The 72089-nt window shown below is 38.3% G+C and overlaps 1 protein-coding gene across 2 annotated transcripts; it reads right to left on the reverse strand.

Annotated features, from left to right (window-relative positions):
• Nucleotides 1-437: 437 nt before the first annotated feature.
• On the reverse strand, nt 438-33801 carry Myb (MYB proto-oncogene, transcription factor). 2 transcript variants are annotated; one of them, XM_047558387.1, is made up of 16 exons: nt 33594-33801; nt 29154-29271; nt 27336-27407; nt 25661-25753; nt 25189-25409; nt 23172-23406; nt 21844-21924; nt 21294-21398; nt 19639-19893; nt 18316-18651; nt 16774-16916; nt 15714-15828; nt 15497-15622; nt 14703-14813; nt 13135-13242; nt 438-1418 (listed from the first exon to the last, which is right to left on the reverse strand). In XM_047558387.1, exons 1-16 carry the CDS (start codon nt 33614-33616, stop codon nt 1302-1304), a joined length of 2259 nt encoding a protein of 752 aa, XP_047414343.1. In that variant the 5' UTR covers nt 33617-33801; the 3' UTR covers nt 438-1301. The 2 variants fall into 2 exon arrangements, with proteins under 2 accessions (XP_047414343.1, XP_047414344.1); XM_047558388.1 differs by lacking the exon at nt 18316-18651.
• Between the last annotated feature and the right edge of the window lie 38288 nt (nt 33802-72089).

Raw genomic sequence — 72089 nt, forward strand, 5'->3', positions numbered from 1 at the left:
GAGAGGAAAAGGTGCTGAATTCACTTCATTGAAAAACAATTATAACACATTCACAATCACAAGTAAGAGAGAAGTCAAAAGTAAGTAAAATAAGGGCACAGCTTTATTTGCTACAAGGCAGTAAGTACACTGTCATATCAAAAGTTCAGTGCTGGCCATCTTGCACCGAATGTTCTTAAGGCAGAAACTGGTTATTGACCTTAGTCTTTGTCTCCCCCAGCTGCAAACATAGGATCTGTGAGGCAGTTCCAAAACCATACACATAGAAACCATGGGGGATGTTGATGGAACTCAGAATCCCTGAATTAAAGAACAGTCAGGGGTTGAAATCAAAACAAAACATAGGACATTGACAACATAGATCTCCCAAAAAAGAAGTGCAATGCATGCTTTTATAAACCAACAATTACCAAAAAAAAAAAAACAAAAACAAAAACAAAAACACACAGAACAACAGATGCAAAATCTCCCAAACAAGTTTTCCAATGTATTACAAAAGGAAAAAAAAATGTATACATATAAAAAAATAAAACAGGTCTGAAATACTAGTGCATAGTCAATTACCTAACACCAAGTTTTTTTTCTTTCCAACCAAGCTCTACTGCCCCTCTGATACTAGCAGCATGTCTACAGGCTAAGACCATAGCAGCAAACACATTTTTTCATTGGCATTTACAAAATTAAATTACTGAATAAAATATAAATTTTTATAAAACTATTTCATACAGTAATAATTTTTAAAGCAAGCTAAAAAAAAACCTCATAAAATGGTTTAGTACAATAAATGTACCTCCCATGTTATTAACCATAAATGAGCATTAACAATCTTTATTGTCCCATGGCATTTATCAACGTTTATAGTAATGCTTTTACTGATTTTTAAAAATCTATGCATATGTTTTAGTGATTGAGAAAAGTGAAATACTGGAGTACCTCTTTTGTATAAAATTTCAAAAAACTCATCATAGGCAAAAATACTGATCTGTTGGATTCTCTAAAATACAGATAAATCATTTATGTTTTTTAAAAAAATCTGCATAATAACAAGTGGTTATAATTCATTACCTAATAATTTAGGTAAGACCGTTATTTATTTATTTTTAAAAATCCTTTTAGTTGAGTGAAATCTAATAAGATTTCATCCAACTAAATGCACTTATGCACTTGGTGCTGCTCTCAACTGTTGTACCACAACAAAAATAGGTTCTTCTCCCAATCATGAAAAGTTTCATGTCGAGGAATGACATATCCCAAGTCAACTTGAAGTGTTCTGAAAACCATAATGCTTTTCTGGAAACGTCTCACATGACCAGAGTCCGGGCTGAGAACGCGTTCACGTATTTGTGAGCCTGACTGGAAGCCGTCATCTGATCCTCCGTCTTTCCACAGGAGGCGGGTTCCCAGGCGCTGCTACAAGGCTAAGGGGGAAAGAGGGGGACAGTAGGGTCAGACCAGGAAGCACACACCGGAGTCTAAAAGGGATTCCCAATCCCGGCACCGCCAGCTGCCACATTTTGAATGCCAGATGGCAAGTGGTTGACACAAGGAAGCCATTGTGGACAGACTTCAACTCCTCCACACCCAGAAACCCAGCATCCTTAAGTGTCCTTAATGATCAGAACTGTTGACTGAGGGAAATTCCACTCCAATTGGTTTCTTGAGATGGGGCCATGGCTTCATAGGGGAATGCCTTTGGTTTCAGCGATTTTATGAGGTTGCAGACATGAATGAACACAATTCTCCAGAGGCCTACCATAAGCTTGCTTGGGCATTTACTCACTGGTGAGTGCTTGTGCCAAGAAGCTCATGTAGGTGAAGGAATTGGTCAACATCTGCTAAGCACAGTACACATTTCTTATAATTAATTTAGAAATATCTGTTTCTCAGTAGAGCTTATTTTTGCTGTTTTTATTTTTTTTCAGTGTTGGGGATCAAACCCAGGGCCTCACTCACATGCTAAGCAAGTATTCTACCACTGAGCTAAACCCTCAACCCTCGTACAACTTAATTTTTTAGACACGCTCCATGTTGCCTCAAAGTGAAGTCTTTAGTATTTAGTAACCAATTTAGTATTTATGTCCTACTTAGTTCCCAAAAGGATTTAATGCAATTATAAAATAAATACAACAGGGTTAAAGAAGTGCAGAAAGCAAGATCACAGGGAATCAATGTGGGGAAAATAATAATATGAAAACAGGGCAAGATTTGTACATAAAATGTCAAGAAGTGCAGTGCCCCAGATAGATGTAGCCTGCCAGCTTAACCTGAGCTTTCTAGCAGTCAGTGTGGAGGGAAACAAACACAAGCAGATGTGAGATTTGGTGCCCTAAGGTCAAAAGGGGCCAGTGGCTGAAGCATTTACATCTGAAAGGAATTATCTTCCAAGGGACAAAAGAAGAATAAGAAAAGCCTTTGCTCTCCAGAGCCTAAAGTGTCCTTTAAGAGATCAAATGCAAAGGTGTTTCTCAACAGTAGAATAAGAACCAGCTGGGGAGTGGGGATTGGTGCAGGTGAACAGGGCATGGGAAGTTGAGGGAGTGCCAGGCACTGCTGTAGGGAAAGGGCAAGAACAGGCAGGGTGGAGAGAGAGGTGGAAAAGCAGGAGTATAATCCTGTGGAGAGAGAGCAGCAAGGAGACAGGAATCTGCAATCTGTGCACTGTTGGTGGGGAACATGGGGGGTCAGGGAGAGAGGGATACAGTGGTTAATGTTGGCATCTGCAAAGTCCTTACTCTGTGCTACCTAGAGTCTTAGAGTTTCATAAGTCTCATCTCATTTAACTCTCACGAAAAAAAAAAAAAACCCACAAAAGTCCACCTGTGGCTCTGTGCTTACTTCACAGACCAGGGAATTTAAAAGGAAGAGACAACTGAGGCAACATCTTGAGGTCACATGGCTGAGAAACCATGGAGCAAGGATTTGAACTCGGGTGGGATTTGGGAGCTCATACCCCTAAGTTCGAGATGCTGCTTCCAGCAGAGCTCTTGTCAGGAAGAATGCAAGTGACTTGATGGACAGTTTGGAGCAGGCTCAGTCACCAGGGCCTTGGGATCCAGGAAGAAGCATCGAGATGGGGAGTGAGGGTCATCAGACTTTTCAGCAAAGAGGTCTGATAATCCTGAATGAACACTGTACCGGTTTGGTGGTGACCAATGGTGAACAAAGTTCCAGTGGCATACAGTTTGCAGTGTCACGTTCTTCTGTAGGACTAGGAAACTTCCTGAGTTTCTCAGCTGTGCCATCTCCCCACCAATGTAAATGACACAGTTGAGTACATATGTTTACTTTGAAAGCTGAGGCCTCATATGTAACTTGAAATACTACATAGCAAAATGGATTATCCTAATATTTTCCCAGGAACTGTGGATCACAAAAATGACAAGACAAAGATGATAGGTAGGTATTCTGGGTTGACCTCTCACACTGAGTCAAATCTACTATTTTCCTGAACAAAATCACCAAGGTAGTTACAGCATTCTTTGAAACAGTTCTGAATAAATGATGTTTCCCTAGACTTGTGCATATGGATTAAATATACACATCTCTCTGGTGTATATGTATCAATCCATTCGAATTCCACATTTTAGTTTTATTGATCGCTTACATGTTATTGGTAAAATTTTCTAGCGCAGCACTGAAACACTAAGTTGATACATGCAATTGATTTTAAAAATAAAATGTAATGTTATCTTTTTAATTATTGAGTTAACATGGGCAGTCATCATAGCAAAATGGGACATACGAGTGCTACTTGAGAGGTCATAGTTCAGTGTGGTTTATCTACCCCCAAATATTTAGGGCTGTGCTTAGAAGCAATGCTTAGATGCACACAGCAAGGACCATGGATTTTTTGAGGGGACAAGGGGTACTGGGGCTTGAACTCAGGGGTGCTTAACCACTGAGCCACATCCCCAGCACTTTTTCTTTTCTTTTCTTTTCTTTTAATTTTGAGAGAGGGTCTCACTAAATTGCTTAGGGCCTCAAACTTGCTATCCTCCTGTTTCAGTTTCCACAGTTGCTAGGATTACAGGTGTGCCCCACCACACCCTGCAAGAGCACAGCTCTTAAAGCAAGTGACGAATGAGGAAGCAGAATGGAATATCTTCATATACTAATATCTTGTATGTAGATTTAAAATTTCCATTGAAATACATGTAAGAAAATACATATATTGGAGCAAATGAAGGGGAAAGGAGAAGGAAGTGAGAATAGAATTTAACAGCAAACAAGAGGGTTATTTCTGTATTTCTGTGATTAAAAATATTTCTACTTAGCAGGACTTCAATAATATAAAATGCATTTTCTAAATGTTTTTTTTTTTGGGACCAGGGATTGAACCCAGGGGCACTTCACTCCTGAGCCACATCCCCAGTCCTTTTTAATATTTTATTTAGAGACAGGGTCTCACTGAGTTACTTAGCACCTTGCTAAGTTGCTGAGGCTGGCTTGAACTTGCAATTCTCCTGTCTCAGCTTCCCAAACTGCTGGGAATACAGGCATTCAACCATGCCCCGCTAAATGAAGTATCTTAAAATAATCTTGTTTGCTTTTCCTACAAACTTTCACTCCTGGTAAAAGTCAATTCCTGATCCTTTGTGACACAATATTCAGGTTGACTCAGAATTCCCAGTCTGTTCAGGAGAATTCAACATGAAGGATTTCCAACTTAATATATTTCCAACTTGAAACAGGATTGTGATTTTGACAGAGTACCCCCATGGCTTATCACTTGATTCATATTTGGTTCTTCCTCCAGGATCAGATATTTAAAATGACATTAATATAAAGAAGGTGCCATATATTTTTAATTAGTATTTGAAGAGAGCTTTTGAATCATCAGCTTCTCCTAAGATAAAAGAGAATGTACTAAGAAACTAATGAAAATAACTGAAATATTCTAATTCCTTGGCATATAATCTGAGGCTAAGAGCCTGAGGTAGGCAAGGTGGCCAGGAACACCTGCTTCTCCCAGGATAGAAAAATACTGGAATGCAGGGTCCTGAGTACAGTAATGAAAGGCCAGCAAGGTGAGCCAGGAATCCCCCTTTCTGCACTGAAAGCACAAAGCAAGAACAGCCTTCAATAATGAACATGACACACTGGTCAGAAGAGACACATACTGAGGGTGTTAATGCAAAGATTAGAAGGTTGAGCACTCAGGTAAAAAAGAAGGGGTCCCTCTTTCCCTTCCTACCTTGAACCCAGGACCTAATGCCAACTTTAAAACAGAGCAGTTTTGACAAGGGAGGTTCAATGACCTTGTGCTGGAAGAATATTTTTTAATCCTGTTATATATATCTTTGTGCATCCTCCTTATTCCCTCTCCCTAAATTTTAGTTTCATTTACATGAAGGAATTGATAAGCATTATGGATTTTTCTGCCTCTGAATTCTTGTTTCATTACTAACCTGTGGTGCTATTACAGACATGTCACATCATCCTAATTCATTTCAACATTAATAATCCTACCCACACATCCTCCTCCCATTGCTGAGGAGTCACCTTGGTTATCCTGCAATGTGCCTTTCATTGCCCCTGGGCAGAAGTGAACTATAAACAGTCTGTCAAAGCTTTAACTGGGATATCCTGTTGAAGCACTTTGAATAATACCCAGATCCTTCCTAGAAAACAGAAGAAGTGAAAGGAGACAGGACCATGTCCACAGGTGATTTTCTGTCAGAATTAGATTATCTTCACATTTTCATTTAGAATCTGAAGTATTTTTTATCACACTGAACAACACCTGCTATTAAGATCATATTCAGATAGTAGCTTTACATAACATCTAGTGATGTCAGAACCTGTGTTTTATAATTTGAAGACTTAATTAGAAATTCTTATAGACCTAAAAATATTCTGAAAAATGAAACTTCTGAGATGGTATTATGTTTTTATTTTGTTTTATTTTATAATAATAAGTCAGTATGAATGGTGTCCAAAAGAATAGGAAATAAGAATTCTTTGATTATACTATTTAACCTGTCTGAAGAAAGCACTTATCCTGGACAAAAATTCCAAAGGTCAGAATTCCTATCCAGAGGGACATCTTTTTAAAATGCATCAGTTCTAAGAGATAATATAAAAACCTTTGGTTATATCTTAAAGTTAGATCACTGACTTTAAACTTGAGCAGAAGTGTCGCTAAGATAAGGTCAATGGATTTTAAACTTTCTTCTGGTCTATTTCCCTATGTCATTTGCTGGTAAATGGATAGAACTGGAGAATATCATGCTACGTGAAATAATCCAGTGCCCAAAAAGTCAAAGACCGAATGTTCTCTCTGATATGTGGATGCTAATCCACAACAAGGGAAGGTAGGGAGGGGAAGAATAGAAGTTCATGAGATTGGACAAGGGGGAATGAAGGGAAGGGAGGGAGGATGGGAATAGGAAAGATGGTAGAATGAAAGTTACTTTCCTATGTTCATATCTGAATACACAACCAGTATAATCCCACATCAAGTACAACCACAAGAATGGGATCCTAATTAGAATAAGTTATGCTACATATATGTATAATATGTCAAAAATACTCTACAGTCATGTATACCTAAGAAGAACAAATTAAAAAAATAAGGAGCCACAGAGTGCCTTAAACAACATATTTCCCTATGCCAGAACAAATCAAATAAATGCCTCCAACTTCAGGGTTGCTGATTTTTCACAGAAAAGAACCTTAAAACTTAGGGCATTAAACTCCCAGATGGAAGTTGCTCCATTCACCAAGGCCTCCACTCCCCAAGCCTAAATAAATAATAGCTAATGAAGATGGACGCTTCCCAGTTATGAAGTTTGTGCTGGTTGTCTCTACAGGTATCTTCATCTCAGGTTTACAGACTTCCCAACAGTTTATATCACATAGCCCAGGGTGTCACAAGTGTCTGAAAGAACATAAGTTCCAGACTATTAAAATTAAGACAAATTCCAAATTGCTGTAAAGCAATTCTATCTTTGCTGGCCTCCTGAAAGAAGATTTTATCTCAGAGTGTTTATTCTCAATGTTACCAAAGCAAATAAAAAAGTCATGTCTTATAATGTCTGGAGCAGGGTACTCTGACTCTGAGCTTCATGGAGCTTCTTCTTTCATTTAGCCTTTCTCAGTTCAACCCCAAAGCTTCACACACAGAAAACTTGCTTAATTTATAACATTTATTAAAAGGCAAGTTACTGAAAATACTACTGACAGCTACATGAATTTTTGCTGGGGTAAGAGGAGAAACGCTACCAAAAGAACCAAATGACTGTGGAGACAGCCAGGGGAAACAGGTCAATAAAGCATGCTAAGTCAACACTCAAGAAAGATCTCTATCACACACAGACTGTTTCCATGCCAGTGCAAGCAGCAGAAAGCCAGAGAACACCTGTAAATCAGCGATTTTGTCTCCATAATACCGAGAGGTCTGAGGGCCTTTATTTCAGAGAACTAGTTAAGTTGGTTATCTCTTTTGTGATCCACTGACATTGTTCTGTAAGAATGGAACAGGGACTACTATGCTAAGGGAAATAGTACGCCTTAGTTGAAAAGAAGACCTGGCCATTGGTGAGGCCTCCTTACCTGCCTTTTTAAGGGCAGAGACTGTGTGCAATGGCCAGTGTACCGCCATCTTGAAAGCAATATTATATACATTTGATAGTCATAGTAACTATGTGGTGAGTGGAGGATGTCACGGTCCCCAGTTTATAGAGAAAAACAATTTAATTAATTTAATGAATTAAAGCCATTCAAATAGGAAATGGTGAAGTCCAGACCAGAACCCAGGGTCTGTTGCTCACATATGAGTTTTATTACACTTCTCAGCAATACTTGTCACATAAAAAGGATCTGCCTTATTTTTGAAAGATATATACATATTTGTATATGTGAATATGTACATATATACACATATATACAGCTTTCAAAAAATACATATATACATATATATATATATATTTGTGAGATATATATCTCACAAATAAATCATATAGAGATGGGAGCAATCCAAAACACACAGAAAAATCCAAGGGAGTTGCAATTTCTAGTAAGAATATCTTAAAATTCTTTGATGTTGTATGAATGTGTTTAATAATAATGACTTGGGAAATTTACTTAAATTAAATTCACTGTTTTAAAAAAGTGAGGGCATGACAGCCAAGTCAGGAAATTAAAATTTAAGGCTGTCATTCTGTGGTTACAAAAAAGAGGAAAGTGAGTGAGTAAAAGCATATGAACATATCTTTTATGCTTAAGTTTTAAATAGGAATAAAAGGAAATTATAGTTTAAGAGAAAAATACAGAAGTTCAGACGGCTTATAACTTGTACAATTTTGGAACTACCAGTAAAAGTGTCTACCTTAAGAAACATTTATTAGCACAATGTATTTATTCCGACATGTACAGCAAATTAAAAGCATACTGAGGAAAAAGGCAATCTTTTCTCCTTGTCCAGGAGAGCTCTCTGTGCATGTCTGCCTCAGTCTCTCTCAAGGTAATTTCTGGAATCCTGTGGTATTTCACAGTGAATTTGTCTTTCTTGCTCCAAACAGCAAGGTTTCTAAGCTGAATATTTTTGCTACCACCTCACATTTGTGATCATTTTATAAGCTTCTCGACTCCATCTCTACCCTACAAAATTTGGGACAAAGGCTGAGTACTGGCAATGGCACAACATGAAAATCTCAAATATAATGATCCATGTGAGAAAAAGTAATATTAAAAATGTCTCAGAACATTTTAGTTTAAGAATACTGTTATATTTTTTTTCCTTCAATGCTGAGAATCAAATCAAGGACCTCAAGTATGTTAGGCAAGTGTTCTAAGCTACATCCCCAGTCCACTATGTTTTCTTTTATAGTTTAAAATGAAGACAGCTTTAAAAAGAGATTATTAGAATTAGGATTACAATTACAATTACAATTAGGATTATGCAGCTACCACAAATTCTTTAGAAAAAGATTAAATATCAACTTAAGAAACAAACATAACAGGATTGTGCATAATAACCTCTATTTAAGCCTCTACTTATTTAAGTTAAATAAATTTAATCTACATACAGATTATACATCAGGGGATATATGGAAAGTTCTGAGTTATTATTCATTGTGTATCAATGACAATCCACATAACCATGGGCATACTTAGCACCCTGATTTTGATCTCTGCATACAATTTCCCACTGAAATGACTCAGAGCACCTTGGGGAAATGGCTGATTCCAAGAAGAGAATGAGGAAATGTGGTTATTAAAGTCACTTAAAGTAAATAAAGTTGAAAATTCTGGTCTCCAGTGATACAAGTCACATTATACTCAAGTCACATATGACTAGTGGCTATCGAACTGGACAGTAGCATATTAGACATTTCCATCATTGAAGAGGTTCTACTGGACAGCACCAGTCTAGCAATTAGAAGACATTTAGGAGACCTAAAAACCAAATGCAATGTGTGAAATTGTTTCAATTTTGATCAAACAGCAAATAATACCATTTTTTGATTGATTAGAAAATTTAAATATGCCCTGGGAATTAGAATATAAAGAAATTACTCTTAATGACATATGATAACAATATTAGGTTGTTTATGAATTTGTCTATTGTTAGATATACTCTGCAAGTACATAAGAATAGAATATTATATTATCTGGAATTTAAAATACTTCATTAAAGGGAGATAAATATGGCAAATGTTAGTAATTGCTAAGAACACAGTATATTGTTACAAAACTCACAGCTTCTTGCATTGTTTTTCTTTCTTTTCTTTTCTTTTTTTTTTTAAGTGGTGCTGGGGATTGAACCCATAGTCCTGCACATGTTAGGTAAGTGCTCCACCATTGAGCTATATCTCCAGTCAACCTTCTTGCATTTCTAATTTTAAAATATCAAATGTAATTTATACATATTTATAAACATGTGTATTCTTATCTATATTAGAAGCAAAACCATCAAGACTCAGTATATGGGTCTTAAAAACTATAGTAATTGCTCTGTCTAAAACCTTATTGCCATAATCAGGTAGGGATGATTAAGACTTGAATGACAGAGCACAGAATTACAATTACTATAGTCTTAAATAAACTGATTCTGTGCGTAGGCAAAGTTTTTGGAAAATTAGATGTAAAACCTAGTGTTCTATGTAAGTGGTAAATATTTTACATTTTAGAAGTATTTACATTTTAAAATATTTGGGGAATCATACTTGGTTTCAATTAAAAGCACTGCTATGACAAAAGTATCTGAATGGTTTGTCTAAAATTCCAGTTAGTATTTGATGTACGTACACATTACAAAAGTTATAGATTGTATAAAGTACTCTTAAGTCAACAGTCAGATCATTTAGTAAATGCATAATGTCTTCAAAGTACCATGTGTGAGAACTGTGCATGATTAGGTCAAATTGAATTATCAATAGAAATATATGAAATGGCATTATGTTTTAAACAAGCAAAATTACCAAAATGCATAAAAACATAAAGAGTGGTCCCCCCCCTTATCCTTGGTTTTGCTTTCTGTAATTCCAATTAGACAAGGTCAACCATAATCTGAAATTATTAAACAGAAAAAAAATCAATTCTTGAGTTTTAAAAAACTTTTATTACAGTATATTATTATACTTATTCTATTTTATTGCTGTTATTAATCTCTTACTGTGCCTAATTTATAAATTATACTTTATCATCTGTGTGTGTGTGAGTGTGTACAGAAAAATCGGGGTATATACAGGGTTTGTCACTATGCATAGATTCAGACACTCCCAGAGGTCTTGGAAAAACATATATTCCTTGGATAGAGGGAATTATTATATAATATTTTGAATCAAGATTATATTAAATATTGGTGTTTTAATAGTTAGAATTGCTTGATACATTTTCAGTATTTAGCACAAAAGTTTGAAACATTTTAGAAATCACACATTTCTGCAGTACCAGAAGCTAGGTTCCATGACATAAAACAAAATGAGTTATCTGTTATAGCAGATTATTAAAAATATTTGATCAGTGTAAATCAGTAAGCCATACTGTATATATAGAAGCACTGACTCTAAGTTAACTGTTATGTCTCAATTATTCAGTTGGTGGAAGTGACAAATATCATCTTACCACGCAATGTGCACACAGGACTTAGTCTCAGCATTCAGATATTGGAATGTGTAAAGTGCCAAATAAGATCCACTGTGTACTAGAAAACACAGGTTAATACAACAGCTGCTACTTAAATTTGAGGTTCAAAGTTAATCAATATTTCCATGAAATAAAATGTAAATATTAACATATTTCCATATTAAATTTTTTAAAAACTTGAATAACATTAAAAGTTCTGTGGCAAAAAATAAATCAAACTACTTTCATAAATACTGACATTATTGCTGTCTTTTATATAATATATATTTTATATCAGCACCATATTCAATTCTGAATGGTTTTGCCCAAACAGTGTTTGGATAGGCCAAAAGCTATTAGGATTCTATGTTAGAAAAATCAGGGTTTTTCATTTTAGGTAATGATTACTGTTCCCCAATTATATTTACATGCTTGCTCTTTGACACATTTAGAATGCATTTTCTCTTTGCCTTTTTGTGTTTGTGGTATTGGGACTTGAACCCAGGGTGCTTTGCCACTGAGTTACATTCTTTTTGTTTTGTTTTGTTTTTGAGACAGTCTCACTATGTTGCTGAAGCTGGTCTTGGATTTGCAATCTTCCTGCATTGGCTTCAGGAATACCTGGGAGATTACAGGTGTGTACAGCCATACTCAGCTCAAAATACATTTTTTCTATACTACTACAAATACAGGTTGTGTCCCAGGCTAGGTTATAAAATACGCATAAAACAATCTATTAAATTAAGTTAATCTCTTAACTTAATCTAACTAAAATACTAATAGCTTCAGTCAAATTCTATGCTCTGGATACCAAGGATCAAAGGAAAACAAAGAAAGTGTTTCTCTTCTAGACCCAGGATCAGGTCTAGGTAAAACTCTGAAATGGCTACCACTTTGCCCTGAGCTTCTACTCCCTTTTCTGTTGCCCTCTGACATCCCGATGGTGTTTGTTTTCTCACCTCCCAATTCTTTGTGATATACTGAGTCCTCTCCAGGGGGCCTGCCCAAGCCTGACTGACTTAGAACTTCTGATCGCCCACAAGTTCTGACACTCCCTGCTCCATAATCCAGTTCCCAGACATCTCTTACCAAAGCACATGGTGTCTGAGAGAGGCCACAGGAAAGTGATCTCTCTGAATTAATAAATGAATGTGCCTACGACCTTTCCAGCTGTATTTGCATATCTTTAAAAATAATTCTAAGTGTCACAAATACTTTAGAAGGGAGTTTTAAGATGCTCACAAGTTGGAGTATGAAGGCCCAACACTATGACAGGAAAGCCCTATAAGGGACCTGGCCGCTCCTGGTGCAGTGCTTGTAACCTCCAGCATCAAATAGGACTTTCCCCTTCTGAATCTAGGCTCTCCACCTGCAGGGAGGGTGAGGGGTTTCCCTCTAAGTAGCACAAGAGGACAGAGGGGAGGGCCCTACAGCTGGCTGGATACTACTAGGCCCTTTAATGTTGGGAACTGCTTTAAATAATTTGGAGGAGAAAATTTGCATTCTTATTTACATTTGGCTCAGGATTAGTTTGGGAATGTGTTGTATATTCTCAACACACAACTATAAGGAAAATCTCCTTTGATATTAAAACCTGATAGCAGATGGTCCATCATGGATTAGCCACAAGCATTGACAGTTGCCTTTTTTATTCTGATGGTCAAATACACTGCAATTATTTTGTCTCGATAATTTCATTTAAAATTTAACCAATCTCAGAGCTTTAATTGTTTAGTGATAGAGCATAGAAAAGAAGAATTTTGAAACAAAAAGTAAACTATGTAGACACTTTAAAAAATGTGTTCAAGCTGAAGGAGATACTGATTCCCGGGTAATCCATGATCTTAGTCACAGTAAAAAATGTTTACCTTCATGCTTGGAGGACCTGTTCTTATGAAAATTTCCAGCATGTCTCATAAGAGTAGTACCAAAAATTGTAAGAGGTTTTCTAGACATTAAGATGTCACTTTAAAACACAACTCCTCTACATCTAGTATGTTAAAAACAACAATAACAACCTTCAGTGAATTAATTTTAAGATACCTGTGTTGGAATAGTAATTACCTGCAAGGGACTCACGAGGGACCTGTTTTTAGGTACTGTGAATGCTTTGAGAACATTGTCTTCATCTTCTGATACTGGTGTCATTAAAACGGAGCTTGTAAGAATATTCTAAAGGGAAAGAGAATCATTTGAAATTTAAATGAGCTTGGATAATATGAGAGCCAACAATCCTAACACCACTGAGAGGAGATTACTATGAAATGATACTCATTAGCATGAAGAAATGCAGGCATCTGCCAGGAAGTTTCTTCCCTGTGAGCTAAGAAGGATATACTAACCCTCACACCACTGTGGCAAACATCACCAGAACCCGAAAAGCTTTAGGGTCCCATCTTGTTCTAAGAATGCGATATGCACTCAAAATCCATCTTCTAAATGAATACATAAGTCCATGCTTTTAAAAATAAAGGATATTCTAAGCTCTGGGATGTGGATTCTTTATTTCATATACTGGGACAGAAATATTTTACAGTTGTATTAATGGTATAAAGTCACACTAATACGGATTTTTAGAATTTAGAGCCACACTTTCAGAGTTATAATCCAGAACCAGCCCCATGAGGTATATATATAATCTTGAGCAAATGACTAAACTACCCAATTTTCTAGTTGCTATAATGGAAGTAATAATGTTATAACCTTATGGGGTTACTGTGAGGATTACATGAATTAATTCATCTAAAGTCCTTAGATTAGTACTCATCACTTAATACATATTGAAGAAGTACTAGCAATTATTGTTTGCTTGAATTCTCCATAAGCTATAAAGGCAACTATTCACTAATTGTAAACTGTAAAGATGGTGGTAACCAAGGCAAGGCAATACAGTTGGCCCTATACATCCATGTATTCAGGAACCAAAACTTTGGGAAGAAAGTCACCTATGTACTGACTTTATTCTGGTCTTTATCCCCTAAACAATGTAGTCTAACAACTATTTAGATAGCATTTATATTGTATCAGGTTTTAGAAGTAATCTGGAGATGATCTGAAGTACAGAAAGGATGTACATAGGTAATGTGCAAATGCTGAACCATTTTGTATAAGACACTTCAGCTTTTGCAGATCTGGATATGAGGGAAGTTTTGGAGCTAATCATCTGTGGATATCAAAGGATTCCTATACTGGTACAATGCTGGGTATCTACTACAGACAATATGGTTAGCACCATGCTAGATACTACATAATACCAAACAAGAGACAGCATAATGAGAAGGAAATACTGCATCTAGAAGACAAATAAATTCAAGGAAAATGTGAAAATTAACGTTGTTTTCATGGAAATGTCCATGTAGCAGATTTTTTAAATGGTAAGGATCCTAAAACCACAAGAAAACAATGAAAAAATATGCAGTGGAACAGAATCTGTCTTGAATACATAAATAAAAATCTCAACTTTATATTCTACATTAATAATCTTTTTTTTTTAAAAATGCAGGAGAAACTGTTTTGAAACCAGATGCATTGAAGAGTGAGTACTGAAACCACAGTGACCCCACATACCACACCCAGGATTTTGAGTTACCAGTAGAGCAGGACAACTTGGTCACTGGTGCACGGGTACTTACTGGTGCCTCTGCCACAGGTGATGCCTGTGTGAACAGTTGAGCATTCAGACTGTCCCCTTCCCAGTGACTTGAGCAGAAGAAGTTTCCTGATTTATCAGTTGGGGATTCTACCTAAAAGCAAACAGCAAGTGCTTGTCATTTCTAGAACTACTACTTGCATGAAATATTTATTCTCAGCAGTAATTTTCTGGCCAGTCTCTCAAACCTTCAACCTTACATGAAAATAATTTCAAGAGCAAATTATCCAACCTGTTAGAGACACCTCTTTCCAACAAGCTATAAATTTGATCCTTGCAGGTTAGATCTTCTTTTTCCTATACTATGAATTTAAAATACTACCATTTTAATGTGAATTCCAATTCTCTATGGTATCAGAGAATGCAGGAACATGTCATTCAGGATAACTTGAATTTGTGTTCCCAGTGACAGTCATTCATATTTGGCTCAGAATAAACTATTTTTTATTCTTTTAAAAAGGGAGAGAGAAAATGGAATATTTATCATCTATCTATAACCAGTGATTTTTTTAAAGTACAATAGAAAGTTTCTGTCCTATCTTTCCTTTATCCTAGCATCTTTTCTGTCCCAATACAAAGTTGATAGAAGTGGCTTGGCTTCCCAAATGACAGGTTGGTGCCTACAGTCTGGCAGTACCTTTTGAATGCATCTTGTATGAAACCTTACAAGAGAAACAATGCTGTCACATAGCACCAAGACCAGACACATCAAATTGTGCAAAGGAACAAAGGCAGCAGGATTCACAGCTTGTTCCTTCCATAGGGTCTTGTGTTTACCTCCTGTTTGATTTTCTTCAGTAAAGGTGGACCATTCTCTTGAAATTCAGCAACAATCCCAGATTCATCCGATTCCTGTTTGATTACATCCTGTAGATCATCTACTAGATGAGTTGGTGTCTGAGGCTGTAGGAAAGAGTGGATATTTTTGCATCAGAGGAAAATTTCTGTCTATGCTAATAAGTCAACTATACCCAAGGACTTTCCCAAAACTTACTAGCATTTTCAGGGGACCATATTTAATTTCTTGAGCTGCAAGTGCATGTTTGAAAGGTGTGGGTGTTCTTGGCGAGCTTTCTAGGATTGACCTTTTGATAGCTGGAGTTCTAAACCTTTAAAGAGAGAACAAGCAGAGGCTTAATATAAAGACATGTGTTGCTCACATTGCTGTATTCATCAAATTTATTTTTTTTCCAATAAGCACAGTAAAGTTTGCTACTGTTATGGAATTGGATATGTTTATTAATCATATAGTCAGTAGGGAAAAGATAATATGTAGATCATATATCTTCAAATATTTCAAAATATTATATACCCCTAATACTAAAAGTGCTAAACTATTTTTCATCTTTCCTGAATGGAAAGATGACTTTATGATGTCAGACTGTATAATGACTATAATAAGCCTTACAATATCTGATGTCATTCACAAATCAATTTATCTATTCATTAAAAGGAGATTCATACTAGAAAATATGTTAACCTTTAAATTTTTTTTTGTACTTGGAAATAATAAGAATAGATTTCCTTCAGAGTTTTCTTATAAATCATACTGATTTTCTCTGCCATTTCTTTGAATAGGTTAAGCCTTCATCAAATAAAAATGATTGTTTAATCACACCTTGGCTTGTAATCATAAGATATTCCTGAAGATGTCAGAGAAAATTTAAGATTAAAAATATGAACTATGAACCATGATCAATCTTATTTTGAAGTTTATAATCAGAGAAGAAAGAAGGTTAGAAATCTTTTTAGTGAGAGAAAAATTCCTACCGAATGAACAAACAAACTAGATGGAAACATTATATGAAAACTGCCTCTGCATATATAGGGAACTGGAGAGAACTATAAAAGGCAATTTAGTTTATTTTCTCACCTTCTACCTCTAGTGAGCTGTAACATTCCTAGGACAGACATAGTCTGTCTGGGAATATGCAGTATTTTACAAATACACAAGTAACATTTACACACAAGTGGATCAGATACTTGGGGGTTATATTCCATTAATTAGATATAACCAAGATAAATAAATACTTTTTCTTGACCCAAGAACTTACATGGTGTTTTCCTTTTGAGTTTTCACAGTCTGGTCTCTATGAAACGGTGTTGTAACAGTCAATTTGTGACCATTGAGAGGGGTGGAAGTTAAAGAAGGTGTTTCCAAGTCTAAGCTTTCATGGTTACTGGAAGTGTTTAAGAACTAAACATAGGGAGAGAGAAAAGAACTACTTAGATTAATCAGTGATTCTCTATTAAGCCCAACTTAAAATCACACCTAGATAATAAGCAAGTATGGTTTACTGACCCACTTTGCAAATTAATAGAGATATTAATAATCATATGATGTTGGAGAGGGATTTGTTTACTTCAATTGAGCACCTAAAATAAATCTAGGGTCAATACTGAAAAATTTGCAAAATCCTACAAATCATTATCCATAAAAGACACTTGCTGTTAAAGAAAATGAGACATGCTCTTTACCTCACATCAAAAAGGTTATAAAATATTTTTTTTTTAATAGGAGGCTGATATAGGATCACTTGAGTATAGGAGCTTAGGCAACTTACAAGACCCTGTCTCAAAACCAAAATACAAAACAAAACAAAAAAACAGTGGTGACAACTAACTAATTCAGGGTACTTCTGAAAAGAAACTGTTTCTAACTTTGAATCAATGTTTCTCAAATATACTTAGGGTTTTTTTTTTCTGGAACATCATTTATTAAAATCTTGCAGAACTAATATTCCGCAGAACACAGCTTGGAAAGTACAAAAACAAGATATATATATATATGTATATATACATATATACAAATATATATATGTATGTACATATATGTACATGTGTGTATATATATATATTTTGGTGGGGCATCATTTGTTTATACTTAAAGCTGTTCTTCAAACAAGCTCAACAGACAAAATTGGAAAGTGCCAGATTATCTATAATTTTAATTATTTTAATAACTTAGGAATACAAGTGTCTGATAAATATTATAATTACTATGCCTCAAAAAAACTGTATGAAATGAGAATAGTCTTTGGCCAAAACTTCACTAATAAAATATGGCACAACTGAAAAGAGTCAATGTTGAAAATTTTAAATTATTTTCCGTAAGCATTGTTTCTTCATTCTCTCCCTCCACATTCCCACTCAAAGATGGACTGAAATTTCAATTTCCAGTTGCAACCCAAATGTTATATAATCATAATTTGGTTCCCTCCTTCCTGGGGTCAGTGAATCACATAATGATAAATGAACAAAGAGGCAGAAACATGTTAATATTTTAAAATCAAGGGATCATATAGGACTAGAAGAAGGGACAGAAATGCTACACTCTAGTGTGAAAGGAAATAGCACATCCCATGCAACTATCTTCCAAATAAAGTAAAAGTAAGAATTAGGACTAAACCATCAGCTAGCCTGCAGCCAGCCTAAACTCTGGGAGGCAACAGGTCTCAGCCACAGCTAGATTCAGTGCCAGAATGAAATCAGCAAGGGCAGCAATAGTCATTTGTTCCAAAGGATTAGTTTCTAGATTATTAAGGCTCAGATGTCTGTTGCAAATTAGTAACAGCTGTGCAGAAATTGTGCTCTACCTGCGAGGGAGAGAAGGGCAGGCTTTTGACAGGGGAACGCTTGGGACTTGCACTGCTGACGTCAGCAAATAGGAAGGAGCTAGAGTCTCCAGTGGCTAAGGGGCTGGCCTGGCCCCGCTTTTTTCGAAGGATGACCAGTGGAATTGTGCTGTGCCTTGCAGGAGGTAAGGCCCTGGGAGGGTTGTTCACCCTCGGGTTAGGCTCTCCTGCAGGGCTATTTCCATTGCCCTCTCTTTGCTGAAGCTGGAGGCCTTTGCCTGCAGGATGCTGGCTAGGTGAAAAAGCTGCTTCTTCAGAGAATTCAAAACTGCTGAGATCACACCATGATGAAGAATCCTGAAACAATGTGGGAGGCACAGAGCTCTGAGACAGTGTGTGCAAGATGTGTGCCATCATCACCTGAAACAGCACTGAGAAAGACATGCTAAGCGCACAGAAAACCTGGGGCCCATATGCTGAACTTCTTCCAGGAGCAAAGGTAACAGTGGTTTGTCACCGTGCATTAGAGGGGTCCAGGAGCTGCTTGAGGTTGGTCCTGTACATGTGCTACGGGGAGCTCCTGGCATCCTATCATCCACATGCAATCCAAAGCAAACAGCAAACCTTTCTAGAAGGCACACAGCAGCAATATCCATATCCTGTCCAGCAAGTACACAATAAATGTTTTTTTTTTTTTAACCAACTAGGAACCCCAGGAAATGAAGGGAGTATCTGCTGAGTGGAGGCTGAACTCCAGTTTGTTTCACTAAGAATGCTTTATCTTGGTGAGTCAATGGGACAGATAGTAAATGTTCAGTATTTTACAGAGAAAGCCATGTCTACCAATGAACTGATTATTTATTTCAAATACACTTTGCTTTAAGCTCTCAGTAAACATAATTCTTAATGTGCTATCCAAAAGCAAAGCAATATTCTAGAGCAGCCCAAAGAAGAAAGCAAAATAAAAGATCAGTTAAAAGTCACTCAAACACCAGTCCCATAGCTAAGCTCTGCTTTATAAGCCATCGACTTTGTTATTTATTTATTTATTTTTGTAAATACGCCTCTTGAAGGAAAGCTGTAGTCCTGCTTTATAGGTCATCAACTTTGTTATTTTTTTTTTTTTAAAGTATGCCTTTTGAAGGAAAAGTGTAAACAGCTCTTTTGTCTTGGTAGCCTATGAAATTAGATCTCTGAAAAAACATATTCACTAAGACTAAATTCATTTTACCTTTACATGAATTTAGACCAATAACATTTACTATAGAAAATGGCAAAGAGTTATGAAATGAATTTTCTAAGCTCCTTCCAGAAACATTAATGTGGCTTAACAATTCTACTTACAGAATCTATAAATTGGAGTGTTTCTGCAAACTCTAAGAAGTTCTTAACATTATCCAGAATGGTGCCCTGGTGGACGATCATGCACCTTGCAGGTGAGGCGCTTTCTTCAGGTAGGGAGCTAGGATCCACTGGCAGAGACGGAGTGGAGTGGTGTTCTCCCAAACAGGAAACAGGTGCACTGTCCCCATGAGGTCTGGTGTGGTCTGCAATGGAGGTGCTGTGCCACACCGGGTAGCTGCATGTGTGGTTCTGTGTCTGAGGAAGGGGTGGGGGGTGTGTAGAAATAAAGAGAGAGTGGGGGAGAAGAAAGGAAGAAGGAACTTAGAGCAATGATGTTGCACAAGGTATCTGATGCTGTTGGAGGAAAGATAAAAGTAGTTGCATCACCCAAAACTTATGCCTATGAAACAGTTGTCAAGATGTTTCCTTTTTGTCAATGCAAGCCCCTGCTTTTTAACAGTGCTCTAGTTTGTACTTACACGATTACCTTCGTTGTTATCTTTTTGTTAAAACTTCAAATCATGGGACTGTGCTACAAAGTACAAAGTTCTCATACTGAATGTCTTAGGAAATCAACTTGAATACAATTCGCAAAAGGTTCATCAATGTTTGCTTTGAGTTAAGAATTGTCTTATTTGCATTCTAGCCTACTAAAAAGGCTAGAGAATTCAAGAGTTAGAGCTGCTTTTATGTGCACATGTTCTTGTTGCTTCTTTCCCTTTATAAAGATATAGACTGCACTGAAGCAGTGAAGGGCTGCCGAATCAGCGTGGTTAGGAAAGCAGAAGAGCAAATTAACAGAAGTCTCCTTTCAGCATGACCACGCAACAGGAGAAATTGCAAAACATTAAAGTTAAAAAGTGGTTGAGTGGTCAAACTAGCATGTGCACATAATCATTTATTATTTAACAAAAAAGAAATTTACCCCTAAGAATACCTACTGGGTATCACTTCTCTTTTATTCATTTTGTTGGCTAACTACATTTGTTAAAAAGTACAAGCTGCCTTCCCAGTTTGCTGCCCAATTACTAAAAAAGATGTCAGAATTCAGTAATGAACCACATAGCTTTCATGCATGCACACAAAAAGAGTGACGTTTATGCATCAGTGTTTTTTATATATACACATATAAATATGTATATAAAATAAAATATATAATAAATATATACATTTAATGATAAATACATAAAATATATTAAAATTCTTTTATATGTAGTACTAAATATGCATTGAATCATGTTTGCAATTAGAAAACATGGAAATCAGATTAAGAAATGAGAGAAAAAGAAAAAAAATGAAACGAATAGCATATAGTACAAAGCTTTGTAAAAAAAATTGCAATGCTCCTTTTATTTTATCCTTGCTAATCTTTGAACTGATCACAGTCCAGGAGGGGGAAAAAAAAGGGTGATAAAAAGCACAAATGAAATTTGTTTCTACTGGAATAGAAAAAGACTACTTCCAATTTAGTTAATATACATTCTGATACCAACAGTATTTTTTTTGTTTTACTATCACCTTCTTCTGTTTAAACATTGTTAATTGATAGATAGAGTCTTGGCTGGTGTAATATTTAGAAGAGAAGACAAAGGATACAGAAGAGTATTGGGGTAAAACTGCAAACCATCCCCCCAAGTACACAGTGACATTCTTACTGGTAATGCCTGCTGTCCTTTGAGCTCATTTTCAGTCGACATTAGGAGCAACTCTAATTCCTTTATTCGTTTTTCTTTCTCAGGGTCTTCATCATTATAGTGTCTCTGAAATTAGAAGTTGAGGGGAGGGGGAAGCAAAGGTCTGATTGGAAGCTGCAAATATAGTGGTTGTAGCCTGGAGTCTTAAGGTACCACACAGCCCAAGAAGCCTCAGTGTGAAACCAAGACCAGTCAGATATTACCACTACAGAAATCTTGCTGAATGTGATTTCAGACTTAAGGCAGCAATGGGAAATCTGAGGCTAGAGTGGATGCTGACTAATGAATTGTTTCAACTTATAACAATGAACATCAGAAAATTCTAGAGCAAATTCTCCAGAAGCCACAATTGAGAGACTGCTAGCCTGAATTCCACCCTCCTCTCTACTATTACCTTTTCTTTTTACTTCAGTTGGTCAGGTGAAAATAAGTGTCTAAATAAAAGAAATAAAGCATTTCTTAAAAGCAGTGCCTTGCCCAGATAATGAGTTTCTTTCTAAGAGAATCTTACCTGAATGGCTGCAGCAGCTGGCTGAGGAACATTAACTATATTTACATGTAAAGCTACAGGATATGGAACATGACTGGAGACCTAGATCAAAAAGGGAAAACAAAGGCCGAGTCATTCATGGTTACATATGCTTCAGGGGATTTGGCTTCCTGAGGTTTTATTCTGGGACAGAAGGGGGAAAGTACTCTACTGATAAAATTCACTAAACAATTAAATAACAACAAAAAAACCTCCTTTAATTTGAAGTTTAGCCAGGTCTTTTTAAAATGGTTGAACAGCTAAAGCAATATAATGAAAGAAATTTAACATGTTCATCCATCCCAGCAGGAAGCATTCATTAGAGAAAAAAAACACAATGGAAAATATAACCTAAAATACATTTGTGAATGTATGAAAAGTTTTCATGGGAAAAAGGGATAGTACTAGCTGCTTGTAACAGAATATTTTTCTTAGAATAGTTATTATTTTTGATAAAAAGCACAGAACCGCTTATGATAATTCATTCACCTGAGACCTTTCTGGAAAGTCTGTAGTCAAATTCAGGGAACAGAGAGAGAAGAGTAAAAACTATTCACGAATATGTTTTGCCTAACATTTGCATATAAGCTCTGTATTCTTGGGTAAATTTCATCATTTATTATTGTTAGTTCTAAGATTAACATTCCTTGATTTTTCTTCTTTATTCTTTTTTCTAAAATTTCTTTCTTTCCGTACTTATAAATATCTAGAACCGAGGAAGGAATCACACCAATCCAAAAGGAAGATAAAAGGGGACATTGGAGTATCAATGCCATAAAGCTCTGCTCTTGACTCAGAGTAAAAAGGTAAACATTAACTGGAACAAAAACCAAATTTTAGCTAGATCACTACCAGAATTAACTTAACAACCTATCCATTGGTGTCAAACTATTTTCTCTTTAAATGTAATATTACATTCACTTTTCATTTTGGAAGAGAAAAATATTGAAAAAATGTATCTCTCCCTTCCCCCATGCTTCTTTAGCAGCACTTTAAGAAAATTTTGTATCCAAACTCTAATTTTAAATTAGATTTGAAGTAATGAGTTGGAATCAAACAACTTGAATTCTACCTGGCACTACCATGACTCTGTAACCCTGGAGAAAATCACTTTGCCATCCTCATTTCCAGACACATGATTCAGGGATACCCATATCTACCCTGATCTACTTCAAGGGGTACAGGTGAAGATTGATCATAGTTATGTTTAGGAAACCTCTCTGAAAAGAATATGACTGCAAAGTATTATTATTACCTGCAGCAAAAATGACCATGTCTTTCACTAAAGTAAATTCTCAGGAATGGCTTACGTTTTGTGCTTCAGAAATGTGGTAATAGGAATAGTCACTGTTGACTGAGGGCTGGCCAGTTGGAGCGAGTTGAGATGAAGGTGGTGCATGAGCAAAACCCATCAAGTGATTGTTCTTCTGGAAGCCTGTGGCCACTGTTGGCTGGCTGGCTTTAGAAGACTCCTGCAGATAACCTTCCTGTTCCACCTTCCTACGCATTGTAGAATTCCAGTGGTTCTTGATAGCATTATCAGTTCTGCACAGAAATATATCACATAAAAATTTTACAAAAATTTCAATTCAGATTAGAGTTAATTGACAGAAAACTGTTTCTAACAGAAATCTTTCCTTTGTTTCCACTAACAGTTGTTTTCTCTTTTTAATTGTTTTGCTCTTTTCCACCTGCTGAGATCTTGCTTTCCCCGTAGCCAAATTTAAAATCCACTGTTTTCTCTTATTTATATAATCTGGAATGTATGGAGCTTTCTATAAACTTTTGTATCTTTTCATCATTTTGTGTCCGAGGTAAGGAAGAATTTTCAACACAATAACCCTTCAGTGTTGATCCTGACCATTTGTGGTATAAGACTCTAATGCAAACTAAAAATTCTAGCTGTCCTAAAAAAATTACTCCTTCAAGAATGGCTTAGTAGGGCCTACCCACCACAATAGGGACTTGGTACAGTTTGGGAATGATAATCATGCTGCCTCAGTGTCTACTCTTTAGCTCTTACAGCACTAGTGAGAAATTTTGTGTCAAAAACCCTTCCTACCTTTTGAAAAGCACCCATTGTTCCTAGAGCCAGACAGAGGTGAGAAAGTGGATCCCAAAGGGAAGAACGATAACTCCTGGATATTTTCAAACTGCAAAGCATTTTTACTAATGTCTTTCCATTCTCAGAAAGTTTCTCAATTCAAAGAAAGAGAAACCATTTTAAGTCAACCTTTTCCTATTACCAAGGAGGTAGGAGAATGTGTGCTAAAGTAAGAGGAAACTGAATCATCCCTTAGAAGAGTCAATAATGTATCCTCCATAGGAAAGAAAAGGCCACTTTTGACTAATCTCTTGGATTTTCTAAGATTTTACTAAACACTGAGGGAGCAAATGCTTTGGAGCATCACAAAAAACAAAAAACAAAAAACAAAACAAAAAACAACAATAACAACAACAACAAAAAAAACATAGCATAAGTCATCTTTGAAACTACCCTTTCTCCATTTTTGCATTAGGAAGCTCAAGAATAAAAATATCTTTAATATTTTCTACCTTAAAAGTTGTAGTAAAAAATATTTTCCAAAATAAGAAAATTCAGTTATATACTATTTAAGTGAGGAATATGGGACAAAAATGAGCTTCCATAGTTATCCTTCATAATGAGGTAATTTTCTTGCCTTGATCATTGAAAAGAAAGCATTATATTGACATTATTTAGAAACCTGAAAAAAGTATGATAACTCTAGAAATACATTATCTCTTTACTCAAAGTAAAAAAAAAAAAAAAAGTTAGTCACATGGCATAATGAAATGAAGGCAGGTATTTGGAAGAGAAGCTAAGCAGCTACCAAAATGGTAACCAGTCACTAAACTGATTGATAGACTGTCTACCTTCAGTTTCTTTCTGTGTTTAGAGTTCTGCAGTTTACAGAGTGCTCTGACATTCATTTTACTTTGATCCTAACATTGGCTCCATGAAATAGATTATTACTTATTTTGCAAATGGGAAACTGCAGCTAAGGAAAGTTCAAAGATTTAGCCCAGGGACTGGGGATATAGCTCAGTTTGAAGAGTGCTTGCCTGTCAAACACAAGGCCCTGGGTTCAATACCCAGCACAGGAAAAAAAAAAAAAAAAGATTTAGCCCAAGGCTTACCACTGGATGGATCCTAAAAGTCCTCCACCAGATAAACTATAAGATTTTTTTCTGGTTCTAAATAAAACATGACTGATGGTATGTAATTTGTTCATACATTTAAAACAGAATATTAGAAACCCGCTCCCTCATTCTTCCCAATCAATATATTGTTTGACATAGTATTACCGTCCAGGCAGTAGCTTTGCGATTTCTGCCCATCTGTTCCCCAGTCTCTTGTGTGCCTGGTAAATAATTCTGTCTTCCTCTTCTGTCCAGGAGGTTTTCTTAACTTCTGGATTCAAGTGGTTATGCCACCTCTCCCTACATTGTTTTCCAATTCTCCCTTTTAAGTGCTTGGCAATAACAGACCAACGTTTCGGACCGTATTTCTGTACAAGCTCTATCACCTTCAGATAAACACACAAAAATAACCTGTGTTTTAATGTTATGTAATGAGTCAGTGTAATCATTCTTGAGTGTTACAAGTTCTATAGAACACTTCTAAAAGTCTGTTTTCATTCACTGGAAATATGGGACCAGAGTCCTTTACTTCCTGTTTGCTCACTTTACCTGCTTCCTTGGCTGGGGAAACATCCAACAAAGATGTCTGGGAAATGTTCTTAATTTTAATACACATATCCATGAAAACAAAACTTACTCTCTGATCTTCTTCTTTGGTCCAAGGACCCTTGATGAGCTCGGGATTTAGCACTTTCTGCCATCGGTGTTGGCACTGCACATCTGTCCGATTCTAGACAAAGTACGCACCATCATAAAGATAGGACATCACATGCATGTGAAGACTTTGTTTAATATGTGTCATACAAAGATAATATGTAATGAAAATATTCAAGAACATTTTAAGGCATGTGTAGAGAGCCCACCTTTCCCTCACTACTTACAGGCTAAATAATGTACAGATTATACAAAGTCACATATAAAATTAGAAGCCTTGCCTCCTGTGCCTGTCAATTTAACTTAACCTTGACCACACGTGGCATGTGAAGTACCTACATGGTTGCAGACTCCTTGGAGATTCCATATTTTCAGACTTCAATAGAAACCCACCAGAAAGGAATATAATAAAGTTTGTTTCCCATTCAAACTAAGAGGTGTGCATTCAGGAGCACATCTATAAAATGGGAATGCTGTTATCAGTAGGGTTATTTGGGGCTTACATTATACTGTGGAAGGAACAAAGATGATAAAAGATAGGTCCTACTTTATAGCAGCTTGCAATCTTATATGAAGGGAAAGGCCAATATATAATTAACTATAACAGAAGGTTGAATTTGATTCATATGCAAGAAGAGACAAAAGCGAAGTGCTATGGAGGTGGGCAGTAAAGCATTTCCTTAGGAGGAGAAATTCCTTCTAAGGGAAGGAATCCGAAAGAGCTCTGGATATGGACTTTGGAGGACGGTCAGAACTTTTGACTGGAGAGGGAAAAGGAGAATATTCTAGGAGGTGAGACTGACAGGAACAAAAGTCCAAAGGAGGCAAGCAGAAATGAATTCCACTAAACCAGCTTATGGAGAGGAAGTAGGAGACGGCATGGCAGCTCTAAGATGGGCCTCTGCACCAGGTCAAGGCACTTTACTTAGATTATAAGATTGTAAGTCACCTTTGGTGGGTTTTGGTTTTGTTTTGCTTGTGGTGTTGGTTAAACCCGGAGCTTTGCACATGCTGGGTAAGTGCTCTGCCACTGAGCTACACCTCCATCTACTATTGTTGTTTTTGAGAAGATAAGATACAGATGCATTTTAGGAAGTTCCGTCTGTCAACAGTGTTTGGGATGGAAAGAAAAATGGAAAGCTACAAGCGGGGAAGCCATTGGAGTAGCCCAGATGAGAAGGCAGGGGACCTAACTTGTGACTCAATCATGGAACGTAAAGGATAAGAGGGATTACAAAGGAATTCCTTCATAATTGCTTGGACATAAGGGACAGAGGAGAGGGATAAGTAAAAAACACTCTGGAATTTTAAACCTGAGTACCAAAAATATGGCTATTTATGAAAATGGGGAATTCAGAAGCTGAGTAGGAGAAAAGATCAAGTTTAATCATCTAAACAAATCGTCAGAATGTTAATTTATATTATCTTGAGAAATCAAAAGACAAACAAGAAGCAATTGTTTAAGATGTGGAAATGTTTTAAAATTTATTTAGAAACCCCAAATATATGTTATAAAATGCAAATTAAGGAGGGGCATCTCTGCCCCTACTTCTCATATATATGCAAATATGTAATATCTTAATGGCTTCTCCTAGAATGTTTATTTAAATCTTTGGGAGGAACTTTTCTTTTACAAAGAGAAAAAATTACTAACTTACCGGGAGATAATTGGCAATAACTTTCCAGTCATCTGTTCCATTCTGTTCCACCAGCTTCTTGAGTTTTTCATCCTAGGACATTTAAAGATAATCCTAGGATATCAGTCATTTATTGAATAACTCAGTCCAAGTTACAGTGAATAAGGAAACTAATCCCAGGATTCAGGGGAAAAAAAGCCCAAAGTATCCAAATATAGAAAATAAAATATACTGATCTAGAGCATATATTTATTTAGAGTCAGAGTAGAGTTTTAAATTTGGATTGGCTATTGACTAGTTGTATCAGTTGCATGTATCATTTTACCTTTTCAGACCTTAGTATTATCATCTACAAAATGGCAATGCTGTTATCAATAGGGTTATTTGGGGCTTACATGAGGTAATTATGAAAAGCATTTATAATAATGCCTGCACCTATTCAGTGTTTAATACTTGGCAACTGATAAAGAGTTTTACTTGGTGGTGAAAGAAATTAATTCCAATGTTAGCCTCAGTAGTCACTGAACTATGATAATAGATAAGACCTTGAATAAGAAATAGAATATTTTCAGTTAGTTCGATCTCTTTCATATGAAAAAATAGAAGATAACTTTTCATACTTAAACTTGAAGGCATATATAATGTAACAAGATCATTTAGTTCTTATTACCAATATATTGAGTTTAAATGAGGCCAAACATATTAGATCACAGAAGACACTAAACATTCATGGAAAATTGATTCTTTCAGTTCATGTGCTGTTCACTGTCCCACCATTTCACAAGTATCATTCCCAATGTGTTTCCTATATTTCTGCAAAGGTAACATTCATACACAATGCAGGTCCCCTGGTACAATACAGACACAGGAATAGGAACCAGGTTACAACAGAACTTCTGTTTCCCTAATGATCATCTTAAGTGCACAATTTCAACAGGTAAAATATGCATTTCCCTTGTGCCTCCCTGGGAATCCTGTTTGCCTGCCCAAAGATACTCTGGTTTAAATGAAGCCCCAGAGTGCAGTGAAACTGAAGAGTTAATATCATTTATATGTAAATGAAATTCTCTAAGATCTGTGTTAATTTTTTTGAGAATATTAAGGAAAGGAAACTTTTCCTCACACCATAATAATTTAGCTTTAGATGGACTTTTCCATTCCTGCAAGGATCAGGTTTTTGATAAACTATCAGAAAAAGAAATGTGGGGAGCAGTTATGTCTCTACCCACTTTTGAATGGTTTTAGAGCAAACCTTCATACCCATGTATGGGTCTGTGAAATATTAATATTGAGAGTATTAAATGAATAGATTACAAAAGGGTAAGTTCTGTAAGTGTTTTGTTTTGGTTTTGGAAATGGCAATTCATTCACTTATTCAGGGAGTATTTATCAATATCCTGCTTTGTAGTGAATAATTCTGGGTGCTGGGAACACAAAGATAGGGACATTTAGTCCTACTCTTAAGAGATTTGCAGTCTCTCACATCAACATGAAGGCAGAACCTGTACCCAAGGGCACAGAAAAACAGGAGATGCCTCTAGCTCTGTTGGAGGAAGCAGGGGCTGGCTTCACAGAGAGGCCATGTCTTTGTAGTTAATGAAGAAGTGGTAGGAAGTGGTGGGGCTCGAGAGTGAGAACTGGACAGGCAGAGGGAAACAGATGAAGCACAAAGGGAGAAGGAGAGGACGTGTGGGCAAGTGGAAGTGGTGAGCAGGCAATACTGAGCTCTCCAAGAGCCTGCTAATGAGCAGCAGCTCCTGGAGTTGAGCTGGAATTTTGTTGTTCATAAATTACACACTATCATTGTTTTTTTCATGCTTTGATCATATGATTATTTACCTCTTCCCTGGTCCACCTAGTTTTCCCTAAGTGACGCTTTCCAGACTTGGGAAGAAGCCCATCATAGTCATGGTCACACATCTCAATGTCTTCATCATCCTCGTCACTACTGTATATGCTGCAGAAATAAGAATGGCAGACTTGGGCTGAAACAAGAGGATTTAAACTATTGGATTACAAAATTTACACAAAAACTCCTCAACAAGTTTTTCAAAGGTTATGAAGATAAAACTTTGGAAACTTGCACAACAAGATTGTTTTCTGTGTTCTGTTGCTCTAGTATTGTAAACTGGTTCTGCTGTTATTGGTATCCACAGATACGGCAAAGGACCTGGCACTGTCTTACTGCTCTGCATGTTTGGACCTGCTCTTACTGTTAGGCCAGTGACAAGTTACACATTTGGCAACCTTCCAACCAATGAAGGTTTAAATTTAAAACTTAATGTTAAGACGAGAAAAAGAACAAGAGCCCAGTTCCTTTATATAACTGCACACTCAAAATCTCTGGCATACGTCACATCATTTAAATAATATCTCCCAAACACAACAAAAAAATCACTTATGCTATTCCAACAGGGCTGACATTTTATTACAATAAAAAATTCAAGAAATAATATATCCAATAGCATAATTATAGTCATCCCTTAAAGATTAGAAGATTAGGAGAAGCTAAGAGGAAAGGATTTTTAAACCTGAGAAAGGATAATTCCATCAAGTGATCAAAGTGTTTTGCCACTAACATAAATACCAAATTGTTCAAAATTCTGGGCCTGATGGACCCAACTGTGGCCATGTTTACATTACTCAGTTTCTAGAGTAACTAAGTGAATAATTAGGATACTTGACAGTCAGATTCTTACTTACTCTTATTTTTTCTATCTTTGACTGAATGATGTTCAAAATATCTTAAAATGTATGCAATTCTAAACTCAGGGATTCCCCCAGAAGAAATCTATGGGTTAAAAAAAATTCTGTTTTTCAAAAGAGTTTTCCCTTTACCTATTTGACTAAAACTATGAACTTTGATGAGTTTTGATGTAATTCTATACTTAGTTTATTTATCATTTACCGAATAGATGAGAGTAACTTCACAGCTTACTCTTAGGTATAATTTTCTTTATAAAACAAGATGTGAAAAGTTATATTATCTTACAAACTTCATTAAAATTTGTCATTATAATATTGAGAGATCCATCAAACTGAGACTAATTGCTTTTATGTTAAAAGTAATAGCATAATGGAAATTATTTTGAAAAAGGAAATTTATATTCATAACAGGTTTTATCTTCCCAAACTAACTCAGAAGCATATATTACCAACTCCCTTCAAGTCAAGCATAAGTGCTTTCCACAAACTCTGAGTTGGGGTTCTTATGCTTTAAAACTATTATTTTGGGAAACAATCTGATGGTCCAGGTTGCATGGTGACAGAATGTGATCTAAACTTCAAATACAACTACTACCACACATACACACACACACACACACACACACACACAAATCCCACTAAAACATATTTATAGTCTATTTTTTCATTTAGTTTCTATCATTTGAAACAACAGTATAATTCTGTTTCAAACAGAAACAGTATTAAAACAGTAATACTGTAAACAGGAGGCAGTAAACAATCAATAATAATTACAATAATAATAATATTGACAAGTCAATAATAATTACAATAATTTCCCTTTAACACAACACAGTATTATAAAGAAAAAAAATTATCATAAGCCCAGAGCTAAAAGTCTGCATCTTTTGAAAGGTTCATAGTAAACTCCTTGGTAAGCCACCAAATGAAGTAGCCCCTTGTGAAGTATCATGGATACCAAGAAAACCAAAGGAATCTGAAAGTAGAGCCACAGGTTCAACTCAAATTAGCTGTTTAGGTTTGGCTAGATCTGGAGATCTGAACTGTGGACGACATTTCCCAAATCATTAATTGGGCATCTGTCTTGGCAACAACTTAATCTAGTAACAAGCAAAATATTAAGCCGCCCACAGGGGGCAGTCCACCTCAGGTGTGAAAGAGCAGGAATCAAACAGGACCAGAGTTCTCTGGAGGATAAGGTGCCAGTCCTAGTTCTGCCTCCGCCTAGCTGCGTGAGTTGGACAAATCACTTCCTCTCTCTCGCGACTTCTGTTCCTCGCTTATACATTAGGGTTTGGATTGTATTTCTAAGGTACTTTCCAGCGTGCATAAATGATGCCTCTCGTCTTCTGCGCCTCTTTAAAATTAAGCAAACAGGCAAAGCTGTGCAAAACCAAGGTCTTGGGGGAAAAGCGGCATGTGCCTTCTGCAGGGGCCATGAGGACAGCGGGACCCGTCCAGGGCTGCTATCAGCAGGCTTCGTGCGGGGGCTCTCCTTTGACCTTTGCATCTGATTTCCTTGCTCTAAATTGTCCTGCCCGCCTCAGTAGCATGATTAATTTCTGCTAAGGACCTGAAATAACTTTTCCTTTATCCGCTCTGACAAGATCTCAGACCCAACAGTCAAAGGACTTTCAAAGGCTGATTTCAGGCTTGATGCACTCGACTCCTCCACCTGCTAGACCCGGTGTGGTTACAAGAGTACAACTATGAATATTACATTCTGTCAAGGAAACAAACCGTGCAAAGAAACGAAAAAGAAAAGCGCTGGGGGTTGGGAAGAGGGAGGGGAGCGGGAGGAAGTGCCTTGTGGCTCTACTGTGATTCTAGAAAAGGGGTTCAGACTGTTTCGCTGACCTGGTTAATAATCCCTGCCGAGTTGACGCTCGCCCTGCAAAAAAAAACGGCTCGGAACCCGCAGCCAGGTTTCTCTTCCCCCTGAGCCGGGTTCAAGGCTCCCGCCCCTCCCCGCGCCTCCCCTCCGGGCTACCTGGGAGTCACAGGGAACCTGCGCAGCCCCGCCCCCGCTGGGACTGCCGAGACCTTGGGGCGCGGAGCCTCAGCAGCGCCTCGGGTCAGCACCCCTTCCCAGCTCCCTCCTCCTGCTGCCAGTTTCTGCTCTCAACAGAACAGGTGACCTCGGTTGCTTTCCTGTTAAATCCAAAAAGACTCTTTAGGGGTGAAACCTCTCAAGGGGTGGCACCCTAGCCCCGCGCTGTCGACCCTGCGAGGGAGGGGAGAGGGAGCCGAGGTCCCCCTACATCGACCCCCTTTTCTTCCGATTCCAAGTCACGCACAGGCGCAGCTCCAGGCCCGCGTCGGCCTCAGGGTTCTGCTGCAGGGCTCACGCCCACGCTCTTTGCAACTTCCAGAGTTGCAGGGGACCAATGCCCACCAGTACATAAAACAAGTATGAGAAAATCAAACCACCCGAAGAAAAGCGAGCGGGTTTGCTTTGCCTTCTCGAGCTTTTTTCCAGAACCCCTTCGCGAAGGTCGGTTTGGTCGCCCTTCCAGAGGCCGAGAGACTCAAGGAAGCTGGAGCAGGGCGCGGGCAGGAGCAGCGACCTCAGTCGCGTCCACGTGTGCGCGCTGCGTCGGGCTCTTGCCCAGGAGGAAAGCCCACAGGGATAGCGTCCCGGTTGCGCAGCAGCGGCCCTGGGTGCTTCGGGTCTCTGTCCCTCTGGGCCGAATGGCGACCACTTCGGCCACTGAGCCAGCCCCCGCAACCTGTTCTCGCAGGGAACCGGGGCGTCTTGAGTCCGGAAAATCCCGGGGCCGGTAGAGGCTGGACCGCCAGCAAGTGACAGTTCCTAGGAGTACTTCCCTCCTCCTCTCCCTCTCCTCATCTGTAGGGTCAAAATGTAAGGGGATTTCACCCATCATCCTGGTCAGCCTTCCCAAGTGCGGTGACATGTGCGGCGCGAGCGCGTGTGGGTGCGCGTGCAGTGTTTGCAGTAGAAATAAAAGCCTTCCAGAGAATAATGATTCGAACCAGGGCTTGGAACAATTTGCAAAGGCTTTTCGTCCCCTAAAACCTTCTTTTCAGCCGCCTGTCAGCTGACACTCTTCTTTGCCTCCATAAAGAATGAATGAAATTTAAATAAACTACCTGCAGCTACTAAACAATCCGGCATTTTCCTATATCTGCCATATGCTCTGCACTTTCAAATCCAAACATATCTCAATGCATCCAGCAATTAGGCTTCGATTCCCTTGCCGACACCCGAGGCATCAAGCCAGACACCTGGTGGGTTCCCCTTGGCTGGTGGACATCGCTCTGCCACCGGGTGGAACGTGCTTCTTTTTCCCCCCAAAAGGGAAACATATCCCCGTGCAACTTGCAAAACGAGCCGCGGGGCGTGCTTCCCAATGTCCCGATGCATTTCCCGCAGAGACTCTTCCTTCCATTCATCAGTCTCTCCAGCCGCTTCTGCGGCGGAGGCAGGGGCTCCGGGTCCTCTTGGGTTCTGACAGCACCACAGAAGATCCGGGAACCAATTCCCACCTGCTCCTAGGCGCCTGGCGCCCCGCGCGTCCTCGCCCTGGGCCGCCCTCCCGGACTCCCCGTTACCTGTGCCGAGGTCTCCGGGCCATGGCGCGGCGGGAGCGGGGCTCCGCCGAGAGCCGCGGGGACGCACCGGCTACCGCCTCCCGCTGCCCGCCGCCTTGCCTGCGTCCCTCCCCGGCTGCGTAGCAGCGCTCCGCACCGCCGGGGCGAAGTTTCTTGGGAGAAAGAGGAGGAGGAGGAGGTCACGAAGGAGGAGGAGAAGGAGGAGGAGGAAACAGGTTGATATTAAAGTGTAAACTCTGTAAACAGAGATGCCATCAAACAAAGAGCTTTGGACACTCCCCCTCCCGCCAAATCTGGCGCCCCTGCAGTGCGCACGCGCCCTGCCCGCCGCCTCCGCGGTCGCCTTAGCTGCAACCAGCCGGCTGCCGGGCCAGCGGGGCCGCCGCTCCCATTCGGTTCTCGCGCCGCCGAGCTGTGCCTGGCGCGCCGCGAGGCCCGGGCGGCGCGCGGGCCGAGATCCCGGGGAGGGGCGACCCGGGCCCGCGGCGGCGCCTTTTCCTGGGCAAACCCCGCTCCCGGGCCGCGGCGGCGCCGACCAGCGCCAAATCCCGCTGCTGCTGCCTTCCCTCCTCCTGGGCAGCAGCACCACGGTAGCCCCATTCTGGGTGCTCAGGGAAGCCAGAACCCGAGCCAGCCGCGCTCTGACTCAGACGCGAGGGTGGAAAGGGGAGTGGGGGTACTCTTACTTTGGGGATTTAGACTGAATTTAAACCGCAGCTGTCTGGAGATAGGGGAATGGGGGGAGGTTGAATAGAGGATGGGAGTCTTTCTTTTTCTTTTAATTTTTTTTTCAAGACTGTTTGGCTAGGTGTTTATAATTTTTTAAAAAAATAGAACATCTTTAATTTGTTAGCGACAAGGGACACAAATACGAGTAGGCCTGCGGCTGTCGCCACTTACACATAGGACTCCCCCGCCAGCTTTCACTCCCCTCCCAGAGCCTGCAGCCCACACGCCACCGTCCTATTGTCACATGCCTTTCTGTCTCACCCGGGGACACGCCCGGCCCCACCCACCCCGCCCGGCCTAGCAGCGCTCTCCACGCACCTCTGCCCCCTGCCTTGTGCGCGCGCCCTGGATCACACAGATCACACACCTGCGAAAAATCCACTGGGTTCCAACCAGCCCGACCCCCGCGAAACTCAGCAAACCCCACGCTTGCATGAGTGGTTTTGAAAGTTAAAACATTTTGATGACCAAGGTCGGTGTCCTTTCTTAGTGTAATTTGAGAGCTCAATTTTACCAGCTAGAAGTTGGCAAAGACTTTTGTGTTCATTTAACTAAGGGCTCCTGAAGAAGTAAAGAGAGAAGTGCTGAGTTTATAAGGATTGATGATTGGGGGATTTTAGGGGAGTTTTAGTTTTACTTCCGTTTATAGATTAGTACCATTGGGGATTTTTTTTTTTCATTCTCTGCACACACTAATTTATTTTTCCTTTAATCTTTTAGGAGTTTGAGACTTCTGCTGACTGGGTTTGTGGGTGTCCCATGTGCCCCAGCAGTTCAAACTTAGCTCAGAAAGCATTTTTCTAACTAAAAAAGCATGTTCTTACTAAAATGAGTCATAATTTTATTAAATGGTGAAGCATGCTAGGTTTCAAGACTTAGTGTTTGAAGCTTTGGTTCTTAAAGTTTGTTACATAGTTTACATCTTTATTTTAAAATGTTAGTTGTTCCTAAGATTTTTAACATTTTTTCTTCCTGAAGAAAAAAACTAACACTTAGAAAAAATTGTGAGATATTTCAGTTCATAATTCCAAAAGGCAATATTTATTTAAACCAATTTTTATTTCTAGATTCTATAACAAACTGTCATTTTCTTTTCTTTTCTTCAGTTGTAAAACTACTTTCTGATTTAAAAACTCCATTTAAGTAGAAAGATAATAAATTCAATTTGTCTTTATCCCCTTTGTGAATCATTTTCATATGGGTTGTTTAGAGAATTCATAATATTGTTATTCCTCAGACATTTTATTATGTATGATACTTAGTAAAACTTTTACATTTTTCTTATATGTATGACACTGTGAGGGCATGCACACTCCAATAAAAATATACATGCAGTCATTTTTTAGCTTAATTGGTAATATATTGTCATTTGATAAATATATGGAAGGATAAAATCAAATGGCATCATCAAAATTCTTGTATGAATGAAAATATATTTTCAAAGACACTACAGAGTGCTCATTGTAACTATATGCATTTCCTCCTACTTTTAAATTGTTGCAAATGCATTTTTAGACAACAATTTTATATATTCCATCTCTTTCTGTTTTTTTTTTTAAGGTTGCTACATTGTGGGGCTAAATTCAGATATAGGCTTTTATTTGTGACACACTGAACTGATCATAAAACTTTTCTGTAAAGTGCCAGATAGTAAATATTTTAGGCTTTGTGGCCTCTATTGCATGTTCTTCTGTTTCTTTTCTTGTCTGTCATTGTCATCTTCCTCTTCTCACAACCCTCTAAAAATGTAAAAGCTGTCTTTAACTGGAAGGTTATACTCAGTCTACAGGCCGGACTTGTCTTGCAACACAAGAGGGATCCTCAGTCTTTACTGTGTACCAGCTGGGGATGTAGCCCAGTGGTAAAACCCTTACATAGCATGCACAAGACCCTGGGGATTCAGTTTAGGCCCCAATAACACACACACACACACACACACACACACACACACACACACACATAGAATAAAAGAAATTTAGTGTATAACTGAATCATTGGGTGGACCCATTAAAAATGCACAGTCCTTGGCTGTCTCCTTAATAACTGATTCAGTAGACCTCACATGGAGTTGTAAAATCTTCATTTTAAGAAATATTCAAATGGTGCTCATAGAAAAATACTTCCAGGCCCCTTGTTGATAACTGCAGCTGTCTTGATATACTTTTACCTTTGCCATTTTTTTTTTTTTTTGCACTGCCTTCCTTTCCCTCTCACCTCTCTTGAGCTAAGGAGTCAGGCTCTCCACCACTCAAAATCATTTAGCTCCCTGGAAAGTTGGTGCCTGTGACCATGGGACTGCCACCGTCCATTCCTCATTCCTTTACATGAACTTCAATCTCATAGTTGAAGTGTGAAGGAAAAGGAGTCACTTGATCATTTGCTGGGTCATAATTCTCCCCCTCAAAAAAGTCAGCACTTGAAATATTTTATTTTACTTGGAACATTGGAGAAGGCCTGAAGGAAGAAAGATGTATAAAAATAGGAATTCCAACCTCTTCTGACTGCTAAGAAATCCTGGGCATGTGGTGGATGTTTAACGACCTTGATCAGCATCCTAAAGATAAAAGTATTTTCAGTGGTGGTGTCCCAGGCTTCAGGGGCTCTACGTCTCTACCACCCACCTTTCCCACCCTCTCAACCCACTTTGGCTTAGGGCATTAAAAGGGGAACAATTATAGTAAATGTCAAGTGGTTAAAGTACAGACAATTCTTGATCCTTTCAGTTAATGAAGAACAGCTGCAGCATGTAAAAATGAAATCCATAGGTTTGAGATAGATTTCATGTTGGCTTCCAGCAAACCTCTCAGTAATAACAATGGGATAATTCCTACCTTAGAGCAGTATGTTCCACAGAGCCTCTGTAAGACACGGTGACCAAATATATTTTAATTACTTTTTATCTTCAAATGATTCCTGGAGTTGGCACTTCTTGTTTGCTTCTGCTCTCTAAATCTTCATCCACTTGTATATTCCTATGACTACAGACCCACAGTTTTTCACTGCTATTTGAACTGAGTCTTAAATAAAAGGTATCAGTCTTTCCAAGAAGAGGAAATAACATTCCAGAGGAAGGGAAAAATGTGAGCAAATGCACACAATCAGAAACCACAGGACTTGTTCCAAGCACAGGGGACATGGAGCTGTCCAAATTACCTGGAACAAGGAAAGCTTTGAAGGTCAGATTCTTGTGTTTGTGTGTGTGTGTGTGTGTGTGTGTTGAATAGAAGAGCTATATTGTCACAGCTGTGCATTTCAAAGATTAACAATATTTTCAGATAGATTGGAGTGAGAAAAGACTGAAAGGGAACAGGCCGGTTAGTTGGTCTGGACCTGGGCAGTAACCCTAAATGACATGGAAGGGAGGAGGCAGATCAGAAGATCATTGCACAGGCAGAGCCTTCAAGACTTAGCAACTGATTGGATGAGCATTGGAAGCACCATTAATAGAAATAGGGAAGTCAAGAAGGGAAGAGAAGTGTGTACCAGGAGATTCAAAGAGGAAAGTGTTTTAGACTTCAGAATGTTAAGTTTGTGGTTTCTTATGGAAGAGGTCTGCACTGAGTTGATGAGCAGGTGGTAGTGTGGGATGAGAGCCCTCTGGAGAGGTTGAGCCAGAATGGTAATGTGCTTGTGCTGTAAGCCAGTTGTTAGACACAATCATTTAAAAAAGTAAACTGTGCAAACTCCCAATTAAATACAGTTTAAATGATAATAAATATTCAAAACTCATCCCTTTCTATTTTACTACATATTCTTGTTATCTATGTACTTGAGGTTGTTGTTATATCTCTGCAGTGGAAACACTGTATAATACATGTTGTGGTGCATTTATTTTCGATTTTACATTTAGTGAATTAATATTAGCTTGAAATTTACTATGGCTGGAATATTTACACTATAGAAAGTGGCAAATTCTACAAACAAGGGCTATTTACCATGGAAAACTAGTTGGTAAATATTTAACATCATACTCAATAAATGCTTTATTTGGGAGTTTATATGCATTAAGATAATAATTGTATCATGTCCTAGATATGCTAATATTCAATTAATAGTTGACCAAATATGGGGCTCACATCTGTGATTCGATCTACTCCAGAGGCTGAAGCAGGAGGATCACAAGTTAAAGGTCATCCTGGTCAACTTAGGGAGACTGTGTCTCAAAATAAAAAATAAGGTGATGGAGATAAAAAGAAGGTGATGGAGATGTAGCTCAGTATATGAGAACCTGGGTTCAATTCTCTGCTGAAAGAAAGATGACCTAGGGAAAGCCATGGAGAATAAGAGGTTGAAAGATGGGGTTGAGACTGAGAAGTAGAGGGTAGATGGAGAGACCTGTTGGTGAGTAAAGAAAGTTTAAAAACTATTTTTTCATTTCTTCATTTAATAGAATTCTGTATTTTTCAACTGATATTGGAAAACTTTCACTTACTTTGAGAATAAATACATACTGGGAAGTGACTTTCAAACATTTTTTACTGAGGTTCATAATAAGAAGCAAATCTTATAACCCACCTCAAAACACACATCTTTTTAAAAAAAGTTTCCAGAACAATGCTTATCCCTCACTACTAACCATGCAATCTGATGTGTTCTGTTCTGTCTATATTATTCTATTCTACTCTATTCTATTTTTTCTATTCTACTCTACTCTACTCTACTCTACTCTTCTGGTCAGGAGCTCTAATTTGTTTTTGTGCCCTATTTATAGGTGGTGAACCACAGTTTGAAAAACATTGCTGCAGAGATAAAGGACCTGTTTCTCCTTTCTAAAATCTGCTTTATGGAATCACTAACTTTTCTCCAAGTGACAGCACTATCTTTTCAAAGCTTTGGGGGTGAAGTCATCAAAACCAATTAAAACAAAAGAAAAGAAAGAAGAAAAAAGGAAAAAAAAGCAATTAGAAGTCATTTCTCTTCATTTTCTCTTCTGGTCTATTTCTTCTCCTTCTCTATGCTTTCCCCATATATGTGATAAATGTAATATAGCAGCTTTCAAAGTCTGTCAACAAAATGCAAGCCTTTATTAATCGAGAGATACAAATAGACACAACAACAACAGAAGATGCATAACATTTAGGAATTTATTGGAATAACAAAACAAAATGTCTAAGTCAGGTTCATCAAATGAATAGGCAGAACACAATTTTTCTGAGCTTCATATTCCAATCCTTCAAACTGGGGAGGACACAGTTAAGATTTTAAAGGGTGTTTCTATTCTTTAATATTCCACTTTCCCCAAAATGCATAGGTTCCCATTTTACTTTTGTGTACCTGACAATGTTTCCATAGTTCCTTGTCATTGATAAACACAATGGTACACACCTGTAATCCCAGGTACTTGGAATACAGAGGCATGAGGATCACAAGTTTGAGGGTAGTCTTGGCAACTTAGCAAGACCCTGTTTCTAAATTTAAAAAATAAAGAGGACTGGGGTTGTAGTTCAGTTGTAGAGCACCCCCAGGTTCAATTGCCAGTACTGCAATAAACAAACACATGCAGAGTTTCACTCGATGTGAAGCTCTGCACTAGGCCTGGGCCCACAGAAAGAAAGAATTGGTCATTTTGCTAGATAATTCTTGCATGCATGGGGCCTCTTTTCCATCCTATTGTTACCACTTTCTTCTAGGTTATCATTATTTCACCCTGAACTACCATAACAGCCCCCTAATTAATTTTCCACCCTATGGCCTCTTTCTCCCCCGTCCATTCTACATCCCACTGCTCCACGAATCTCATTATAACCACTTTTGGCAGTTTAGTCATCTGTGTAAAGACCTATAACTGGCTCCCTAATGTTGACGAGATAAGATCTGAACTCTTTAACTTGGCATTCCCTGCCTGGAGCTTGCTCTGGCCTCTGCCTACACGACCTTACCCCCAGGGGTGATAGTATTTAATAGCTAGGATGGCTCATACAACAACCAATCAGGAAAGGGCTTGCTGTAGACAACTGCGAAGCTCCACTGGGGACACTGGCTGAGTGCCATTTTGCCTCACAACAAATCTACCTTCCAACTTTAACTCCTACCACTCTCTCTTCACTCTTTTTCCTCCCAAAAAAACACCACTGGCAATCTCAGGCCCTTGCTTGCGCCATGCTCCAGCTTGCGATGCTTGCCTTCTTCCTCTGGGCTTCTGCAAAGCCTTCATCCTTCAGCCCTGCTGAAGCCCCGGCTGCCTTCGGAAGCCTTTCTCAACTTCCTGAAACCACAGGCATCTCTCCTACCTAGGCTATCCTGTCATTGCCTACCTTCCTTGCCCCTTCTTGGACATGGGCCAGTTACCTTCCTTTGCTGTTTGTCTGCCTGTCTGTCTATTATCTATTTTTTTAAAAACTGTGTCTTATCTCATCTGGAGTCTTGATTATAAGCAAGAAGGATCATATCTTTTACTTTTCTGCATACTTGGTTCCTGGAACAGGGTTTTGAGCCCAACTATGCACATCATTGACAGTGGAGGAGAAACTAGTTGGAGCTGTTTGTTTGAAGCACACTTTATAATGCCCGACATCTGGGTTTTAGGGTTTATAGCAGGCTTTGCGTGTATCACTTCATTTAATGCTCATGGCAGTTTCTGCCTTTCTGCCTCTGTTCCTCGCTGTGTCCCTCCTGTATTATTTCCTCCATTTTCAGGTGGGGTGATTGAGGTTGAGAGTAGTGAAGTGATTTTCCCAGGTCACACAGCCAATAAATAGCAAAGTTAGAATGTAAACTCTGATTTGTTAGTCCACATCCGAGTGTTTTCACTGCTCTGTGGCAACCTTTAATTCCTATGCTTCTGCGTTCTTGTAATTGTTCTCAAATTATGGGTCCCTCACATGGATTCAGTTCTGTCCTCAGGTAAAGGCTGATAAGCTTACAAATTGTAGCAGCATCATAATTTTGATCTTAGTAATAGGGCTTTATTTCTAAGATTTGTATAGATTGCTATCCGTTTGGCAATGTGACTTTGGGGTTTTTTTGTTTGTTTTATTTTAAGCTCTTTCATGTATTGTTTTCCTGAATCATATTTTCTCCTCCTACTCTATCATTGCATATTTATCTCCATTTATTTACCTTAACAACTCTTTATATAATATTGAATTTACCTTCAGGTAAATTCTTTTACCTCAGGGAACCATCCTTTTATAAACTCGTCCTAAAATCAGTGAATGAATAAGTGCTTAATTCTAGTACCTGTGAAAAGATTTCTTAGTGTTTGTGAAAATAATCCCTAATATGTCTGTCTGTCCTAATTCTTCTTTAAAAACAAAAAGGAAAAGCAAAACTGACCCCCAAGTCTAAGAAAAATAGTTTTTAATCAAAGCAGAACAAGAATAGGGGACTAGCTTGAAGGTAGTTATGGTTTTTCTTTGACCCTTTATATCAGGTGGATTACACAATTTTGAATGTGAACAGTGTTAGGCTAAAGTACATTTTTCCCTCATTCTTTTCATTTAATTTTATTGATAGAAATATAATAAATATATCTGTGGAATGTACAAAACCAATCTGCAAAGTTGTGACACCTATGGAGACTCCTTATTCTGATTTACTTTTCAGTAAAGGTAATCACAGGAAGGAAATACATAAAAATAGTTTATAAAAAAATGTTGGTTTCCAGAATTGTCTTCTTTTGACTTAAATATTTGTGCCAGGCATACAGTTTACTTTTGTAAAGAAAATTGCTTGTAAAGAAACTGTATTGATATGTTTATGATCCTTTCTGTTAAAAATTGACAGAGTTCTTGAAGCATTAGCTGTTGGGAGCTCAGGAAGTCCCGTCTGATCCCATTTGACACTTTCACCATCAAAGGCAAATTGAGTTTGAAAAAGTCAGTTACACCCAAGTTCTCATATAAAATTCTAATTAATTAATTAATTCTTGACAAATACTGATTACATATACTTAGGGGGTAGAATGTGATGTCTTGATTTTATACATAGAAGTTCTAATTTGTGTTTTAGTCTAGATTACATACAGTTTTCTTTCCCAAAAACCCTTTGATAAGTTTTGCTTTCTTTTAAATAAAGATGAATTAATGATGTCCTTATGAAACATTAAAGAACAATGCTTATACAGAATACTTTAGAAAGAAGATAAAATTTACCTTCACACACACACTATATATATACATATATATGTAATATATATTATCATGTTAGATATATAACATTGTATGTATCACATATAGTTGTATGAATGTATGTGAATATATGAAGTAGATGTTATGAATGTAAAATTACAAAAGCAATCCTTACTGTAATGCACTTAAAGGTACCTTCCTTATGTAAATATCAAAATTTTCATCATGATACTATTGAGTCCCAAGAGTATTTATAGTAAACAGCTCTTTAAAAAAAAAATAACATGGTGTGGTGTGGTGTGGTGGTGCATGCCTGTAACCCCAGTGACTCTGGAGACTGAGTCAGGAAGATGGCAAGTTCAAAGCCAGCCTTAGCAACATAGAGAGGTCCTAAGCAACTCAGTGAGACCCTGTCTCAAAATAAAACATAAAAAGGAGTGAGGATGTGGCTCAGTGATTGAGCACCCCTGGGTTCAATCCCTGGTATCAAACAAATAAAACCCACCATAACATGGAAACAGATTTCATAAATGCAAAACGAATGCAGTCCCTGCACAGTGTGAGCAGTCTTGTGCCTTGTTATAACTTCATTGGTTCCTTTTGAAGACGGTCAACAGGTTTTGTGTAGAATGACTCACTCAAAAGAACATGCTGTAAAGTTTTGAAATTACAGCAGGCTGGGTTGCTGACATTCTCTTGTAGTGAATGGTATTGCCACCCTTTCAGTCATGGTCAACCCAGGAGCTTGGAGTCACCCTGAACTCCCCACCCAGCATTCAGTCAAGCACAAAGTCCTGCTAAGTTCACTTCTTTAAACTTTATCTGAAAGATGCTATCTTTCTCTCTTTTTAATCCCTCTTCAAATTAGGCACATCAACTCCCCGATGCTGGGCCAGCCCTCTCAAAGGCATTCTCTTTACAGTTGCTAACAGAAAAATTTCTCAACACAGTTCTGGTCATAATACTCCTGACTTAAGACCCTGCTTATAGCAGTGGCTCTTGACCAGCATGTCAGGGTAATTTGGAAACTTCTCAAACAACACATATGAAGACCTATGACCTCCACCAATTGCTTTTCATTTTATATGAGAACTTGGGTGTAACTGACTTTTTCAAACTCAATTCCCTTTCGCTTCAAAAATCTGTCTGCCTTGAAGATCCTTAAATAGTTTACGTTGCATCTAAGATTCTTCATAGCCTCATATCAGACTTGTACTGGTAAGTATGTTTGAAAGATGTCAGGTACACCAATATTCTCACATTAAAGTTCTAATTAATGAATCATTTCACCATAGGCACGATAAGAATTAGTGCCCACGTGTCTTGCTCATTCTGACCTTCTGCTTGTTATTCTATTCACTTCCTTCTTTAGTGACTAACTCCTGCTATCATTCTAGACTCAGTTTAGAGGCCTGCGACTCAAAAATTCTTCCATGGCACACTGTGAATGTTTCCCATCTCTCGCAAAGTACTTACACAATGGCCACATGCACCTTTCTCTCTCTCTCTCTCTCTCTCTCTCTCTCTCTCTCTCTCTCTCTCTCTCTCTCTCTCTCCTCTCTTTTACGCTTACTCTCCCCCTCTCACCTTGTGGAAGAGTGGGTCATATTTTAGTGGTGTAAGAATTACCACTTAACATCAGATTTCTGATGTCCAGAAGCCTAATTCTATGCTAACTAGGATCTAGCATTGATCTAGCCTTATTTCTAAGCAAAATCAAATGATAATGATGTGATGGTTTATGGACCACACCTTGAGAACTACTGCACTTGAATATAAGCACCTCAGAATTTGGGATTCCAGTAACCTGTGTATAACAAGTCACTTGCATGTTGCAGATGTTCCATAAATATTGAAGGCAATGAGTTAAACTGAATATAGCTTTTATTTCAAGAGGTATGTCAATTTCAGAATTTTTTAGGTCTTTGCCTGTCTACCCACTCCTACCCCATCAAAAAAACCCTCACATTTCCCCCTTCTCTCTGGCAAGCTCAGAAAAAAATAGCACCTCTGGAAGACCTGAGTAATGAAGAATCTGAGAGTCAGGCCAATCAAAAAAGGAAAATTAGCTAATAAAATGAAAAGCAATATTATCTGTAATTTTTTTTCCAGTTACACAGATAATTGGGTTTCCCTATATGATGGTGATGCCAGTAAATTTAATATGAGCCATATACCTATTACACAAATTTATTATGGTCACACTTTAAAGAATAAAAAGAAACAGACAACTCTGGTTGTAAAAATACATTTTATTTTGTTTAAACTAATAACTCAAAAATGTTATCATTTTAATGTTTAATCAATAACAAAAAATTTTAAGAAAATATTATGCATTTTTTCTTTGGTACCAAGTCTTTGAAATCTAGTGTGTATATTATACTTAAGGCACATCTAAATTCAGATGCTAATTTCATGAGAGATACTTGATTTTCATTAATAAAATATACAGTTTGAAAAGTAGGTTCATATAACCAAGGTATTTGAAACATAATTAAGAGTTTTCCAGTAAACGAAGCAAGTGTCAGAGCTTAGATTTAATATTAAATTGTCTAAATAAACCAATAATTAATTACAAAGTTAATAATTAATGATTAAATTACTATTGGATTAGTGAAAATAAATTTAAAATTCAGTTTCTCAGTGATCATATTACAACTCAATTGATCATATGACTCAATATGATCTACCATATTAGACAATGTAGTTTCTAGAACCTGGAATTGTTCAATGTCCCATACTTAACATGGGACATTCACATGCACCCCCATAATTTTCATAAGGATCAGATTATAGAATTTCTGAATGTTTAAAATAAGGGAATTTTTTTCCCAATAGGATGAAATTATTTGACGTTAGAATTTGACTCAAACAGTTAATTTAATATTTTCCCTTAAATGAATGAATGGACTGAGTGGTCAGTGACAGAAGAGAAGATTGCATGAGGGAAGAAAACATGTATCTGATTTGGAGCCCAAACACTTCTGAATGCATTGCATAATTTTGGGCCAAATGCTTTGTGTTTGGGTGTATTATCTTCATCTATACAATGAAGAAAATACCTATTCTTTGCGTGACAATACAGAATCAAAGTGAAGGTCAAATGGATAACTTAAGTCAATATGGTCAATAAATGATCATATTGATTTGTTGATAACTATTACTTCTTGGTTTTGTAAACTGTAAATGAGTTACTACAAGAACACAAATATGGTTTAAAACTCATAGATTAAAACACTAGATTAATAGTTTCCATTTATTAAGTATTTGCTATATGCCAGCCTCTCTGGACTAAAGCTAATCCTCAAAGTATCCTTGCCAGGTAGGTAAACTGACTCTGTTTGATTGAGAAGGAAACAGAACAGTTGAGAGTTTAAGTACATGTGCAAATTTACACAGTCTTTGAAGTTTGCAGAATTTGAACCTAGTCCTTTTAATACCAAAGTCTTTGGGTTACCCTAGAAGTTTTACCAAAAGAAAAAAAAGAAAGTGAGATTCTTAGATTTCTTTTCAGTCATAGAATAAAATAATTGATTTATGTTTTTTTTGGGGGGGTGGGTACCAGGGGTTAAACTCAGGGGCACTCAACCACTGAGCAGCCACATCCCTAGCCCTATTTTTTTATTATTATTATTTTTTTAGTTGTCAATGGACCTTTATTTATTTATTTATTTATATGTGGTGCTGAGAATTGAACCCAGTGACTCACATATGCTAGGCAAGCGCTCTACCACTGAGTAACAACTCCAGTCCCCCAGCCCTATTTTATTTTAGAGACAAGGTCTCACTGAGTTGCTTAGTGCCTTGCTTTTGCTGAGGCTGGCTTTGAAGTAGCCATCCTCCTGTCTCAGCCTCCTGAGCTGCTGGGACTCCAGGCATGGGTCACCATGCCTAGAAGTTTATGATGATTTTAAACAAGGAGCAAACTGGTAATTTAACTGATTTTTGAGAGGGATTATAGAATTCCAGACTTTTAAGGAGGCTAACTTATTGCAACAAATAGAATGAAGGGTAACTCCACAGTTTTTTAATAAGAATTTTCTGACTTTAACTCATGCCAGAAGTCATAGGAGTTAGTTAGCAATGATTAGGCATCAATTCTCAAAGAAGACAACCAGGCTTTAGTAATATTATGATCAGACTTTGTGAAAATAAAAGCTTTTATTTTATGGCGTACACGACTTGGTGTTTGGAAAGTAAAGGAAGTCGACAACAAATACTCAAATGATTTGAAGTGGCCAATGCTGAAGTCAGCTTGCCCAAAATTAATAGGTAAGGTGTTATTATATTTGCATATTTATATATCTTTTGTAGGCCTTGTTTGTACCAAAAAGGATGTAAGACAGCTGTAGCTATGTGACTTTAGAAAACTTATGTTGTCTCATTGCAGAAAGAAAGAAAATTATTTGTCTTTTAGTTTTTCTTCCAGAGTTTTGAAAATAATTTTCTAGATCCAGTTCATATTCACATAAACAGAGCACTTAATCACTTCTTCAGAGGCTAACACACATTCATTCATTCAGGGCTTACCATGTGGGCAACTGCCAGGAGGTGGCAAATAAAAGATGAGTGTATAAATCTCTGCAACTGAAGGTGTCCAGTGGGGAACACCAAACTGTAGTGATAAACACACAGTGTGGGAGAAAGCTTATGCTATCTTTAATTCTAAAACTACCAGGTAAGACTTCGGTGAAGATTTATCCTGAATAACCCTGTCAACTGTGTTTCACTAGACTGGCCTAAACAAAGACACTTGCCCTGGGTACCTGACACTTACTGATCCTAACAGGATATCAGACTCCTGTTACAACTACTGCTTTGAATTAAATAACCTTATTGATCTATTGATAACTTTTTGGGGGGCAGGGAGTACCGGGAATTAAACTCAGGGGAACTCAACCACTGAGCCCTGTTTTATATTTTATTTAGAGACAGGGTCTCACTGAGTTGCTTAGCACCTTGTGGTTGCTGAGGCTGACTTTGAACTAGCGATCCTCCTGCCTCAGCCTCCCAAGCCTCTGGGATTACAGGCATGTACCACCGGCCTGCATAACTATTACTTCTTAGTTTGCACTCAGTTTTGAGTTGGGAGTTCAGCTGAAGAGAGGCCCAAATTAGACACTGGAGTGAAGAAACTCATTCAGTAGGGAATAAATCTCAGAGAGCGAATCCCATTTGCCGGATTTGGGAGGAAGCCTAGGATTAACCTGAGTTTTTCACTTTCACTTGTTCATAATAAGTATAGTACCCATAAGGGGACATTGTACTCTGAATTTTGTAAAATGTTTGTTTTTTCTAACAAAAATTTTTCAAAGACATATGTTCTTTTGAATATCATTGATGTCTTTAAATTACAATGCTGGATTCTTACGATCTTCCCGAAACTCCTTGAACTACTGTCTGAGAGAAACTACCCACCTCCCCACCTAAATTGGACCCCATTTGTAGTCCAATCTCATAGGATGAATTCTGTAGCCAGGTATGTGACCCCAAAGGGCTTATTTACTTTGACTGACCAAGAGATTTCTTTTGACAATTGTTTGCCAGGTCAATATGCAACAGGCAGTGTTCCTGTTGTGTATTCACCTCAATAGAGACCTAAGAGAAATTTGATTTTGAAGGGAGCATCACACAGCTTCACTGAGGGCTTTCAAATGAGGTCATGACTTGGCTGAAAGGAAGCAACAAATATTTCTGGGAGACTGAGACCCCTTCTCTGAGGCTGGCTGCAGTGTGTCTCCTGCTGAGATGTCCTGGTTGGTGAGTTAAAACCTGGGGCTGATCTTTTTATAGATTCAGAGAATAAGATCTCTCCTGATTTCTTTTTCTTTTCACAGTCTCTTCTGCTTTTATTACGGTGGGGTTTTTTTGTTGTTGTTTGTTTGTTTTGGTTTTTTTTGTTTGTTTGTTTGGAAAGGAAATTGCCTTATGAATGATTTTTCACCTTGAGAAGATCAGAATGTTCCTGAAGTTCAGTGAATCCTGACATCAGGACAGAAGCTGACCACATGGAGACTGCTGATGGTTTGCTTGAGGGGGCCTCACTTTTAGGAGCCAGATATGACAACACTTGCAGAATCAGACAAGGTCACTTCAGGAATATGTGGGAAAAGTGTGTGTATGTCTAGGACTCTGAAACCATATGAAAATAAATTGAAGAAAGGAAGGATAAGGAAGTAGAACTAGCAACACTTGTAGTGTTTGCATCCTAAAAGTTGGTCTAATTTCCTGACTAGTGTATACACTAAAATATTGACAGAATTTAATATTGCATATAATTGTCAACCATAATTTATTAAATGGTGTTTTTGATTAATTTTTCACTTTACTCCAGAGCTCCTAAAAGAGAACACTCACAATTCAATAAAAATTAAAAATTCAGTCTATTTCAGGGGTAACCAAGCTGTATGAGTAGACTTTAGGGGACACTTAAAATTGTGTGCAAAATACAAATAAATTCATGTAAGTTTTCATCGTTTAAGGGAGAGAATTTCCACAGTAGTCATTAGATTCATGAAGTCATTGGTGGATCCAAAAAGCACAGAGTTGCTGGTATATTATTATGTGTCATTTTGTAAAATGAGTTTAATTCTGCCTCATGGAACAAAGTTGAAAGAAAGCAGAAATTTTAATCCAAATCTATTTTTAAATACCTATGTATCCATAAATGTGAATGTAATGGAACCATAGTCAAATATATCATTTGCAATATACATGAGAGATAAGTGGAAGTATTATATTGTGTAATCATTAAAAATAAAATCATGTTTTTTCCTCCAAAACTTAGAAATGTCTACTTCGAGAATTTACTTTTAAAGTATAGATGTTGATTTCCAAAAAAGATGAAAACTTTGGTAAGATTTTGGTATAAGAACAAAGTTAAACTTTTACTCTCCCCAGAAATATATATTCAACTAAACAGAATCAGAATTCTAGTCATAAGCTTTTATTTTTTGCACTTGAAGAACTGAAAGCTTTCTGTGTTTGTTATTTTCTGAAGGAGGGGGTTTCCTGTGTGTCTTTCTGAAGCTCTGGGGATCCCCTCATCTTTTCAGTCCTAGGAACCTTTTTCTTCATAGTGAGCATTCTTTGAACCAATAAGAGCTTCTGAAGCCAGTTTGCCATCCCCTGGCACAGCGACCTGCTTTTTTTCTTGACTGACTCAGGATACTGTTTCTTGGTGTTGGGGATTGAGGTTGCTCCAAGTGCTAACTGCAGGCACACCTCAGGTGGAGGCAGAACCTGTCTGATTTGAAGTGACGAAGAACTGGATTCTGCACTTCCAATGCTCATGGTGTCTGAAATTCTGTCTTTAGAAGTGTGTTCCTCTGAGATCTTCCACACTTCTAATGTTTGTGTCCTTTCAAAAGCAGTCTTACCTGGGAATCCCATTATTAGTAATCAAATATTTTGACTCGGGGCATTGGGACATTGATTTACACATAAACGCTGAGGACAAAGGTTGGTTGGTGCACCTGCATGAGAGATCCCAGGAGAGAACAGCTGGAGTGGCACCTGCATGGGTGGCAGAGAAGTCTTGAGTTTTCTTCTGCATTGATCTTGGTTTGCAAGACAAAGGTCTCAAGGGCTGCCCACTCCTGCTGCAATCCCAAGAATGACCACTAGGGGATTGGGCCTGCTAGCCCTTTTGCTTTCCCCATAATTTGGTAATAAAGGAAGCCCACAACTTACATCAGTTTTTCAAACTATTGTGAGATGAAAGATTTTCTTTTATGCTGAGATCTTGAACTTTAAAAAATCACAAGTGGCGTTGTAAATGGATTATTGATGCAGAGCACTTTATTGTTGTTCAATAAAGAACTCTATGTCTCCATTACACAGACTAATGACACCTCCAGACGTATTTACAGTAATTTTCCCAGCTGATAGAGTTTAATTAATGATATAAGGACATAATTACATGTTTCAGTGATCTTTCACATATTTACAGGAACTGCTGTAACTAGCTTAATTAGAGTAATTATGTAAATAGCTGATAATGCACAACAAATTACAGAAAAAAAATCTCCTATAGTCTGGTGTGTTCAGTTTCTAAGCAAGCTTATAAAAGGAAAGCATTTACATTTGGGGCTTCAATTTCAGACTATTTGGCCTCAAAATTTTGTTGTTCCCGAACAAGCAGAACATAACTGTTGGAGGTTTTAACAGTTAACTTTTCTTCCTTTTGTAGTTCTGCTGCAGACCTCATGTCAGTTGTTGTTCTATGAAATTGCTCATTCTGCCTCGCCACTGGCTTGAGTTTCGTGATGAGTTTTTGTGTCATGTTGGGTAGTGATATTGCATTCGCTGAGAATTGGAGAGGGTGCTTAGGGAAAAGGTTGACAAACCTCACACCTCTCTTTCATTTCCTTTCTTGTCTTGTCTTTAACTGATATCTTCTGTTTCCATCACACTTATGCACAAAGATGTTTCTTTGGGCCAGTCTCTCTTTCTTTCTGTAGTTAATGCATATGTAGACTCTGTAATTGGTGTTCTACCCTGGAGTTCTAACACTGGTTGCCCACTGTTAAAGTCCTTTTGATGTTGCCTTTCCCCTTGAAGTCATGGGCCTTTTAGCTCCCAGGAGGAAGCAAGAGCCTCTGTTTAAAGTGAAATAATGCTCCTCCTTCATCAGCTGGTCTGTCTCCATTGATTGACACTGGGCACGCCCTCTCTCTTCCTTTGCCTTTGCCAACAACTGGACCCATGTCATTGTACTTCTTGTGTAAGAAGACCTAAGGAAATTCAACTGAGCCAAAAGAAATACCAACCTCAGGGAGAGTATAGGATCAAATTTTAATTACAGTTTGCTCAAGAGTCATTAGACTCTTGTAGGCTTGTACATTCATCCTCTGCCTAGTTTTTAGCCTTTCGCCTGCCCTAACTAATTTCCCAGCATCTCACAGCATGAAGAAGGCTCTTCTTCAGTCAATCTAGACTCGATTATCCCATGAACACATTCCTAAAAACCTATGTGGTCATTTCCTTTGTTTAATCTTCCTTGCTACTGAATTTTTATCCCCTTTAAGGCCCTTCTAAAGTTCACCTTTTGCATAAAGACTTTCATTACCAGTCTCATTGATTTTTGTCTTCCAGAACATGGTCTAAATCCTATACATTCATCAGTTTTATATTGTCAGATATTATGCACCCTCCTCTTCTCTCCAGCTCCATGGAAGACTCCCTGTGGGTAGGGTGAATGTGTCTATATTTTTATAACCCAATGGTGCCTATCATGGTTTTGGTTTGCTGTCAGGCATTCAGTAAATTGTCATTCATCGATTCAAGTGTATCTAATCAGGACCTGCTTGTGACTGTGTAGGCTGAGTACGCACAACCCTAGGGGGCACCATCCAATGCCAATTTTGCAAGACTCTGTTGTTACATGATATCAACCCCTTTCTTCTCCAGTTCCTCACTGCAATCACTGATATCTATATCCTCATCCTTACTGATTGCTCTCATCTTGCTAAAATCTGAAATTAGTCAATGTACCTCCACGGTAAGTTCCAGTAACCTCTTTCAAGGAACTCCCAGTCTAATGGGGGACACAGGCATATAAGTGAATAATTACTAAATCTTGTGATGTATGTGATGATAAAAGGATGCAGGAATTACAGAAGGAGTATATAGGAGAAGACAATATTTAAGTTGTAGAATTAGCAAGACAACTGTATGTTGGGTTAAAGAGAGAAGATGAAGGTTCCTGACTCTAAAGACTTCATAAATGGTGATATGTCCTGTGGGAGAAGGAATTCTGGATAAGGAGAAAGTTGGAGAAAAAAATGCTGTTTTGGAGCATGTGGTTTTATTTATTTATTTATTTATTATCAGGAATTTAACCCAAGGGTGCCTTACCACTGAGCCACATTCCCAGCCCCTTTGATTTTTTATTTTTGAAACAAGATCTCAATAAATTGCTTAGGGCCTTGCTAAATTGTAGAGGCTGGCCCTAAATTCGTGATCTTCCTGCCTCAGCTTCCTGAGTTGCTGGGATTACAGGTGAAGGCCACCAAACCTGGCAGGGGACATGTGACTTTTGAGATGCCTGTAAGTAATGGAAGGTGCCAGGTGAAGCATTGATTTCATGAAATGGAACTGTACTGAGCAATTAAAAAATGAGGAGTGTCGACAGCTACAATGGTGGTTTTGTGGATGTTTGAGCGCCCAAGTTAGAGTTTACAGGATGAAAAGGGGAAGGGACCAAGAAAAGAGATCCTGGGTGAGACAGAAAAACCTAGCAAAGAACAGAATGTGGGTAGAAAAGCCCCCGGAATGCCAGGGTCCACAGGCCCTGAGTTATGACAACAGATGGTTCATTCAAAGATCCCACTGTAATAAATCCCTGGGAATGATTCCTAACAAGCACCAACAAATGGCAATCGAAGCATGACATTTTCTTTGCATATGAAATATGCAACTAAACATTTTATTTCTAAACTTCTAAAAACATTTTAATATAGCATGCCCTTTAGCCTATAATTTGTTAATGAAACATTAAGCAAAACAGGTGTCCCTGGAATGTGGAGGTTGGCTGAGGTTATGAGGGCCCATGAGGGCAGGGGGCATGGAGGAGGCACAACTGCACATGAGCCCTCAGCTCTGCTCTGGTGGCCAGTTTCCTGCCACAGAGGGCCATGCCTGGCACCCTGATGCCAAAGCCCTTGTAGTGAACTGTCCTTACCCATTGCCTTCCCTTGCTATGTACTTTCCCCTCTGCTGTCCTATGCTCTACTCCCTCAGGTCAGTGTTAAGAGTTTACTCCATTATCACTTTCAAGTTTCTTACAAGTGGCTTTAAATGCTTTCTACAAATTTATGATTCTGAAATTTCATCTCCAGCCTGGATCTGTCTTTTGACCTCCAAATTCAACAGAGCTAAATATTCCCTAGACTTCTCTCTAATTTTGCTCCTTCCAAGTCTTTCTTTCTTGGCATGGGCAATTTTATTCTTCCAATTATAAAACTCAGGGGTCATCTTTGATTTCCGCTTTCATAATTCATCAAGAAATCTTGTTGGCTCTGCCTTTAAAAATATTCTATGACTTCACCTTACCACCACCTCAATGGCTACCACTTTGTTCCTAGCCTCTGCTATCTCCACCTCAATATCATTCTTCTGACTGGCTGTCTTAAGTGTTTTCTGCACCCCATAACAATTTTATCCCTTTTATCTTCCCGTTGTTTTGCTCAGGGCATTCCTTTCATTGTGTTCACTTAGCTGATCGTGGAACATGCTAGTCTCACTCCTGCTCAGGACTTTTGCACTTGCTTGTCCTTCTGTCTGGCTGTTCTTCCTTCCATCCACAGGACTTGCTTCCTCGCTTCCTTAGGTCTTCATCCAAATTTCCCTTCTCAGAGAGACCTTCCTGTGCACTCTGACACTTCAGTTTCCCACCTCCATGTTCCCAATGCCCCTTCCTGGCTCAGGTTCTCTCTGTGGCACTCAACCACTTTCTCATGTACAACATATATGGATTTATTTATCTTGTGATTGTTTCCTCCTCTGCTAGAGTCTAAGCTCTATGTTAGATATATATCCACATATGAAGATGAGGTCACTTGCAAATGGTTTGGGCACAAATGGTTAACAGGGACTGTAATAAGCCCTGATACAGAATAAAGCCATAAAACCAAAACAAAGCATCCTATTAAAAACAAAAACTCAGTTAAGTAAGTCAAGTCATAGAAGGCACTGTTGTACTTGGAGGTGGTTCCTTTAAATGGAAAATGATAGGCAAGAGCTCATGCTGACTAATTTGTTGAAAAAGAGATAATGAACTTCTAATTCTTAAAAGTCAAAGGTCAATTTCTGTAATGGCAAAGGACAGAAATAGAAGAAAATAAGACTATTGTTATTGTTACTTCGTCTTAATTATCCTGGTGAATTTTTAGCCATTTTTCCTAAAGAAGCAATTTAATTCCCAAGATCAAGACAACAGATTCAAGAAACCATGTTTTTGTGCATAGTAGTAAGCTGTAAAGACTACATGTTTTGCTGTTCATTTAAGTAAAATAAAGCATTTAACTTGAAAAGATGGTAACAGGAAAGGATTTGACCATGATAATAGATTTTTAGAATGATAACATGGAGACACACTTTCTTCCTCACAGAAGAAGCCATTTCAGTTCTTCCTCTCAGCATTTCTACCTCTTATTTGCTCATAAAGCTGAGGCCTGGAGGCATGGAATTGAGAGCAAATGTTCTGAAGCTGGGGACCTCCTAACGGCACAAACTGAAGCCCGAGATATTGAACACAGCGTTTAAAGAGGCTGTTATTTCATCATGAGTTTTGTAACTCTGTAGAAGATACTTGAGGAAATTAGTATCTTATACATTCATGTGTATGTTTTATTTCTTCAACAGGATTTTGTAAGAGAGGGAAAACTTTTTTAAGAACTCAAGAGCACCACCAACTTGATGTTAGACAAGACAAATGTGAGGTTCCTTGAAGTCATTCAAAATAACCCTCCAGCAGAAACTTGCTCCTTGCTCCTTTACAGGCACTGCACTCCCTTTCTTTCATTTAAAAAAAAAAAATGGCCACTTGTCCTTTAGTTTCTGCATCTTTCTTTTTCGTTTCTAAGCACTTAATGGAAAAGAAATAGGAGTAAATGAAAAGGAGATGGCAGAAAGAATACATTTGAATTTGATCTGTAGTTCAGGTAGAAGCTGGAGGAGTAGCCCTTAGAGTTACAAAAAAGGGCATGGGTACAACTTTTTTTTTTTTTTTGTACCAGGGATTGAACCCAGGGGGTACTTAATGACTGAGCCACATCCCCAGCCCTTTTAAAAAAAATATTTTATTTAGAGACAGCATCTCGCTAAGTTGCTTAGAGCCTCATTAAGTTGCGAAGACTGAGTTTGAACTTGGAATCCTTCTGCCTCAGCCTCCCAAGCCACTGGAATTACAGGTGTGCACCACTGTGGGGTACACCTTAGAGTAATAAGCCACATCATTGTTCACTAGCACAGGATATTAGGTTTGTTGTTATGATATGTGCCAATAATTTCTACTTTCCATACACCTCAGTCAACAACTGTTCAGTCATTTTTCCCTATCTTATTGTTTTCTAGAATTCATTTATGATACCAGCTTAAGAGATTTTTTAAACTATATAATTGGAAGGGTTACTTTGGAAAAACACAAGTTGACCTCTGGTCTACCTAGCAGTCAAATCAATATTTCCCCCCTCCTACTTCATTCTGCAGTAAATGTTCAAAAACGAGTTACTTTCTCTTTGTTTTTATATTTTCTTCCATTACCTACATTGGGTAGTTTGAACCTCTTACCTTGTAATGTTTAGGAATCAGTCTACAAACAATTTCTGAAATTGTTCTTCCTCAATGTTTAAGAATACTATGACTCCACTTGAAAATGTTTTCAGATAGAGAATATAGAGACAAAACTTATACATTTCCTTCACAGTTTTGCCCACGTTGTCATAATCTCCTTTTTCTTTATCTCCCCCTCCTCCTCTTTCCTCTTTACATATCTGGATTTGAAAAGTATGTACCATTTTGTGTCCTAATTTCTGAATTTGTTCTTCAGCAAGGATCCTGCATGTGTTCTGAACTTTCATGCTACCCTACTTTTTTGCCCCACTTTTAACCACTGTTGACAGCATCTGATGCCTGACTCAGAAAAAAGAATCACTCTTCCCTTCAATGTTATGGGAATTAGTTCACTTTTCTCTATCTCTTCTTGTGATTCTCTTGAACGATTATTCATTCATCAGCTCAGCATCTGTGCTGAATTCTGGCTTTACAGAGATAAATAGTACCCAAACCTCGTGCCTGAGGAGATAGTATCTGGGGAGCTCATGCTTATAATAAACTCTGTGATAAGTCCTATGATAACAATGTGTATAAGAGACTATGGATGAAGGAGACAATTGAAGGCTCTCACAGAGGAGAGATGCAGAAGTCCATCAGAAAGAAACAGCATTTCCCAAAGAGGAACTAGCTTGAGGGAACAGTATGGAAGTGTAAAACATCTCTCCAGGGACAAGTCAGATACAGATCATGAGTGTCCAGCCTAGAAATGATGCAATGGAAATGGGTGGGGATCGTGGAGAACTACAGTGTGTGTCTCATCTGAGGCCACTGTGTCGCTGCTGCTGGTTGCTGCCATAAGTGAATTTTTGCTCAGTGTTGGCACATCTTCCATTTTCCAAGAAGACAGAAGTCCTGTAAAATGCCCAAATGGAAATCTTTTTAAATACTCTAAGACCCAAATAAGAGTGTAGGATGGACAGGCCCACAGACCTCCAGCTAGCCCTCTTGGTTCATGTTCTGGAAGTGATTGGTGCTGAATAGTGAGATCAGGGGCTTGTTCTGAGGGATGGTAAAATTGGGTTTATTATAACTTCCTAAAAATATTCATAGTTATTAAACTTTTTTACTTAAACATATTTCTGAATATAGATTTAAATGCTTTTATCACAGAGGCAGTATGCATAGGAGTAGCCCCAGTACTTCTTTGTAGTTACAATTGATATTAAACCAGTACTCAGGAATTAAATGATCCATAGCACAACTCTCTTACCACTACAATCACCTGTGTTTGCAGATGCGATTGTGTAAATTGTATACTTAAAAAGACTTGGCAGCAACCTCCCATTCTAAACATTAAATAGAAATTAGCCTTAACAAACAAACAAAAACGTTGAAGGACGAGAGGTGTAGCTCAGGGGTAAAACTCTTATCTAGCATGCACAAGGTCCTGCGGGAACACAGGACCACGAAAATAAAACTTGACAGGCACAGGGAGCATGAGTACCTCAGAATGCCTCCTTAGACTTTTACCTATTTGTATACAGAACTTGGCCAGAGTTGGGGTGGGCTCATTCCAGAAGATGATTAAGCTGTAACCCAATACTTATCTGCTGTCAGTCATGGTTCCTGGCATTGCTTTAACGGCAGCTGTCTACTCTAGGCTACCCCCAATACTCTCTTCTCCCTTACTCACTGAGGCTTGGTGATGAGTGGGCTTAAAGAAAAAAACCACTATTTTCCACCAGAGCTTCGGGAGTGGGTTAGTGCATCATCCTGGCTGCACTTGTTGCTCAACCGTGGACCTCGGTGAAAACACAACACATTTTTAAGCATACTAAAATGGAAGTTTGATGACCTACAGTCTTGCTCATGGAGGAATATGACTTTGTAGTGATGTTTAAAATTAGTTCCTGGCATAAAGTTGAATCAGGACATAGACTTTGTAAAAAGGTTGTTTCCTGTCCTCTGACCCCTGCTGCAGCTTTGAGCAGGGTCTCTGATTTTACGTAGGTCCAGACTGAATGTGGCATCAAAAGTAGAAACTAGTGACTAAAATTGGACTCTGAGCTTTTAGTCATGATAGGTCTTAGAACTAGGACCCTAGTCATCTTAGCAGTGAACATGTCACCTCATACTTCTACCAGTCCAGAGGAAATGAAGCAGGAAGTCTTTTAGAAGACGAACTCTGGATTGGTGTGACGAGATGAGCTTCCCATGAAAATCTCAGTCGAAGCACCTTCCTGCATCTCTCAGTTAGCCCAGTTGTAAAATGGAAATGACTGCACTATCCTACTGGATGGAGATGAGAACCATTCAGTGTGTATTGAAATCTGCAGGAAGAAAGATATTGATAGTACCTATTATTATTTTTATTGGCTAAAAATAATTAACCTTGTAAAAAAAGAAAAGACAATCCTCTTAAACTCTGTTTCAATTATAACAAATTCTTTGTATTAGAAGGCTAACCATATAGCAGCTAGCCTTTAATTAGACTTTTACTTTCATTAATTTCTAAGGAGTGGTATGTTTGCTTGATGTCTCTGAAGTATACTACAAATGGTAAAAGTGAAAATGAAAACAATTTTAAATATAGATGATGCAATGGAAAATTCCTGGGCTTTCTGGCCCTTCTATAGGTGCACACTGGTGGTCTGAGAAAGAAATGAGCAGGTTTCCTCACAGATGTTGTCCACATAAACCCAAATCTTCCATTCCCACTTTCACCCAAAAAGAGGAAAAAAGATATCCATAATTAGGGGGAACTTTGGACTCAATTTTTTTGGTTTGCCAACTTCCCTGTTCTAACTTTCACTACTTTCATTATCAGTATCAAACACTATATACCCTGGAATCGTGTTTGCTCATTTCTATTCTTCGAGTTTTTAAAAAAGTGATTCTTTTAACTCTCTCTCCTATTATTCTCTGAAGACTCTGACTTCTTATTTTCCACAACATGTTTTGATCTTCTCACTCACCCCCACCCCCCACATCAATTTACAAGGAAACCTTTGGTTCTTCCATTTAATACACAATGTTGGGTCTTCCTTTTTGAGAGAGGTGGGCCATCTACTGTTGCCTTTTGGTATGGCTTTGGAAATAGAAAGTTCAGTTGGTGGAGCCTAGATAAGTTTATAAAATAAACAATAATTACAAGCAAATTAAGCCTATTAGTAAAAACAACAACAACAAAAAAACCCTCTTTTAAACATTAAGTTTTTGTTATCATTTTTGTTGCAGAAGGAACGTTATTTTTACCGGACAGGGTTGCGGGTAGAGGACAGGTGAGAGCTCTTGTGTTCAGTGCTCAGATGAACATGTTCTAGCCAGTGCAGGAGGGCCCTTAGAGATCAATAAGGTTCAGACCTGACCCTTAAGACACTCAAATTTAACTGGTCTGGAATGGAGCCCAAACTTTATGTACATAGAGATGAAAACCCCTGCTATGGTTTTGCTGCTGCTTATTTCTAATTAGAATTTTTTTTTTTTTTCCAGTAGACGAAGAGCCTGCTTTGTAAGGTTTCTTACAAAGTAGAAGTTTCCTCGTGGAACACGTTTTTAAAGGACTTTCCAGAATGAAATTGTCATGAATCAACACAGCCAAATCATCAACTACCACTGATGACTAGTCAGAGCTGAAAAATCCCTTCTCCACTTTTTGTATTCTCCAGGCAAATGTGTAGGGTGAATCAGATAAGAATAATTTCATTCGAAATTCTGCTTTCCTTTCTTTGTGTCATTTTGAGCTAGTTGCTTTACCTCTCAACTCTAAAATGAGGAGAGTAACAACCAGTAGATCACAGGAGTTTGTAAGAATTAAAAATAATTTATGTCCATCTTACCCCAGCTTTTAACCTAGCAGTGGGCACATAGGAAGTTCTGGGTGAAAGTCAGAATTGTTTTGGTAAATGGAACTGTACTGTGTAGTGACTATGATAAATGACACTTAATTAGTCTCTAATTTTTTATTTAAACCTGGCTGTAGTCCCTAATGAATTCTTTATGGAAAATTATATTAAACTTCACATAGTCAACTCCTGATTTTTGATGTGTAACTAAACAGCTTAACTAAATTTAACTAAGATTTTACTGCCAAAATATGCTCTTTTACTATGACTAGACTAGGGCACAGTTCACATGATGAGAGAGGAATAAACTGGTCTACTTTTCCTCTTAGAATCCTTAGCAAGGTGCTAATGAGGGTGTGTGGGTATGCTCCACAGGTCAAGCTATGATGCAAGTTGGGATTTTTTTCTTTAAAAATTGTTTTCTAACAGTCTTAAAAGAAAATTTAAAAGTAATAGCAAGGACAAAAAAAAAAAAAAACATCGATTATCCTGTCCTCTTAAACTAGCACAGTTGATTAAATTTCTTCTTGCCTTCTTCCAATTCTATTTGCTTGTCTTTATCCTTGTTTTTCTTTCTGAGCGGGGGATCACTGTATCTATTTTGCATTTGATCTTTTCCCCTTAGGCTGCAGAGTTTCGTAATTACAAGCGTGGGCACCAGTGTCCAAATCCATGCCTCCCAAGTCTCCTCCACTTCCGGCTGTATGACCTTGAGCCCTCAGCTTAACTTCTCTGTGCTTCATAGAGTTACGAGGATTTAGAACATAGGTACTCCATAATTAAGCTATTATTTAACCGTTTTTTGTAAGCTCTTTCAACTTGCTACATAATATAAACATTTTCATTATTTAAAGACTGATGCAACTTTTCACTGATGAAACATTAATATCTGAGGACTGAAAATTGCATTTATCTTTTAATTTCCAATTTCTCTTCTTATGTTCTAGATTAATTTTAATTGAATATATCCAAGTCAAGCACATATATGTAGATAGAAAAGAATGAAAAAAAATACATTCGTTTAAAGAAGATGCTATCAGGCAACCACACAAGACATTGTGTCTCAGGATTATACAAAGTGATTTCTAAGCCTCTGTTGACTTACTGTGGATGTGACTCCATAGATATAAAGAAGCTGCTATAGGCTCGCATTCAACTGAGTCTGGATCAAGGCTTTCCTCTTGACCCAAAGCACCTCCAGGTATGACGTTGTTGGAGAAGAGAGACACAATGAACACTGTGCTTCACACGTTCTACCTTCCAATGAAAAGTGACAGCTGATGATGTACCAGGATTGGGGGATGATCTACAATGCTCATTTGTTTCAATCAGTTGTCATCACATACCTGCTCTTTGCCAGGCTGACGGTTGGGAATGCAATATGAACAAGAGCCAATATGGCCTGATCTCTCAGAGATGACCATCCAGGAGAAGAGATAGGCATTAATTAAATGATCAGTTGAACAAATGTAAAGTTATACCTGTGACACATTCTAGAAAGGAAAAGTGCAAGGCACATGAGAGCCTAGAATTAAGGTTCTTGACTTAGCTACAGAGATCAGAAAGGGCCTGCCTAAAATGTCACAGTTGTGTTGAAAACAGATGGATGAGTAGTCATTGATTAGGTGAAAAGGAAGGAGGGAGCATCCTAGGCAGAAGGAACAGAAAGTACAAAGACCCTGTTGCAGGAGGAAGCAGAGCCAGTAAAGGGAATTGAAAGAAGGCCAGGTGGCTAGTCCTGTGACAGTGTAATGAATGACTCTTGCATGGACTGAGCCAGTGCTGTGCTGGAACTGCTCAAACCCCCGCCTATAAGCCAATCCACACATGTGTCTTTTTAACTTGACATTCAGCAACACTGTTGTAGCTTAAAATTGGCCAAGGTGGGTGTATTTACACCATAAATATTGGCCAATTCCATCCTCCAGAGCCAGTTAACCAGCACTCCACTGAATTGAACTAAGAGGAGTTATGTCCATTTTCAGAATCCACCCATTTCAGATGGTCTGGACCTGAGATTTCAAGCAGAGAAGAGACTTGTCTTGGGAAAGAGAGACTATGACTATCACACTATATGCAGTCTGAGCAAACTAATTAGGCATGAAGAATGTCATCTGGGATTATGACTTTGCCCTGTTCTCCTCTCCTCTCCTCTCCTCTCCTCCCCTCCTCTCCCCTCCTCTCCCCCTCTCCTCCCCTCCTCTCCCCTCCTCTCTCCTCTCCTCTCCTCTCCTCTCCTCTTCTCTCCTCTCCTCTCCTCCCTTCTCCTCTCCTCTTCTCTCCTCTTCACTTGTCTCCTCTCCTCTTTTCTCTTCTCTTCTCCACTCTCCTTCCCAAATACTGTTCAGAAGCCAGAGTGGGAAGAGTGGACACTAGGGCTTTGGGAGGCCTAGGAGGAGAGACCACCTCCCCCCCAAGGCAGGAGCTTAGGGTAGTGAGGTCTAATCTTGAAGTTCACGATGGTTTCTTTTCTATGCTAGGTGTGCCTTTTGGAAATAAAAGAAGATGGGTGATTGTCATGTAATGTGACCTGGTGAAGGTGAAACGGTGTGACAGATGAGCAAGAAGAGCGTCCGGAAGAAGAGTGCATGCTGAGAACCCAGTAGGAGCTCAAGGTAAGAACTGGCCATGAGGAAGAAGGCATGTATCTATTGGGGATCTCAGGAGAATGCTAAGCTTCCCACAGTATTTGGTATGAATGTTTGAGCCGTTTATTTGTAAAAGTAGAAAAAGTGGAAAAGAAAAGAGAAAAGAAGGGGAAGAATTGAAGACATTAGAAATTATAATTTTCCTTAGTTTTGGGCAAGATCATACTTTAAAGTAGAGTTCATTTCTCCACCAATCAAGGATTTGGGACTTTAGTATTTATTCTGTCATTTTCCAGAAACATAATTTCCTTTCACAACCACAAGTTTGTTACAGCAGGAGAATTGGAAACACCATATGTTCCCTTTCATTTTGAACTTCAATGTACCTGGTGTTGAGATTTTATTTCATTTTTTTCAGTTCAGACTCCTTGGCATAATTAGAAGGAAATGCTCGGCACTCCTCACCTCCCTGGTCTGGAAGCCTGGACGCCGGCATGCAGTGGCAGGTTCCCTGGCCAGCATAGCTGACTGCACTGTTAACAGCATGTGCTCCTGGGCACAGGAAGACTGAGTCTCAGAGCTTACCTCCACCTCTTCATGTTCCTTTCCTAACACAGAATTCCTGAGCAGGTGTTGAAGAAAAGGTCCTACGTGCTATTTCAAGCCTTTGCAAAGAAGTTGCTCAGCGGAATAGAATGAAGACTGAACTGTAATTGAGAAAATATCTGGTCGGGTCAAAGTTAGCAGAAGCTTTCCTTAGTGCCTTAGACTTCCATAGGCTTTGCTTTCTAGTCCATTCCCCACTGACACAGAATCTCTTCAGTTCTTTCACACTAAGGTATAAATGACTGATGACTTCATAGATTATTGCATCTGGAGCTATTTGCATTTTGGCAGGGGAAAAGAACTTAGCTAAGGGAAACACACTGTTAACCCATGGAGAAAATTATTTTGCAAAAAGGCACCTTCCTGACATCTTGGGAATTATTTCCCCCACTTGAAGGGTTCTTTCTGGAGACTAAATCTAAGCAGAAAGAGAAAGCTTATTTCTTCTGAATGGAGAGGTCCCTGTCATAATTAACCTAGCACTGATATATAATGTCAGTCGTCACATGGTGACTGTAGTCAATAATGATATACTGTATTCTCTAAATAAACAAAAAAATTTTTAAAAAGAGTCAGTCCTCCCTTTTTAGATGGAGAAGGCAGAACCTATTGGAGAGGTTGACTAGAAAGGAGTTAGTGGCTTCTAGTCAATCTCTTATAAAATGTGTATCACTCATCACCAATGTCCCTTAATGTTCATCTCAATAAACCCTAGAGTGAGTCTAAAAAGCGGGGGGGACACCCAAATCCTGCTTATAGCTTACATCTATCTTTCCTGAGAATAAAGGAATAAGGGGTTTCCAGAGCTTTTAACCCTTGCCTTTCAATAGATCTAATTCAAACAAGAAATATTATAAAAGTTGAAACATGTCATTTTATCACCTGGTCCTTGCTCATGGTATTAATTTAAATTTTAAGGCTCTGATAGAATATTGAGAACAAGTCAAATGAACATCATGAGGTCATGACTGGGACTGGATTTGGAAATTTGATCTGCTAATCCCAGAAATGAGGGCTAGCAATCCATGCAGATGGAAATGAAAGCCAATTAGACATGATTAAAATGTAGATTCAAAAATAAGATAGCATAGCATTTTACTCTGAGACGTTGCCAGTATAGTTTAATAAATTAAAATGAAGTGCAGTCAAGTTGAGACAGCAGAAAATGAGGTTGGGCAATATTATGCAAACGTCTCAAGACCTGGTTAATAGATCCTTGCACTTGGGGAAGATGAGTTGCTTAAAGATGAGTAGGGGGTTCCCTTTTGGTTTAATGACCTATCCACTTTCTGAAAGAAAGGACCTGCAAGATTTCAACTACGGAGGCAACTAGGATTTTAGAGTTGTCCAAATCTTTCTAAAGTTACTGATATTTAGTAACTGTTTGCATTCTTTTATGTAATAGGGTCTCCCTCTAGGAGATCCGCTTATCATGGTGTTATTTAGTTGCTATGAATGGAAAAATAAGGAATTCAATATAAATTATAATTTGTGTATATAAGAGCAGATGATTAGAAAATAGAACTAAGAATCATAGTTCCTGGATTATTTTGTTTAGGTACTGCCTGCGCTCTTCCTACAATTTCATTTTCACAAAGCTCTAGGCTGTTATGGTGCAAATTGCACCTTGCTTAAGGGCAGCAAGATTTACTTAATGACTGTCTGAAAATCATTTTAGAATCTAGAGGGAGGAATGTTATTAGGGCATGGAGCAGTAAATGCTCTGTGCGGTGGAAAGTTGCCCCAGTCTGTGGCCGCAGGCTTTGATCTCATCGGTGCTCATAAAGTCAGCTGAATTTCTGTCTTGTGTTTTATAGAGGCTTTCTTCTAAAGAGAGAAAAATCTAGTGCAGACATTATCTAATTCTTCCTTGTAACATTCATGTAAGGTTGGGTGGGGCTGGTGTTATTATTACCCAACCCATTTCACAGATGGGGAAATAAAATAGAAAGTTAAGTGACTTTCCCAAGGTCAAGGAGAAGCTGAACAAAAGCCAGGAGAATTCCTTGTGGGACCTCTCAGTGGTTAGCCCAGAGATTTTGTATGCTGTTCTCAGAATTACCAAGGAGCACGTGACGGCTAGCAGGTCAGGCAGGGCTATGGGAGGAGCACAACATTCTTTGGGGGTGGTATCTGAATTTGCCCCCTCCTGCTGCTTACTAACTGTGTGATATTGGATAAGTCCTTGGTTCTTCTTTAAAACAGACCTACGTTAGAAGTGTGTGCCACGCAGGACTGCTAAATTAGATGAAATAAAGAATGTTCAAGTGAAGGCACCTGATGAAAGTATCGACAACACATTACTGTCCCAGAGGGTAAAGTCTATGACCATTTTGTTGAACTTCCCAAATACAAGTGTGGAAGGGGGTCACCAAGTCTTCCTTGTTATCTACATTCATTTCAAAGTGTGCCCATGATTGTATTTACCGTAGAACCGATATGACTGTAGCACAGTGAATAGATGCCCAAGTCCCCCATGTCTTTCATTCTTGCTTTCACCCATCATTATGTAACCCTCACACAGGTACAGTCGTAATCCCTGGGAGGCCCTAGCACAAATCTGACCTGTGCTCCTTAGCAAATCCTACTAGCCACTATATGGCCTTGTCATTTCTTCATTTCCCAGCTCTTCCCTGCTGATGACACCCATAAGTCATTCCCTCCAGGCAGAGTTGCTGTCAAGAGGCACAGTCACCACTGTGGCCCCTATGAGGGTTCCCTGTGGAGCCCATGGAGTCTGAGTTCTCTGGGAATTTTTGCAGAACAACAGCCACGTGATGTGGGCACTCCTTCCCTCCTATGGGTCATACCTTCCCCATGGCTCTTCTTCCTGGGTCCCGATGCCATAAAGCGTTGAGTACTACAGTCCCAAGACCAGCACAGCCCTGAGGGACTGGATCCCGGGAGAATCCTGGAGGGCAAGCACTGTGGTGTTCCCAGAAATCACTCTTCTCTGACCACAAACATTATTTAAAACAAACAAAAATCAGGATAATCACTATGTTACGCCTGTCCAAATCAGTTTTTATTTTTATTTTTTTAAACGAAGAATTTTCTCCCAGGAAGTACCCAAGATTTTCAGAGAAATGATTTGTGATGGTGACCAATCTAGACTGAGACATCATCTGAATTCTGAATTGTACAAAGATGTCGTTCTCCCTACTCCCATAGAGATATAACTGTCAAGCATAAAATAAAATAAAATAAAATAAAATAAAATAAAATAAACCAAAGTTAATAAATACAAATGTAACTGTAGAGTTAGCATTTTACACAATATTTTCTATGAATCATCTGAACCCCTGAACTTAATTTACTTTATTTAGTGAGTGAGTGGTCCTCCAGTTTATAGTAGGTCCTCTTATCCCTCCAAACAAATGAGAATGGAAATAAAAGAGAGAAACATTTATTGACCACATATACATAAATTTTCAGAGATTATATAATTTAGGAGTCCAAACAATGTCCCTACTTATAGCTAAGATGTCTGTGTTCCAATGTCTTGTATATCATCCGTTTTTATGTATGTGAAGGGGACTTCCCTATTTTTTTTTTTTTTCCTTTTCCTTCTCATCCACTGCATCTGTTACACATCCAGTCCTACATCTGGATATATGAAATTTACAGATTATGAAATGACACCAATTAAAACAATTGTTGTTTTTAGAACATAAAAGAAAGAAAAAAGAAGAATACAAAAATCTACTTCTCTTGGTGAGAAAAAGGCTAATGACAGTGTTCAAAGTCAAATCATTGTATTTCTTTCAGGTAGATGACAGAATCTTTAGTTCACATTCCACGATGTTGTACATGCTATGGATTTGGACAAAGGTATAACAAATTCCAATCATTACAAAACCATCTAGAGTATTTTCACTTTCCTGTCCTGAAACTCCTCAGCCCTGCATATCCACCCTTCCTTCCTCCTTTAACCCCGGGCCACCATTGAGGTTTTTACTGTCTCTATACTTTTGCCTCTTCCAGAATGTCATATATTTGGAATCATACAGTACATAGCCCTTCAAGACTAACTTCTTTTACTAATAATGTGCATTGAATTTTCCTCTCTATATTTTCAAGGTTTGATTCCTCCTCCTCCTCCTCTTCCTCCTTCTTCTTCTTTTCTCTCTCTCTTTCTGTCTCTCACTGAATAACTCTCCATCATCTGGATTTACTACAGTTTGCTTATCCACTCACCTACTAAAGAACAATTTGGTGGCTTCCAAGTTTTGGCAATTAGGAACAAAGTGGTGATAAATATTCAAAGACAAATGTTTGTTTAGACTCTGTATCCTCTCTGGCTTGAAATATTTAGAAGATTACTTACTATATAGGTATTAGAGTTTTTAGGGTCTGTAAAATTACACATTTGAGACATTGTAATAGAGCAGAATTTTCATGGAGCTTAAACATGTGAATTGAACACATATCACTGTAAGTGGAAGTTTGGCTTCTGTATCTAAACCAGAGGCATGAACAAAGAGAGATTTTACTATATGTCTACAGTAGGCTTGTAAACACATCCTCATGAAAGTGTGAAGATTATTTATGATGTGTTTTACAATGTTGTGTTTCAGGACATGGAAAGTATAGGAACAAATGCATTAAATTTTTGCCTCCCAAGTGTTTTCTAGGAGGATATGCATGTGACAGGAATGGGGGAAAAATCAGAAAGTTCACAGATAAATTAATGATTGTGAAATTTCTAGTCTTTTTCTAGACGAAGAATGTTAGGTGGAATTTCAGAATGTTACTCTGAATTGAAATTTAGAGGTTTTCTTTACCCCTGAAAAATGTGTGTGGGTGTGTGTGCATGCATTTAGGTGTGTGCACACTGGTTATGACCTAAGGAAATAGTTACACTGATCAAACTCCTAATTAAAGGTAAAATAATTGAAGACACCAAAGCTCACTTATTTGATTTTATTTATTTTTTTGTTCCATTTTTTTAAGTAGAAAAGCTTTATAATTGCACAGAGGAGCCCAATAACAGAAGTTGTGCTGCTCGGTTAATTTTGAATATTCATGAAAGAGTACATTCTTTCTAACCGTTATGAAATAAGAGAAAAGAGTTTATCTTTTTGGTACACCCAAGGCTCCTATCAACTACAGGCCATATAAATAAAGGGGTTAAGAAAACCCAAAGAACTTCCAAAATGACTGTAGGCTACAGGAATAAGAAGAAAGTACCAACAATGTGGCATATTTATAAAAAAAAAAATTGGCATATAACAGAAGAATGCAAATGGTCTGGGGAAGGAGAGTCGCCTTCTCTCATTTTGTCCCTGTTAAATCAAGTTACAGCCTGACCTGCTGGGAAAGTACAGTTTAGCAGTCTCACAATTATCATTGTTGTTCAGCTGTAAAGAAAGAAGGGTTTTGTTGTTGTTGCTCTATTTTATTTTGAGTTTTAAGAAGCAATTCAGCAAGTTAGGAAGAGGAAGTTAGATCCATGCCAACTTTTCACTGATTTTTGTGGATATTCCCTCTCCCGCCTCCAGAGCTGGGAATTTCCCTGCCTTACTCCTTGCTCGCCCCCACCCCAGCTCTGAGCAGCAGCCTGCTTATCAGCCTTTGCTCTGCTCTGCCTGCTTTGGCAGAATCCCTGCCTAAACAGAAGGGTTGTGATATATTTGAGAACAGTGCAACAATTCAGGCAGAACTTTATCATTCAAAGAAGCTTCTTCCTCAACTCAGGAGGTATTTCTTCATAGGTACAAAAGAGCATTTTCTCATCTGATTATCTCAAAGTTTATTTCTATAAAGGCAATTATGTTTGTAATTTAATTTAATGTATTTATTAATTTTTGTGATGCTAGGGAACCCAGTGCCTCTACCACTCAGTTATATCCCTAGTCCAGTTTTTTAAATTAAAAATCTATAGTTTGGGGTTGTGGCTTAGTGGTAGAGCACTTGTCTGGTCTGTGTATGGCCCTGGGTTTGATCCTTAGCACTAAATATAAATAAATAAAATAAAGGTTCATTGACAACTAAACAAAATGTTTTAAAAATCTATAGTTTGACAAATTTTAATTTGTAATCTTAAGGTTTAAATTATTGCATATTATTAACTCATGTTATACTTCATTTTAATAGAATAGAATAAAAATGTAAAGATGATAAACTAATTCCTGTGGTATTCTGTTTTTCATTTTCTCTTGTGCTGAATATTACCAAATATTGACATTTTTAGTCACCTGTAATTATAATTCTTTTTTGACTCTAAATTTTTAAAAAAATCATTAATAAAATAGTGTTAAATTTTCAAAACCAGGATAATTAAAGATAATTTTAATTCTGAATATTAGTGTTTTATGTCCCTAGGATGCTTATGGGGAAGTACAGGCTGGGAGTGGATTGCAGTTGTTCACATTAATACATTTTAAGCATCCAGATGCTTTGCTTGATAGATCTATTTACAGATGTTGTTAAAAGAGTCTTGATTTTATTCTGGCCCTAAAGGTCAAGGAAATGGACATATATACCTTGAAATATTTCTTCTTTCTAATAGGGCAGGGTGAGGAAAAAGATAAGTATTACTGATTTTTTTTTTTTTCTTTTCTTCTTTTTTGTGGTGCTGGAGATCAAACCTAGGGCTTTACACATGCAAGCATGATATTATTGAGCTATAACTCCAGCCCATTATAGGTCATTCTTTGTCCCTCAGACTCTAATATGGCTTATAGGGTGCTGGTACTGATATTATCTATATTTTAAAATTTTTATATTTTGTTTATCATGACGTTTTTACATTAACTTAAAATTTTAAAAGTACTGTGTCAAATATTATTTCCCTGGGTTACTGAGTTTCAGGGCACCCCCTTAAATTTTATACCCAAGACAAGTGAATCCTAGTCCCTTCCTGTATTTGCTGCTTCCCTAATTCTCAAGAGTAACTATCATGGCCATCTCTGATCCCCTGGAAAGCTTAGTGCCTAAATAGTGCTCAGCACAGAACTGAATTTTGATAAGTGGTTAATGATACTGCTAACGAAGCCTGGATAACTGCTTGGGTCTGATCCCTTCCAGTATAATGAATCCAGTTGTCTAGGATGCGGGATGTAACAAAGCACCCCATAACTCTCCTAAGAGGTGGGAAAGGGGGCAGGCACTACTCCCTGAGAATAGTAGACTTATTTATGACATAGAAACATCTACAGAACCCTTTTAATCCCTGCACCGTCCGAATGGCCAGTGTCTACATGACAGAGAAGTACAGAGACTATGAAGCAAGATCACTTGGGTTCACAGCTCAGCTGGCCCACTCTCCTCTTTCAGGACTCCAGGGAAGTTATATCACCTCTGTATTCAGCTTCTTTACCTATACCATGAGAACATGAAGAGTATCCACCTCCTGAGATTTCTGTGAGGATGAAATGAATTCATTGTTTCTGAGATAAGTTTCCTTGGAAAACTGAGTCAAAAGTTATCTGTTAAACTTTCTGTTAGAGAGTGCAATTCCAGGAGGCAAGAGTGAGGGAAAAAAGAAAGGCAATCTTAGTCTGTTTTATGTTTCTATAACAAAATACCTGAGACTCAGCAATTTATAAAGAATAGAGGTTGATTTAGTTCAACATTCTGAGAAGTCTAAGAGCTGGCATCTGCTCAGACCCTGGTGAGGGACTTGTTGCATCATAACATGGCAAGACAGAGAAGCTTGCCATAGAGAACTCCCCTTTATAAAAAAGCACTCCCTCAAAGGCCATTAATCCATTAATCCATGAACAGATTAATCCAGTCATGATATCTTACCTCTAAATTACCATTATGTGAATTTGGGAGTTAAGTTTTCAATATGTGAAATTTGGGGGATATATTCAAACCACAATAGGCATATGTGAGAGAGTATATTACAGGACTGGCCAGTTTTCTTGATCAGTTGGTTTCATAGGACCTCTCCAAAAGGCTGATCAAAAACATTCTAGAAATAGGTCCTCAGAGAGGAGGAAAGAAAGCAGTTCATCTGCTGGACCCTTTCTGTGCCTTTTCTCTCAATGATCAAAGTCAACCCACGATGCTGTAACTCCACTCAGGTCTGAGTTGTGTGAGCTGATCCCAGACAGTTCTTAGGAAAGCTGGACCCTTCCTTGGGTTCATCCAGTCACTGCACAGGTCCAATAGCCTTGACAGACAAGGAGCTTGACTGACGGCATGGTGGAAACTGCAGCTGTGACTCTACAGCTGTAGAAACAATATGAGCCATACTGTTGGCGTCTGGATTCTTTCCAATATCCCAACCCTGGAACCTGTCTGCTGCTCCCTTGGCAAAGTAATCTTTCCTGTGTTTGAGGTATGTTTTCCTCTGGCTAATCCCTCTGCCTCAAAATCTGTCTTTGAGATCTTCAAATGCTAATATTCTTTTAGCCACTGGATCGCAACTCAAATGTCACCTCTTTAGAAAGGCCTTCTGATGACCAGGACAACGTTCCTCACTCTCAGATAAAGAGAGATACATAATACTTTTTGTTCATATTTTTTATCGACGCATTATAACTATAAATAATAGTGAAATTAGTTGGTACATATTTGTGCATGCACACAAGACGATTTGGTCAATAATGTCATTCCACAGATATTCTTAAACATTTTTTTTTTTTTTTTTTTTTTTTTTTTTGTGGTGCTGGGGATTGAACTCAGGGCCTTAGAGCTTGTGAGGCGAGCCCTCTACCAACTGAGCTATCTCCCCAGCCCGATATTCTTAAACTTTTAATCTGGTTTTTAGAAGTGTGTACTTTTGCCCCACAAATGAAGGACATTTTATGTTACAAAGGAAAGGATGTGAATCAGGGTCTGCAGCTTGCTCTCACACTCTGTAGCCTGCCAGTTCACACAGCCAAACCACAGTGGAACTAATGTCTCACTACTGGCTTCCCATCATGTCTGACCTATTATGAATTAGCCCCCTTTCCTTATCAATGTCAAAATTGCCTTGTTCAGGATGTAGAAAAGTGTCATTTCTCTTCCTGTCTCTTTTTATTCTCTCTAGAATCATTAAGTTTGACATCAAACTATCGGTTTATAGTAAATTGAATGCTGGCAACAGAAATTTGGAAAGAAAAACCAGTGATACACAAATATAAAGGATACCATTTACATTCTTTCCTTTCCCTTCATCTCTCCACTCTTCCCTATGCAGAACATGTGTGTGGTGGTTCCCAGCCCCTCCCCTCAACTACCATAGCTTCAGTTTTTTTATTGTAGATTCTTTTTTTTTTTTTTTTTTTTTTTTTTTTTTTTTTTTTTTTTTGTGGTACTGGGGATCAAACTCAGGGCCTTGTGCTTGCGAGGCAAGCACTCTACCAGCTGAGCTATCTCCCCAGCCCTATTGTAGATTCCTGAATCACTCAGTCTCTTATTCTCTTGGGTCAACACCTGCTCAGT

The sequence above is a fragment of the Sciurus carolinensis genome, chromosome 7 (genome assembly GCF_902686445.1).
Source record: "Sciurus carolinensis chromosome 7, mSciCar1.2, whole genome shotgun sequence".
NCBI lineage: Eukaryota > Metazoa > Chordata > Mammalia > Rodentia > Sciuridae > Sciurus > Sciurus carolinensis.

What these genes read in the sequence shown, in the direction of transcription:
- Myb (XM_047558387.1), bottom strand. Translation starts at nt 33,616, where the DNA reads ATGGCCCGGAGACCTCGGCACAG. An exon ending in GCCCGGAGACCTCGGCACAG is followed by an intron (nt 29,272 to 33,593) that starts GTAACGGGGAGT and finishes TTATTTCTGCAG; the next exon opens with CATATACAGTAGTGACGAGG. An exon ending in ACATTTCTGAAGCACAAAAC is followed by an intron (nt 21,925 to 23,171) that starts GTAAGCCATTCC and finishes TTTTTGATCTAG; the next exon opens with GTCTCCAGTCATGTTCCATA.